At 32.6% G+C, this 60,000-nt stretch overlaps 1 protein-coding gene and 1 long non-coding RNA gene across 3 annotated transcripts; one reads left to right on the top strand and one right to left on the bottom strand.

Moving 5' to 3' along the window:
• Window positions 1-21,309: 21,309 nt before the first annotated feature.
• LOC127867458 (FMRFamide receptor-like) lies at window positions 21,310-23,102 on the top strand. The gene has a single exon (XM_052408622.1). The coding sequence runs from the start codon at window positions 21,397-21,399 to the stop codon at window positions 22,678-22,680; it is 1,284 nt and encodes a 427-aa protein (XP_052264582.1). The 5' UTR covers window positions 21,310-21,396; the 3' UTR covers window positions 22,681-23,102.
• Window positions 23,103-50,761: 27,659 nt separating this feature from the next.
• On the bottom strand, window positions 50,762-54,289 carry LOC127867450 (uncharacterized). Of its 2 annotated transcripts, none has more exons than XR_008043500.1 (3): window positions 53,739-54,289; window positions 52,388-52,486; window positions 50,762-50,835 (listed from the first exon to the last, which is right to left on the bottom strand). It is a non-coding gene; the product is annotated as an uncharacterized LOC127867450 (long non-coding RNA). The 2 variants fall into 2 exon arrangements; XR_008043501.1 differs by lacking the exon at window positions 50,762-50,835 and adding an exon at window positions 51,660-51,789.
• Between the last annotated feature and the right edge of the window lie 5,711 nt (window positions 54,290-60,000).

Here is a 60,000-nt window from a genome sequence, read left to right as displayed (position 1 = left end):
CGCCAATTAAATAGAAAATTCAAGGTACATTTAAATATAAAAGATTAACGCGCTTATATAAATTGTATCGCCTAAAATCTGTATTTAATAACCCACAAGGCAGAAAAGCGTTTCGAAACACGCGTTTTCAAACATAGCAGAATAAATTCCGGTCTATCAATAGGTTAAGCAATCGTTTCAAGCGAGACAACGATATTTTCACCCTAATTATATTGTTAAATTTAATAATTTGGTTAAAGGAGCGGAACATCGCCGTTCCGATCAGGAAACTGTGTTTTATGTTGTTTATTTAAACACATATTTGGTAATAAGGATTTTTTTCGCCTGTTGCTTGTAAATCTTTTTTGCTTGTTTTATACGATGAAAAGTATCAAGCTGTCAATGCTCACGTGCATTTTCTAAGCGTCTCGAGTTAAACATATCATCAAAGTGATGACTGGTTTCATAGTATCAAAGAGATAGTTAATGTTTCAAAATTATTCAAATGCATTGAAATACAGAAAACGTTTGACACCAATAGAAACGCCTTAGTGTATTTGGCTGCCTCGAGTTCCTTAGTCATTCCTACAACTTACTTATTTATCACCTGCGAACAGTACACATGGTCGCGGTAACTATAAAAATAAGAATACACACATCACAATCACACACTCATGCTATATTTACTTATTTACTAAATGTTTGAATCAAATAATTATATTCAATTTATTGTGAATAAAATTAGAAGTTTTCTTCAAAAGAACCTATTTAAATAGAAATAAATTAATGTGCAGTGTCATGCAAATCTTCTTGATGTTTCCAACGTGAGATTAGAAATAAATTGAAACGACGGTAGGGACTTGTTAAGATCATTAGAATGATACCTTACGTTCCACACATTCTCAATGGTGAGACTTGAAACAAATATATATATGCTACTAGTTTCAACATTTTACATTGGTGGTTTGCCTTATATAAATTGACTTAGACATAGTTTATTTATGTTATTTGATAATGTCAAAGTCATATCTCAGGTACGGCATTACTATGGGAGGTTTACTTCTAGTTTATATCATACTGTTTAAGTGCACCGCGTTTAACTAACATTTCAATAAAAAACTAATTTAAATAGCATTAATAATATTCCTGGTAACAAACAGATTGCACCTTGTCCCGATTTGCCATACTAAGTTAGTATTCAACATATTATTTTATCTTGATATATCTAAGTCTAAACTATTTATCGATCTAGAATTATGCCTGTTTCTCTATATTTACTTTTAAAGGAATTTATTATTCTTTGTGGTTTAACGTTAAATTATTACGTTTAACTTGGATAACAATTCGGTACGCGGAAAATAAACCCATTTTTTTGAATTTTCTTTTGATTCTTAGATTGTGTTTCAATTAATGTTTATGTATTGCTTGATACAAATAAAATATGAATTTATTGACCATTCGTTTACTTAAACATTATTTGAACAAGAAGTTCAAAATAAACAAGTAATTTCCAAATCAAATGATATCTTTGCGCGTAGAATAATATTCGCTTATTGTCAAATGCGCAATAATTTAAATCAAGATCATTTTTAAAATCGTGTTAATATCAATTTAAATTATAGCCTCAGTATACATATGTCATGCATCAATATAGTTAATTGGCCGAGGCTGCAATGTCTTAGTTTAAGTTTTCAAAATTTAAATAAAATATTTAAAACAACATAACAGCAAGAACATGTATTTATCTAAATACAACTCTAGAAGTTATACGATACTATGTGTTTGCATTAGATATTAGCAGGATATATATTTGATTCCAAAGCGTGTTAAGAAATATGCTCGGCGTACCTCATTTATTTATTCGACAATCGCCTTATAACATAAGGTACATACTAAGTAATTTGACCTAGAAAATACGTTGTGTGAAATCTCTACAAACGACATTTTAACACAATCTTACTTTTTCAATGTTTGCCTAAGTTTGTGTTTGTGAATATGGCTGATTGTGTTTCATTCTTCTTTCAACATATGACCGATGATAATGACTAGCTATTAAAAACAAATACAACTAAATGGGCTTTATCAAATATATCAAACGACGTTCGTATGATTTTGAAATACAAATAACTTAGTATCTATTGACGCCAGCATAAGCCAATATACACTTTAAAAAAGAAAAGTCATCTTCATGGTCAATTCAACTTCTTCGTCAGTACATCCGATCAGTAAGAGCTCTCATTGCAGAAAACGCCAATGTGCCAATGTAAAGTGCACCAGAGTTTAATTCAATGGGATTTTATTATTGTATTGTACATGGGTAAGTAGTGCTCATTATGTCATAGTTGATCTTATTCAGCGAACTAAATCTATATGACGTTCAAATTATATATGTAATTATTTAGATGAACAAAGTCGAAAAGCAATCGTCGAATTTAGTTTATGTGTCCAAATGATATGCCGTCGGTCTAATGATGGTAATGAATTAACAATGTCTTTGAAGTTCATATCAATGTAGATATTTCGTTAGTTGCCGAGTGTGGAAAAAAGAGTGAAATAAAAGAAGACAAATAGTTATCATTTCCATGTACAAGCACATGTGGCATAACGCAATACATTTTTTTTTACATATAGTGTGACTCTTAAAAGCTAAAAATGATACATAAATATACCCAGTACTATATCGCTATACAATGTAAACGAGTCTGCTAGTTAAAGTGTGTAATTTATTGGACTGTAATACAATATTAATCTTGTCCTAATTCTGGTGCTGGTTTGTGTGAGCAAAACCTGGAGATTAGTCTGCCAAAACAACACATCAATTTTTGAGACTTTTGCAAAATATAATCACAGCGAGCAGTGGCGATGCCTTGGGACACGAAAACCTGTCTGCGTAAAGATATTTACCTTTCATTAGTCTAGATATGAAACCATATAAATCTGATTTTGTTATACCACCTATGTTGAGATATATCACGCACGCAGGATGGTAAACGCTTTTCTTGGGCTTCCCAATTAAAATTGATTTATTGTCCGTATGAGATTATAGCACAAAAACAGCGACTTCGTGTGAATTGTCAAGTCTAGTTTTTGTTTTGATTTATTGCTTCAGTTGTCCCAAAAAACTAAGTAAAATACATCGATTTGGAACAAAAAAAAAATCAAAAACAAAAACAAACAACAACCATGTAATGTAATTATATCTTCAACAGAACATTGATATATTTTCTTTTTTTATAAGTGAACACAAAATTGGTATTTTCAATATATTGTGTTAACAAATAAGTTATTACGTATTGTATGTTGTATTTCGTATTTGTTTTAGGTAAATGACTTTTACATGGGAATACATTTAGTTATTATATTAAATAAAACAAACAGGATGAATCTCTGCGGAAGTCCTTGTAGGTATCTAACTACTAATTTTTTTTAAAAAAATAAATGTATAAACACTATATTGTATGTTAGCTGTCTTTGGATACGTTTAAGTTTGTTATTTTAGAATTAAGTCGAGCATCACAAAATGAATATTTATTTACAGCTGTTTTTAAACGCAATTTAGTCCGATTGAGCCATAACCATAAGGTGATTGCAGTGATAGAAAATTTCGAACGCTATTAATTGTATTCGGTTTAAATTCTGTTTGAAAAGAAATGGTTACTGTAACAATTAATAGTTTGTTTTTCAATAGAGATTTTATGATCCTGAATCGAATGTTCTTAATTCTTTTCCGTCAATTACATTAAATAACATCATTTATGTTGGCTTTCATCGTTGAAAATAAAGGTTATATCCACATGATCTTAGAAATAACGACTTCTACTCAGAATACATGTATGTTAATAAAGGCGCATGTTCAAATCTCGCAAGTGGTTTAACCAACATTTTTAATTGGTATTTTAGACATGGGCTGCTCAATAAGGTTTATACGGTCTCCTTAACCGTATTTGCCTCATTTTAATACAGGTAGTTTGAATATCAAAATATAAAAACCATGCATATTTGTTATAGAAAAACACGATTCGGTAACCAACACGATATATTTTGATCGCATTCAAGCACATGCATGTCCTTTTCAAGAATATCTGGTTAGAATTTTCGTCGACATTTCCTAAATAGTTTATACGGTGGAATTGAAACGTATCATTAACGTATATATAATTTAATATTTACTTATGTGCCTGCAAAAAACGACGCTTATTGAAACGTCATTTTGTCTTAAAAAGTTCATCTACAAACACCATCACTCTTAACAAGAACAAACACTTTACTATCTCTCTTGAAAAGAAGTGGGTTTTAAATACATAATGCATGAAATCATAATCGTTCCTTAACGTTTTGCTGAAAATTAATCATTGAAAAATATTGCATGTGTCATTATTCATTCTGGACGTGCACTTTTCATAATAGGTGTACGCCATGTATGTATGCATGCATGCATGTATGTATGTATGTATGTATGTATGTATGTATGTATGTATGTATGTATGTATGTATGTATGTATGTATGTATGTATGTATGTATGTATGTATGTATGTATGTATGTATGTATGTATGTATGTATGTATGAATGTATGTATGTATGTATGTATGTATGTATGTATGTATGTATGTATGTATGTATGTATGTATGTATGTATGTATGTATGTATGTATGTATGTATGTATGTATGTATGTATGTATGTATGTATGTATGTATTCATGTATGTATGCATGTATGCATGTATGCATGTATGCATGTATGCATGTATGCATGTATGTATGTATGTATGTATGTATGTATGTAAGTATGTATGAATGGATGTAAGGATGTATAGATGTATGTATGTATGTATGTATGTATGTATGTATGTATGTATGTATGTATGTATGTATGTATGTATGTATGTATGTATGTATGTTGTATGTATGTATGTATGTATGTATGATGTATGTATGTCTGTATGTATGTATGTATGTATGTATGTATGTATGTATGTATGTATGTATGTATGTATGTATGTATGTATGTATGTATGTATGTATGTATGTATGTATGTATGTATGTATGTATGTATGTATGTATGTATGTATGTATGTATGTATGTATGTATGTATGTATGTATGTATGTATGTATGTATGTATGTATGTATGTGTATGTATGTATGTATGTATGTATGTATGTATGTATGTATGTATGTATGTATGTATGTATGTATGTATGTATGTATGTATGTATGTATGTATGTATGTATGTATGTATGTATGTATGTATGTATGTATGTATGTATGTATGTATGTATGTATGTATGTATGTATGTATGTATGTATGTATGTATGTATGTATGTATGTATGTATGTATGTATGTATGTATGTATGTATGTATGTATGTATGTATGTATGTATGTATGTATGTATGTATGTATGTATGTATGTTATGTATGTATGTGTGTATGCATGTATGTGTGTATGTATGTATGCGTGTATGTATGTATTTATGTATGTATGTATAAAAGTTTTTGTATGTATGTATGCATTTATGTATGTATGCTTGCATATATGTATGTATGTACGTATTATTTTTATTATAATTTTTTAAGTATTATATTCATAATTATAATATTATTATCATTTTATAATATCATCTTTAAACACCTTTGTTTGTTCTTTTTCATTTGGTTTAAGCAGATTTTTACATCTTCCTTATGACGTCAATGACACTGCCTTAATTGCATTGATGTTGTTTTATCAGAATCTACTTAACCCTGATTCAGACATGAATTAATTGCTTTTTATGGCGGCTGATTTACACGAACACACTTCAAAACTCTTGATGGTGCAAACTAATGACTATTGATTATTTGTAGGCGCACTTGACAATCGTAAGGAAGTCGCAATTAACGACCATTTCTAGCCGTTGATTTCACGACCAATTTAATAGAGGCGAAACTGATTATGCCCATCCAATTTAGTGTCTATAGCGCGGGTTCTTAGTTTGCCAATAAAACGGATATGCCCACACTCGCTTGATAATATAGTTGCATTGGAGGGTTCTATAACATTTGTAAGATATTTTGAATAACGATTGTTAAACATGTTCACAGGCTTTTTACATCAGATGTCTTTAGCATATCACATGTTACGACATTATTCTAATTTCGACATCATTCTAATTTCACGATGTACGATATCTACATATGAACATGATACTGCAATTTAGATTATTTGGATTAATTGTGTTTTTATTAATGCTTACGACACTAAGTCATACTTTTTCACGTTACGCTGATTATATGTTTTTAGACAGTTATTGATGTTGATTTATAAGAACATTTCATTTGAAAAGTCTTCATCACCAACACGAATATATATTTTCAGGATCTGGCTCAAGGTGACGAAATTGGTGTAACTTGTTGGTTTTTAAGTGATGTCGGACAAGCAATAAACTATATTCTCGAAATTTGCTGCAATAACATCGCTTCTGAATGGATGAATCAAACCCCGTGGACCAGGCTAAATTGCCGGTGTTACAACAAGATGTGGATATTTATTTGTCAAAGAAAACGTTGGCTCTGTTTATGTCGGTGATGGCGGTTGTGATGGTAGTCGTGTGCCTCGTAGGATCGTTTGGAAATATTATTAGTTTAATAATTCTTTTTAATCAGCGCATGCGCAATCAGACGAATTACATTTTGGCTGCACTGTGTATATCAGACACATTGTTTCTCGGCCACAGCATTATTTTTATTGCCATTAATTTTTACCGACAATCCAACCCATTGGATGGCGAGGCGTTGAGGTCGTATGTCTACCCTATCCTTGGCGCCTGGAGCAGCGTGGTAACAGCGAGGATTACATCCAGCCTGACTACGCTCTTGTGCGTCCAAAGATTTATAGCAGTATTTTATCCGATGCGAGCAAAACAATTGTGCACAAAACGGAAAACTATTATCTCAATAGTGATTATTTTCATATTAACGGCTCTGGTGTTCATCCCATTCTGCTTTAAATACGAGACGACACAAGTAATGGACAACTCGAATAACACAAAGCAAATCATGAATAAGTCAGCGCTTTATATGAGAAATATAAAATTCTTCAGCGTTTACGGGACAGTTTTGAATATCTTGTTCAGATTTTCCCCACTTGCCATCATTTTTATTCTCAACATCATTATGATAATCGTTGTACGTAGGACCTGCCAACAGCGTCGGTCAATGTCGTTTAACGACAGTGAATCAAGTCTGCGACTTACCAGCAGAAACGGTAAACATTGCAGCCATACCGACCAACATCATATTACCATCATGCTTATTACAGTATCGACAGTGTTTTTCTGTTGTATTTTACCAGGTGCTATCAATAGCATTGCAACGCACATTAATCGCTCTTACACACCTTTGGGTAAATACAAAAACTTATACACGTGCATTTCCACCTCCACCTTTTTCTTAGAGACAATCAATTCCGCTGTCAATTTTATCATTTACATGTTTATGAGTCGAAAGTTCAGGCTTTTATATAAAGAAATATTTTGTTGCGGCCATGGCAAATATTACCGCAAAATTTCAATAAGTTCACTCAAAGAGAAATTTCGCTGGACGTCAAAGCAGGGAAAAAGCGGCGGGAAACAACATGATTCCTTTGAGAGGAAAACTGTGAGTGATATCAATCCGCTGAAGAACGGCAATTACAGTGCAGGAGAACGAGAATGGCAAAGTGACATAAACGGCGAGTGTTGGGAACTACAGAACAAACACTTGTTTTAGGCAGTTAATGGAAGACAAAAGCAGGGCATCATCGATTCCCGGCGTTCTGAGTACGTGTCTTTTGTCGGAGATCGTTGTGTAAAGGTGGCTCTATATTGATTATACAAATACGGGTTTTCAAAGGGTCTTATGGATTTGTTGCAAATTATTGTTGTCAATAGTCATATTATTATGTATTAATAGATTTTGTCATAATGTGTGTGCTGTTTAAGTATTCGCGTGTTATATATCTCCCGTTTAATATTTTACTTTTATATTTATTGGTGACACTTAGCGTGTTGTTATACGATTTAATTAAAAGACACATTTAAATCGGTGTATGTTTCTGCACATTATGTAATATATGTAATATTGAAATTATCGCTGTAAAAGTTTTAAGGTATAAACGCAAATTAATACGATACACAATATATTGCCTTTAATTTTAATCAGTCAAGAGTATATCAATAAACAAAGATGAAACTTATCATGAGAGAGGTGTTTATTTGTTAGATGTGTTAGCCTTCATAACGCATTATAACCGACGTTTCAGTTAAGCTTTTCTTTGGTAATGGTCTGTTAATTGTTTAATTGATTTTTTTTTCGGCATAGCTGTTTAACCGAGTTTTTTACCTTAACTTAGCTTTGAAAGCGTCTTATCAATTTGACTATAAAGGTTCCGCCGGTAAACCTGAACTTTTGTCGAAATGGTAAACGTGCAATCTACAAACATTTTTCACATTAAGGTTAAGATTCAATTGTTTTTCTATTTGTGTGTAGTATATGGTATGAAAAGGGGTACAACAGTGCGTTTTGCAACGATGTGAACTGTGTGTTAAGCATGAAACCATTTTATATCTAATAGAAATGCTTAAGAGATAGAAAAGTTTCAAACTCAACTCTCACTCTCAAATCAATACTTTTTGTGTGCCCCTTTCCATTAGAAAGATTGTAAGCGCCAGAGCGTTTGTACTCAATGGTTGTGTTCTCATATTTAATAATGACATACTTCCGTATTGAATAATGAGTACTCGTATATATTAGATCACATAAACATGTTTGTTCCCTATCTTGATATACGCTTTGACGAAAATATTTTAACATGTAAATGTATAAAGCTTTAAACAAGCCGTCTTTCCAGCGATGGAATCGTTGCCTCACTTAAAAGCATTCCATTCCAACTAGCAATGCAAGTTCGCGTTCAGTAACAGAAACGTTCTATAAACTCTTTCGCGTTAACCATGTAAACTTGAAGTTTATTTTTACCAGAAAGATCTTAAATGAAGATATTCGGCGATACTATTATGGTATGCAAATCATAGTTTATTAATGTGTTTTAACAAAACCACGATACGTACCATTTCTTATTAATTTCATTAAAATAGCCCACTATATAGAACAATTTATTTAGCACAAGCGCTATGATTGACGATACTATTAACATTGGATTCAAATAACAATGTAAGATTAACTACAAAAACGGCTCTGTTCGAAGAAAGCGCGAATATATATATATATATATATATATATATATATATATATATATATATATATATATAACTATATTTATGTACACACGATTGATAAGTATGTGACCGGCTGTTTTTATTAATTGACATTCTTCTTATGTTTTTTTTTTCTATTTTGTATCTATAGATATATAATCAATAATATCTCTTAAAGCGAAATAAGCAACGAAATCTGCGGCTAAGAGCTGTGCTGACAATTCATTTACTATCTGTGATCTCATTAACATAAATGTTGATCTTTATATCAAAACCAACCACAATCACCGCCGTGTATATGTATTTTTTGTGTTTAAAGATCTTTCTTGTTTGCTTAATAGCTTTGACAAATTTGTCCAATTTCGGTCAGTGCCTCGATCAGATTTCTTCTACATCATGCAATAGTTATGTATAAAAGGTTTGCATTCATTGAAAGAAACTCTTTAACAAAGGTGGAAACATTTCGCGTAAGTATTTAATGAAACATATTGATATCATTGTATTTCGATAAAACACATGCACATTTAAATTCGATACCAACAGTTTCTTCTCGTTTGTTTTGTTTTGGTTTATTTATTTAAGTGTTTATATTATTCGTGCAAGCTATCACTTGTTCCATGTATATATTGCGAATATTATACTACAAGATTCGCAATATATACATGGAACAAGTGATAGCACGAACAATATTAAGACTTAAATAACTAAACTAAAAAAATCTATAGACGTTATCGGTTACTAAAATTGCATTTCCTCAATTCCTTTTTGAAATATGTGATAAATTAAGAGAGAGATTATGTAAAGTAATACAGTTAAGTTTGGCATAACAGAATTGAAGATTTGACGATGAAAAATTAACGAGTTCATCGTCGGACAAGTTCGCGTTTACTGGAGGTCGATCAAAAACAAACAAACATAGACAACGTTTAAATGAAGCTAACATACAAACGAAAAGTGGTGCACTTGCTCTGTATGTCCACTATTTATTAAATGACTTCGTTTTGGTAATCCCACCAACTGATTTGCGTTTTATTTAAGCTATTATGAACAAGAAACGTGTGACATATCGTTTTATCCAAATCTTTAAATAAACACGCACAAAAATACAAAAACATTTGAAATGATGATCGCCATTACAGCGTTTTAAGATATATAGTTAAAGGAAATGGTCGTCATGGTAAACGATAAAATATGTTTATGTCAAGAATGGTCGAAGTGCTCTTAAAGTCTTAATGAGTATTTGTTTACATGATTTAAAGTAATAAATATATACAATCAACTCGGACTATAAATACAAGCCACGCGACAGGGTTTATATGTTTAAACGTGTAATAACTTATAAAAGGGACAGTAGACTAACGGCTCTTCCCTGTTTAACATTTCGTATTTTTATATAAAAAGATCATTGTCAGACAAATGGCCAACGCAAAAAATGTAAAGAACATTATTGGTCTAGACGTCTCACATTAATGTCCTTCGTCCTTTTCAAGTAATAAAGTCTGAACATATAACTGTTTGAAGGCTTTTCAATAATTTATCATAGAAAGACACCCGCTACAACAGTATTCAGCTTTCAAAGACCAATTGTGTATCCTTTCTGTAATCTCGCCTGTTGATCGGTCCCATGTTTTATATGCAAAATGATATCCTTGAATACCATAAAAATGTAATAAACGACTGTTTTAAAACGGAACTATTTTACCATTATTGTGAATTTTCAATGTGGTTAGCTCAGGCATTATCGGGTAAGAAAATAGTTCTATCAATTAAGATGTTAGACATTTAAAACGACATGTGATTTTCTGTTCTATTGAATGCGTGAATCTGTATAATATTCTACACATTAGCTGTTTCATAATAATAAGACATAATAAAATGTATAAGATTTTTGTTTAGTTTATTAACTATTAATAATGATTAAAAATGAATTCAAATAACTGTAAATTGACTAGAAACATACATACACACACGGTGTTACTATTTAAGAATGTAAAACAATAATAAAACACAAAAGCACATTACTATTTGTAATGAGAATCACAACGGTTTTATATTTATCACAAGAAAATGAAAGCACACTTGAACTTCATGCCAACTTTAAGCGACTTGATAGTTATATAACGTTATTATGGTTTATGTCACTAATATGAAACTTAACTAACACTATAAGTGCATGTAAAAATATTCTTTATCAATCAAAATCCATACCAAATAAAACCATGGCATGAATTCCAAACGAAAAATATTTGCAAATACATTAACAGTTAATATGTAAGCCGAAATACAATCACAATGTATACATTTTTGATTATCAATGTGTCCTTGATTTATAATCACAAAAAGTAACAAAATCACAACTTATAAGTATATTCATACTAAAAATTAAAAACAAACAACTGCAAGTACACAAAAACTAGTACTCGTTGCCAAAATGTCATCTATAAGCATTATAACATAATGTAAGATATAACAACTTTTAAAAATTCAAGTGTGATAATAAAATTTTGAAAGGGACCTTTTCACAGATTTTGGCATGTATTGAAGTTTGTCATTAAATGCTTTCTATTGATAAATGTTTACATTGGATCTAAACAAATTCCAGAAAAAATTAAAAAAATAAATAAAAAAAATAACCCTCAACTGGGCTCGAACAACTTACCCCTGGAGTAATAGTTGATCGCTTAAACCACTCTGCCATTCGTGCTCATACAATCCGTAGTGTTTTTTTTTATACTTTATATTACCAATCCTTGTAGTATCACAAAATACAAAATATAACGACAACAACAGAACTCTTCAAATTATTATATCGTTTCGCGTTTCAACGCTTTTTAATTTTCAAGTTTTTAAATCGTCAAAAGGTGCATATATTGGATATTTGAGGGCATGGTTAATGCTCAGGATTACTGTTTTCTCGCAAATATCATAACTTTCACAAAAATTTGCGAATCTGAAACCTTTTTTTTAAGTGTTTCTATTTACCAAAACGTGAAAAGTCCCCTTTAAAATCCACGTTTCAAATTTATATTAGCATGGATGTGTAATACGGTCAAAATTGTGACCTAGAACATGTCATACAATGCAATCCTATACTGTATGCTTCAGATCATTGAAGAACAATAACTTCAAAATGACTGTGTTGATTTTCTGATTACCGAAATTAATGTGTATTTAATAATCAAACGTGTTTTTTTTTTACTTCTGTAAAACAAAAATCGATAATTTAAGGAACATGCTGCAATTCCGATTTCATGAGAAAATATGTGCCATTAAACATTCAAGATATCTTGCTCCTAATTTATGATATCTGGTAAAACACATTGGCGTTAACGAAAAAGATACCGACATGTCAATAGACATTAGACCGACGATAAAGCTCAAATTAATGAAAGGAACCATCGTGATTTTTTTTGTTGAACAAGAATTTCGTAAATTAAACAAAAAGCTGACTCATACCTTTTAGTCACAATCAGAGGTTCGATGAAAGCTAAAACATCAGCATAAGCGATTGTAATGTATCGAGTACAATAATGCCGACATTGAAAGGAAAATCGCGTGTTTTCATGTAATAAACCAATTGTTAAATGTCATTATTAGGAAATAAATGCGTATTTTCTCGCTTACAAACTGTCCAACAGAATAAAATTCATAAAAAGAAAAATGAGTTGCGCTACTGTTGGGAGTCGAATTGCAATTAATTCTTTTTCTTGAAACGCTTTTGTTTAATGTTGAGTCATACCCCCCCCCCCCCCCACACACACACACACACTATTGCTTTCTTACATGGTGCGATGGTACATGTTCAACTCCAGATATTTTATTGTATAATAACATAATACACATTGATGTTTGGAACTGTTTGGCTAGAAAGCATAACATTAAACATGCATTTTCAATTTACTTAAATCTAGTGCGTGCAGCAATGTAGTGTTATGAAGTGAGGTCTTCTGTATTAACGTTTCTCCGACAAACGGATAACACTCTTAGATTCGGTAGATGCATCTGTGTTTGATTTTGCGTGTACTATGTGTGTTCGTTTGTACGAACGTTACTACGACAAACATTTGGCATTACATTAGATTCGATTGATGACTCTGTATTCGGTCTAAAGAGTATGTTAAAGAGAATCGAACTTTATTGTGTGTTTTTTTACACAATACATAACACTTCGACATGAATAGTGAGTGTTCGAGGAATCGTCTTTAAATAGTGTTGTGTGTCTGAAATATAAATTACTGAAATTGAAAGTGGTCTCTTTCATGAGCTTATACATAGTGCACACTTCAAAGCTTCGCTCGATATCATTAAATTATGCAATGTAATTCAGTTCGAAAAGATTATATAGTGGCAGCTTTGTCGAAATGAAATGAGTGAATGACAAGTCGCAAACCACTTGCATCAGAAGTATATCAGTTTGAATGTGAAAAAATGTTTGTCATCATTTCTTCATGGTGCTTTTCATTGCATTCAAGACGATTGGTCATGTCATTACATTAACTTTCCAAATTCAAAAGATTATAACAAAAAAGGGAGCATACATTCACTTTTTGAGTGTCAATTAGTTTTTAAGGACGCCTGGTATTTGAATACAGGTTTGCCATGAACAAGTTAAATGTTTGACTTGATGTTTAGACATTCTAACCACAATTTGAATCATGTTAACAATCTGTTAGGCGTTAATGTTTATAAATATCCTCGCAAGGTTGCCATCAATTCTGCTAAATATATATATATATATATATATATATATATATATATATATATATATATATATATATATATATATATATATATATATATATATATATATATATACTAAGACTTACAATATAATCGTATGCATTGTATACAGTATACATGTACATTGACTTGGCCTTTCTGTTTAAGAATATATTACCGAACCGCTTTTTAACACCATGGCCAGGTCGGTATCATTCAATAAAACATTTGCAACAGTGTTTCTGTCAACAATTACGATTATTCTTGTGTGATTTATATCATGATTTACAACAGGTTATCAAATTAGGCTTCAGTAAAAAATAATGTGTTACATTCTCAACATTTCAAGCATATTGGATGTCGTAATAACCAGATGCTTTTTGTGAATGTGTACGTTTTACAGTTTTGTGTTACCGATGACACTGCAAAAATATCTTTTAAAATATCTGATCTTAATTCCGATCGCTCTAATAAGGTGAACTTTTTTCTTTTTTTCTAAACATTTGACATGTTACCACGTCCACTGACGAATTGAGTGTTATTTACATATCCAACGATATTAACGCGTTTATATGAAGGATGCAAGTCTGATATCAATAAACAGTTCTTAAACGAACATGTCAGTGGTTCAGAAAACAGAGATTCTGTTGTATCCGATACAAGCTGTTTATTACATGCTGTGAGAGCGCTGAGGATTGGAAGTATAATATGTGAATCGATTCAGTGCAGCAAAATTAAAATGTAACTCATCAACAGGATTTAACTGTTTCTGAGTGTAAGTAGTGAACACTATGTAAAATATGAACTTATATTCATGTGTAATTAAAGAATAATTCAATTTAATAACTTGTTTTTTTCTTCATCTAATTGAATATCATCATTTTCGGAGAAACGCAGTCTTATTGAATTGATCGATCATTAAATGGAATGCAAAACGTGTATGCATGTTTGTGATGTTACATGTTTATTAATTTTCCACATATTTTGTAAAATAAGTCGTTACGAATTCATGATTTTGCGCAATTGGAATTGAATAATATGTGCGTATAAAACGACAAGCCGATGTGGATATAAAAATTACAGATTATGAGATATTCCACATTGCGTTGTCGCTTATTTTATACACATTAAATCTTTTGCAAAAGTGCGTATTATTTATTTTAATACATGCTTTTTACTTATTGTATGCATTCTGCTGTTTTATATTTGCGTTATATAGAATATTTTAGCCATATTAATCATATATAATAGAAGTTGAAAGGGGAGACAGTTACTTTGGGGCATCACGCCAATTAAATAGAAAATTCAAGGTACATTTAAATATAAAAGATTAACGCGCTTATATAAATTGTATCGCCTAAAATCTGTATTTAATAACCCACAAGGCAGAAAAGCGTTTCGAAACACGCGTTTTCAAACATAGCAGAATAAATTCCGGTCTATCAATAGGTTAAGCAATCGTTTCAAGCGAGACAACGATATTTTCACCCTAATTATATTGTTAAATTTAATAATTTGGTTAAAGGAGCGGAACATCGCCGTTCCGATCAGGAAACTGTGTTTTATGTTGTTTATTTAAACACATATTTGGTAATAAGGATTTTTTTCGCCTGTTGCTTGTAAATCTTTTTTGCTTGTTTTATACGATGAAAAGTATCAAGCTGTCAATGCTCACGTGCATTTTCTAAGCGTCTCGAGTTAAACATATCATCAAAGTGATGACTGGTTTCATAGTATCAAAGAGATAGTTAATGTTTCAAAATTATTCAAATGCATTGAAATACAGAAAACGTTTGACACCAATAGAAACGCCTTAGTGTATTTGGCTGCCTCGAGTTCCTTAGTCATTCCTACAACTTACTTATCTATCACCTGCGAACAGTACACATGGTCGCGGTAACTATAAAAATAAGAATACACACATCACAATCACACACTCATGCTATATTTACTTATTTACTAAATGTTTGAATCAAATAATTATATTCAATTTATTGTGAATAAAATTAGAAGTTTTCTTCAAAAGAACCTATTTAAATAGAAATAAATTAATGTGCAGTGTCATGCAAATCTTCTTGATGTTTCCAACGTGAGATTAGAAATAAATTGAAACGACGGTAGGGACTTGTTAAGATCATTAGAATGATACCTTACGTTCCACACATTCTCAATGGTGAGACTTGAAACATATATATATATGCTACTAGTTTCTACATTTTACATTGGTGGTTTGCCTTATATAAATTGACTTAGACATAGTTTATTTATGTTATTTGATAATGTCAAAGTCATATCTCAGGTACGGCATTACTATGGGAGGTTTACTTCTAGTTTATATCATACTGTTTAAGTGCACCGCGTTTAACTAACATTTCAATAAAAAACTAATTTAAATAGCATTAACAATATTCCTGGTAACAAACAGATTGCACCTTGTCCCGATTTGCCATACTAAGTTAGTATTCAACATATTATTTTATCTTGATATATCTAAGTCTAAACTATTTATCGATCTAGAAATATGCCTGTTTCTCTATATTTACTTTTAAAGGAATTTATTATTCTTTGTGGTTTAACGTTAAATTATTACGTTTAACTTGGATAACAATTCGGTACGCGGAAAATAAACCCATTTTTTTGAATTTTCTTTTGATTCTTAGATTGTGTTTCAATTAATGTTTATGTATTGCTTGATACAAATAAAATATGAATTTATTGACCATTCGTTTACTTAAACATTATTTGAACAAGAAGTTCAAAATAAACAAGTAATTTCCAAATCAAATGATATCTTTGCGCGTAGAATAATATTCGCTTATTGTCAAATGCGCAATAATTTAAATCAAGATCATTTTTAAAATCGTGTTAATATCAATTTAAATTATAGCCTCAGTATACATATGTCATGCATCAATATAGTTAATTGGCCGAGGCTGCAATGTCTTAGTTTAAGTTTTCAAAATTTAAATAAAATATTTAAAACAACATAACAGCAAGAACATGTATTTATCTAAATACAACTCTAGAAGTTATACGATACTATGTGTTTGCATTAGATATTAGCAGGATATATATTTGATTCCAAAGCGTGTTAAGAAATATGCTCGGCGTACCTCATTTATTTATTCGACAATCGCCTTATAACATAAGGTACATACTAAGTAATTTGACCTAGAAAATACGTTGTGTGAAATCTCTACAAACGACATTTTAACACAATCTTACTTTTTCAATGTTTGCCTAAGTTTGTGTTTGTGAATATGGCTGATTGTGTTTCATTCTTCTTTCAACATATGACCGATGATAATGACTAGCTATTAAAAACAAATACAACTAAATGGGCTTTATCAAATATATCAAACGACGTTCGTATGATTTTGAAATACAAATAACTTAGTATCTATTGACGCCAGCATAAGCCAATATACACTTTAAAAAAGAAAAGTCATCTTCATGGTCAATTCAACTTCTTCGTCAGTACATCCGATCAGTAAGAGCTCTCATTGCAGAAAACGCCAATGTGCCAATGTAAAGTGCACCAGAGTTTAATTCAATGGGATTTTATTATTGTATTGTACATGGGTAAGTAGTGCTCATTATGTCATAGTTGATCTTATTCAGCGAACTAAATCTATATGACGTTCAAATTATATATGTAATTATTTAGATGAACAAAGTCGAAAAGCAATCGTCGAATTTAGTTTATGTGTCCAAATGATATGCCGTCGGTCTAATGATGGTAATGAATTAACAATGTCTTTGAAGTTCATATCAATGTAGATATTTCGTTAGTTGCCGAGTGTGGAAAAAAGAGTGAAATAAAAGAAGACAAATAGTTACCATTTCCATGTACAAGCACATGTGGCATAACGCAATACATTTTTTTTTACATATAGTGTGACTCTTAAAAGCTAAAAATGATACATAAATATACCCAGTACTATATCGCTATACAATGTAAACGAGTCTGCTAGTTAAAGTGTGTAATTTATTGGACTGTAATACAATATTAATCTTGTCCTAATTCTGGTGCTGGTTTGTGTGAGCAAAACCTGGAGATTAGTCTGCCAAAACAACACATCAATTTTTGAGACTATTGCAAAATATAATCACAGCGAGCAGTGGCGATGCCTTGGGACACGAAAACCTGTCTGCGTAAAGATATTTACCTTTCATTAGTCTAGATATGAAACCATATAAATCTGATTTTGTTATACCACCTATGTTGAGATATATCACGCACGCAGGATGGTAAACGCTTTTCTTGGGCTTCCCAATTAAAATTGATTTATTGTCCGTATGAGATTATAGCACAAAAACAGCGACTTCGTGTGAATTGTCAAGTCTAGTTTTTGTTTTGATTTATTGCTTCAGTTGTCCCAAAAAACTAAGTAAAATACATCGATTTGGAACAAAAAAAAAATCAAAAACAAAAACAAACAACAACCATGTAATGTAATTATATCTTCAACAGAACATTGATATATTTTCTTTTTTTATAAGTGAACACAAAATTGGTATTTTCAATATATTGTGTTAACAAATAAGTTATTACGTATTGTATGTTGTATTTCGTATTTGTTTTAGGTAAATGACTTTTACATGGGAATACATTTTAGTTATTATATTAAATAAAACAAACAGGATGAATCTCTGCGGAAGTCCTTGTAGGTATCTAACTACTATTTTTTTTAAAAATAAATGTATAAACACTATATTGTATGTTAGCTGTCTTTGGATACGTTTAAGTTTGTTATTTAAGAATTAAGTCGAGCATCACAAAATGAATATTTATTTACAGCTGTTTTAAACGCAATTTAGTCCGATTGAGCCATAACCATAAGGTGATTGCAGTGATAGAAAATTTCGAACGCTATTAATTGTATTCGGTTAAATTCTGTTTGAAAAGAAATGGTTACTGTAACAATTAATAGTTTGTTTTTCAATAGAGATTTTATGATCCTGAATCGAATGTTCTTAATTCTTTTCCGTCAATTACATTAAATAACATCATTTATGTTGGCTTTCATCGTTGAAAATAAAGGTTATATCCACATGATCTTAGAAATAACGACTTCTACTCAGAATACATGTATGTTAATAAAGGCGCATGTTCAAATCTCGCAAGTGGTTTAACCAACATTTTTAATTGGTATTTTAGACATGGGCTGCTCAATAAGGTTTATACGGTCTCCTTAACCGTATTTGCCTCATTTTAATACAGGTAGTTTGAATATCAAAATATAAAAACCATGCATATTTGTTATAGAAAAACACGATTCGGTAACCAACACGATATATTTTGATCTCATTCAAGCACATGCATGTCCTTTTCAAGAATATCTGGTTAGAATTTTCGTCGACGTTTCCTAAATAGTTTATACGGTGGAATTGAAACGTATCATTAACGTATATATAATTTAATATTTACTTATGTGCCTGCAAAAAACGACGCTTATTGAAACGTCATTTTGTCTTAAAAAGTTCATCTACAAACACCATCACTCTTAACAAGAACAAACACTTTACTATCTCTCTTGAAAAGAAGTGGGTTTTAAATACATAATGCATGAAATCATAATCGTTCCTTAACGTTTTGCTGAAAATGAATCATTGAAAAATATTGCATGTGTCATTATTCATTCTGGACGTGCACTTTTCATAATAGGTGTACGCCATGTATGTATGCATGCATGCATGTATGTATGTATGTATGTATGTATGTATGTATGTATGTATGTATGTATGTATGTATGTATGTATGTATGTATGTATGTATGTATGTATGTATGTATGTATGTATGTATGTATGTATGTATGTATGTATGTATGTATGTATGTATGCATGTATGCATGTATGCATGTATGCATGTATGCATGTATGTATGTATGTATGTATGTATGTATGTATGTATGTAAGTGTGTATGAATGGATGTAAGGATGTATAGATGTATGTATGTATGTATGTATGTATGTATGTATGTATGTATGTATGTATGTATGTATGTATGTATGTATGTATGTATGTATGTATGTATGTATGTATGTATGTATGTATGTATGTATGTATGTATGTATGTATGTATGTATGTATGTATGTATGTATGTATGTATGTATGTCTGTATGTATGTATGTATGTATGTATGTATGTATGTATTATGTATGTATGTATGTATGTATGTATGTATATATGTATGTGTGTATGTGTGTATGTGTGTGTGTATGTGTGTATGTATGTATGCATGTATGTATGTATGTATGTATGTATGTATGTATGTATGTATGTATGTATGTATGTATGTATGTATGTATGTATGTATGTATGTATGTATGTATGTATGTATGTATGTATGTATGTATGTATGTATGTATGTATGTATGTATGTATGTATGTATGTATGTATGTATGTACGTATGTATGTATGTGTGTATGCATGTATGTGTGTATATATGTATGCGTGTATGTATGTATTTATGTATGTATGTATAAAAGTTTTTGTATGTATGTATGCATTTATGTATGTATGCTTGCATATATGTATGTATGTACGTATTATTTTTATTATAATTTTTTAAGTATTATTATTCATAATTATAATATTATTATCATTTTATAAATATCATCTTTAAACACCTTTGTTTGTTCTTTTTCATTTGGTTTAAGCAGATTTTTACATCTTCCTTATGACGTCAATGACACTGCCTTAATTGCATTGATGTTGTTTTATCAGAATCTACTTAACCCTGATTCAGACATGAATTAATTGCTTTTTATGGCGGCTGATTTACACGAACACACTTCAAAACTCTTGATGGTGCAAACTAATGACTATTGATTATTTGTAGGCGCACTTGACAATCGTAAGGAAGTCGCATTAACGACCATTTCTAGCCGTTGATTTCACGACCAATTTAATAGAGGCGAAACTGATTATGCCCGTCCAATTTAGTGTCTATAGCGCGGGTTCTTAGTTTGCCAATAAAACGGATATGCCCACACTCGCTTGATAATATAGTTGCATTGGAGGGTTCTATAACATTTGTAAGATATTTTGAATAACGATTGTTAAACATGTTCACAGGCTTTTTACATCAGATGTCTTTAGCATATCACATGTTACGACATTATTCTAATTTCGACATCATTCTAATTTCACGATGTACGATATCTACATATGAACATGATACTGCAATTTAGATTATTTGGATTAATTGTGTTTTTATTAATGCTTACGACACTAAGTCATACTTTTTCACGTTACGCTGATTATATGTTTTTAGACAGTTATTGATGTTGATTTATAAGAACATTTCATTTGAAAAGTCTTCATCACCAACACGAATATATATTTTCAGGATCTGGCTCAAGGTGACGAAATTGGTGTAACTTGTTGGTTTTTAAGTGATGTCGGACAAGCAATAAACTATATTCTCGAAATTTGCTGCAATAACATCGCTTCTGAATGGATGAATCAAACCCCGTGGACCAGGCTAAATTGCCGGTGTTACAACAAGATGTGGATATTTATTTGTCAAAGAAAACGTTGGCTCTGTTTATGTCGGTGATGGCGGTTGTGATGGTAGTCGTGTGCCTCGTAGGATCGTTTGGAAATATTATTAGTTTAATAATTCTTTTTAATCAGCGCATGCGCAATCAGACGAATTACATTTTGGCTGCACTGTGTATATCAGACACATTGTTTCTCGGCCACAGCATTATTTTTATTGCCATTAATTTTTACCGACAATCCAACCCATTGGATGGCGAGGCGTTGAGGTCGTATGTCTACCCTATCCTTGGCGCCTGGAGCAGCGTGGTAACAGCGAGGATTACATCCAGCCTGACTACGCTCTTGTGCGTCCAAAGATTTATAGCAGTATTTTATCCGATGCGAGCAAAACAATTGTGCACAAAACGGAAAACTATTATCTCAATAGTGATTATTTTCATATTAACGGCTCTGGTGTTCATCCCATTCTGCTTTAAATACGAGACGACACAAGTAATGGACAACTCGAATAACACAAAGCAAATCATGAATAAGTCAGCGCTTTATATGAGAAATATAAAATTCTTCAGCGTTTACGGGACAGTTTTGAATATCTTGTTCAGATTTTCCCCACTTGCCATCATTTTTATTCTCAACATCATTATGATAATCGTTGTACGTAGGACCTGCCAACAGCGTCGGTCAATGTCGTTTAACGACAGTGAATCAAGTCTGCGACTTACCAGCAGAAACGGTAAACATTGCAGCCATACCGACCAACATCATATTACCATCATGCTTATTACAGTATCGACAGTGTTTTTCTGTTGTATTTTACCAGGTGCTATCAATAGCATTGCAACGCACATTAATCGCTCTTACACACCTTTGGGTAAATACAAAAACTTATACACGTGCATTTCCACCTCCACCTTTTTCTTAGAGACAATCAATTCCGCTGTCAATTTTATCATTTACATGTTTATGAGTCGAAAGTTCAGGCTTTTATATAAAGAAATATTTTGTTGCGGCCATGGCAAATATTACCGCAAAATTTCAATAAGTTCACTCAAAGAGAAATTTCGCTGGACGTCAAAGCGGGGAAAAAGCGGCGGGAAACAACATGATTCCTTTGAGAGGAAAACTGTGAGTGATATCAATCCGCTGAAGAACGGCAATTACAGTGCAGGAGAACGGGAATGGCAAAGTGACATAAACGGCGAGTGTTGGGAACTACAGAACAAACACTTGTTTTAGGCAGTTAATGGAAGACAAAAGCAGGGCATCATCGATTCCCGGCGTTCTGAGTACGTGTCTTTTGTCGGAGATCGTTGTGTAAAGGTGGCTCTATATTGATTATACAAATACGGGTTTTCAAAGGGTCTTATGGATTTGTTGCAAATTATTGTTGTCAATAGTCATATTATTATGTATTAATAGATTTTGTCATAATGTGTGTGCTGTTTAAGTATTCGCGTGTTATATATCTCCCGTTTAATATTTTACTTTTATATTTATTGGTGACACTTAGCGTGTTGTTATACGATTTAATTAAAAGACACATTTAAATCGGTGTATGTTTCTGCACATTATGTAATATATGTAATATTGAAATTATCGCTGTAAAAGTTTTAAGGTATAAACGCAAATTAATACGATACACAATATATTGCCTTTAATTTTAATCAGTCAAGAGTATATCAATAAACAAAGATGAAACTTATCATGAGAGAGGTGTTTATTTGTTAGATGTGTTAGCCTTCATAACGCATTATAACCGACGTTTCAGTTAAGCTTTTCTTTGGTAATGGTCTGTTAATTGTTTAATTGATTTTTTTTTTCGGCATAGCTGTTTAACCGAGTTTTTTACCTTAACTTAGCTTTGAAAGCGTCTTATCAATTTGACTTTAAAAGGTTCCGCCGGTAAACCTGAACTTTTGTCGAAATGGTAAACGTGCAATCTACAAACATTTTTCACATTAAGGTTAAGATTCAATTGTTTTTCTATTTGTGTGTAGTATATGGTATGAAAAGGGGTACAACAGTGCGTTTTGCAACGATGTGAACTGTGTGTTAAGCATGAAACCATTTTATATCTAATAGAAATGCTTAAGAGATAGAAAAGTTTCAAACTCAACTCTCACTCTCAAATCAATACTTTTTGTGTGCCCCTTTCCATTAGAAAGATTGTAAGCGCCAGAGCGTTTGTACTCAATGGTTGTGTTCTCATATTTAATAATGACATACTTCCGTATTGAATAATGAGTACTCGTATATATTAGATCACATAAACATGTTTGTTCCCTATCCTGATATACGCTTTGACGAAAATATTTTAACATGTAAATGTATAAAGCTTTAAACAAGCCGTCTTTCCAGCGATGGAATCGTTGCCTCACTTAAAAGCATTCCATTCCAACTAGCAATGCAAGTTCGCGTTCAGTAACAGAAACGTTCTATAAACGCTTTCGCGTTAACCATGTAAACTTGAAGTTTATTTTTACCAGAAAGATCTTAAATGAAGATATTCGGCGATACTATTATGGTATGCAAATCATAGTTTATTAATGTGTTTTAACAAAACCACGATACGTACCATTTCTTATTAATTTCATTAAAATAGCCCACTATATAGAACAATTTATTTAGCACAAGCGCTATGATTGACGATACTATTAACATTGGATTCAAATAACAATGTAAGATTAACTACAAAAACGGCTCTGTTCGAAGAAAGCGCGAATATATATATATATATATATATATATATATATATATATATATATATATATATATATATATATATATATATATATATATATATATATATATATATATATATATATATATATATATATAACTATATTTATGTACACACGATTGATAAGTATGTGACCGGCTGTTTTTATTAATTGACATTCTTCTTATGTTTTTTTTTCTATTTTGTATCTATAGATATATAATCAATAATATCTCTTAAAGCGAAATAAGCAACGAAATCTGCGGCTAAGAGCTGTGCTGACAATTCATTTACTATCTGTGATCTCATTAACATAAATGTTGATCTTTATATCAAAACCAACCACAATCACCGCCGTGTATATGTATTTTTTGTGTTTAAAGATCTTTCTTGTTTGCTTAATAGCTTTGACAAATTTGTCCAATTTCGGTCAGTGCCTCGATCAGATTTCTTCTACATCATGCAATAGTTATGTATAAAAGGTTTGCATTCATTGAAAGAAACTCTTTAACAAAGGTGGAAACATTTCGCGTAAGTATTTAATGAAACATATTGATATCATTGTATTTCGATAAAACACATGCACATTTAAATTCGATACCAACAGTTTCTTCTCGTTTGTTTTGTTTTGGTTTATTTATTTAAGTGTTTATATTATTCGTGCAAGCTATCACTTGTTCCATGTATATATTGCGAATATTATACTACAAGATTCGCAATATATACATGGAACAAGTGATAGCACGAACAATATTAAGACTTAAATAACTAAACTAAAAAAATCTATAGACGTTATCGGTTACTAAAATTGCATTTCCTCAATTCCTTTTTGAAATATGTGATAAATTAAGAGAGAGATTATGTAAAGTAATACAGTTAAGTTTGGCATAACAGAATTGAAGATTTGACGATGAACAATTAACGAGTTCATCGTCGGACAAGTTCGCGTTTACTGGAGGTCGATCAAAAACAAACAAACATAGACAACGTTTAAATGAAGCTAACATACAAACGAAAAGTGGTGCACTTGCTCTGTATGTCCACTATTTATTAAATGACTTCGTTTTGGTAATCCCACCAACTGATTTGCGTTTTATTTAAGCTATTATGAACAAGAAACGTGTGACATATCGTTTTATCCAAATCTTTAAATAAACACGCACAAAAATACAAAAACATTTGAAATGATGATCGCCATTACAGCGTTTTAAGATATATAGTTAAAGGAAATGGTCGTCATGGTAAACGATAAAATATGTTTATGTCAAGAATGGTCGAAGTGCTCTTAAAGTCTTAATGAGTATTTGTTTACATGATTTAAAGTAATAAATATATACAATCAACTCGGACTATAAATACAAGCCACGCGACAGGGTTTATATGTTTAAACGTGTAATAACTTATAAAAGGGACAGTAGACTAACGGCTCTTCCCTGTTTAACATTTCGTATTTTTATATAAAAAGATCATTGTCAGACAAATGGCCAACGCAAAAAATGTAAATAACATTATTGGTCTAGACGTCTCACATTAATGTCCTTCGTCCTTTTCAAGTAATAAAGTCTGAACATATAACTGTTTGAAGGCTTTTCAATAATTTATCATAGAAAGACACCCGCTACAACAGTATTCAGCTTTCAAAGACCAATTGTGTATCCTTTCTGTAATCTCGCCTGTTGATCGGTCCCATGTTTTATATGCAAAATGATATCCTTGAATACCATAAAAATGTAATAAACGACTGTTTTAAAACGGAACTATTTTACCATTATTGTGAATTTTCAATGTGGTTAGCTCAGGCATTATCGGGTAAGAAAATAGTTCTATCAATTAAGATGTTAGACATTTAAAACGACATGTGATTTTCTGTTCTATTGAATGCGTGAATCTGTATAATATTCTACACATTAGCTGTTTCATAATAATAAGACATAATAAAATGTATAAGATTTTTGTTTAGTTTATTAACTATTAATAATGATTAAAAATGAATTCAAATAACTGTAAATTGACTAGAAACATACATACACACACGGTGTTACTATTTAAGAATGTAAAACAATAATAAAACACAAAAGCACATTACTATTTGTAATGAGAATCACAACGGTTTTATATTTATCACAAGAAAATGAAAGCACACTTGAACTTCATGCCAACTTTAAGCGACTTGATAGTTATATAACGTTATTATGGTTTATGTCACTAATATGAAACTTAACTAACACTATAAGTGCATGTAAAAATATTCTTTATCAATCAAAATCCATACCAAATAAAACCATGGCATGAATTCCAAACGAAAAATATTTGCAAATACATTAACAGTTAATATGTAAGCCGAAATACAATCACAATGTATACATTTTTGATTATCAATGTGTCCTTGATTTATAATCACAAAAAGTAACAAAATCACAACTTATAAGTATATTCATACTAAAAATTAAAAACAAACAACTGCAAGTACACAAAAACTAGTACTCGTTGCCAAAATGTCATCTATAAGCATTATAACATAATGTAAGATATAACAACTTTTAAAAATTCAAGTGTGATAATAAAATTTTGAAAGGGACCTTTTCACAGATTTTGGCATGTATTGAAGTTTGTCATTAAATGCTTTCTATTGATAAATGTTTACATTGGATCTAAACAAATTCCAGAAAAAATAAAAAATAAAATAAAAAAAATAACCCTCAACTGGGCTCGAACAACTTACCCCTGGAGTAATAGTTGATCGCTTAAATCACTCTGCCATTCGTGCTCATACAATCCGTAGTGTTTTTTTTTATACTTTATATTACCAATCCTTGTAGTATCACAAAATACAAAATATAACGACAACAACAGAACTCTTCAAATTATTATATCGTTTCGCGTTTCAACGCTTTTTAATTTTCAAGTTTTTAAATCGTCAAAAGGTGCATATATTGGATATTTGAGGGCATGGTTAATGCTCAGGATTACTGTTTTCTCGCAAATATCATAACTTTCACAAAAATTTGCGAATCTGAAACCTTTTTTTTAAGTGTTTCTGTTTACCAAAACGTGAAAAGTCCCCTTTAAAATCCACGTTTCAAATTTATATTAGCATGGATGTGTAATACGGTCAAAATTGTGACCTAGAACATGTCATACAATGCAATCCTATACTGTATGCTTCAGATCATTGAAGAACAATAACTTCAAAATGACTGTGTTGATTTTCTGATTACCGAAATTAATGTGTATTTAATAATCAAACGTGTTTTTTTTTACTTCTGTAAAACAAAAATCGATAATTTAAGGAACATGCTGCAATTCCGATTTCATGAGAAAATATGTGCCATTAAACATTCAAGATATCTTGCTCCTAATTTATGATATCTGGTAAAACACATTGGCGTTAACGAAAAAGATACCGACATGTCAATAGACATTAGACCGACGATAAAGCTCAAATTAATGAAAGGAACCATCGTGATTTTTTTTGTTGAACAAGAATTTCGTAAATTAAACAAAAAGCTGACTCATACCTTTTAGTCACAATCAGAGGTTCGATGAAAGCTAAAACATCAGCATAAGCGATTGTAATGTATCGAGTACAATAATGCCGACATTGAAAGGAAAATCGCGTGTTTTCATGTAATAAACCAATTGTTAAATGTCATTATTAGGAAATAAATGCGTATTTTCTCGCTTACAAACTGTCCAACAGAATAAAATTCATAAAAAGAAAAATGAGTTGCGCTACTGTTGGGAGTCGAATTGCAATTAATTCTTTTTCTTGAAACGCTTTTGTTTAATGTTGAGTCATACCCCCCCCCCCCCCCCACACACACACACACACTATTGCTTTCTTACATGGTGCGATGGTACATGTTCAACTCCAGATATTTTATTGTATAATAACATAATACACATTGATGTTTGGAACTGTTTGGCTAGAAAGCATAACATTAAACATGCATTTTCAATTTACTTAAATCTAGTGCGTGCAGCAATGTAGTGTTATGAAGTGAGGTCTTCTGTATTAACGTTTCTCCGACAAACGGATAACACTCTTAGATTCGGTAGATGCATCTGTGTTTGATTTTGCGTGTACTATGTGTGTTCGTTTGTACGAACGTTACTACGACAAACATTTGGCATTACATTAGATTCGATTGATGACTCTGTATTCGGTCTAAAGAGTATGTTAAAGAGAATCGAACTTTATTGTGTGTATTTTTTACACAATACATAACACTTCGACATGAATAGTGAGTGTTCGAGGAATCGTCTTTAAATAGTGTTGTGTGTCTGAAATATAAATTACTGAAATTGAAAGTGGTCTCTTTCATGAGCTTATACATAGTGCACACTTCAAAGCTTCGCTCGATATCATTAAATTATGCAATGTAATTCAGTTCGAAAAGATTATATAGTGGCAGCTTTGTCGAAATGAAATGAGTGAGTGACAAGTCGCAAACCACTTGCATCAGAAGTATATCAGTTTGAATGTGAAAAAATGTTTGTCATCATTTCTTCATGGTGCTTTTCATTGCATTCAAGACGATTGGTCATGTCATTACATTAACTTTTCAAATTCAAAAGATTATAACAAAAAAGAGAGCATACATTCACTTTTTGATTGTCAATTAGTTTTTAAGGACGCCTGGTATTTGAATACAGGTTTGCCATGAACAAGTTAAATGTTTAACTTTAGGTTTAGACATTCTAACCACAATTTGAATATATATATACTAAGACTTACAATATAATCGTATGCATTGTATACAGTATACATTAACTTGGCCTTTCTGTTTAAGAATATATTACTGAACCGCTTTTTAACACCATGGCCAGGTCGGTATCATTCAATAACACATTTGCAACAGTGTTTCTGTCAACAATTACGATTATTCTTGTGTGATTTATATCATGATTTACAACAGGTTATCAAATTAGGCTTCATTAAAAAATAAAGTGTTACATTCTCAACATTTCAAGAATATTGGATGTCGTAATAACCAGATGCTTTTTGTGAATGTTGACGTTTTAGAGTTTTGTGTTACCGATGACACTGCAAAAATATCTTTTAAAATATCTGATCTTAATTCCGATCGCTCTAATAAGGTGAACTTTTTTCTTTTTTTATAAACATTTGACATGTTACCACGTCCACTGACGAATTGAGTGTTATTTACATATTTACATATCCAACGATATTAACGCGTTTATATGAAGTATGCAAGTCTGATATCAATAAACAGTTCTTAAACGAACATGTCAGTGGTTCAGAAAACAGAGATTCTGTTGTATCCGATACAAGCTGTTTATTACATGCTGTGAGAGCGATGAGGATTGGAAGTATAATATGTTAATCGATTCAGTGCAGCAAAATTAAAATGTAACTCATCAACAGGATTTAACTGTTTCTGAGTGTAAGTAGTGAACACTATGTAAAATATGAACTTATATTCATGTGTAATTAAAGAATAATTCAATTCAATAACTTGATCTTTTCTTCATCTAATTGAATATCATCATTTTCGGAGAAACGCAGTCTTATTGAATTGATCGATCATTAAATGGAATGCAAAACGTGTATGCATGTTTGTGATGTTACATGTTTATTAATTTTCCACATATTTTGTAAAATAATTCGTTACGAATTCATGATTTTGCGCAATTCGAATTGAATAATATGTGCGTATAAAACGACAAGCCGATGTGGATATAAAAATTACAGATTATGAGATATTCCACATTGCGTTGTCGCTTATTTTAGACACATTAAATCTTTTGCAAAAGTGCGTATTATTTATTTTAATACATTAAACGTTGTGGTTTAACCAACATTTTAAATTGGTATTTTAGACATGGGAACACAGTACTCAACTTAAATAAAAAAAAATGCAAACACTAAAACAATAAGAGTTGCTGAGTGTCAAAAGTTGTAGTTTGACAACAAAGTGTGTTGCTCTTGATAAATTCCCACACCACATATCTTTACATGTTTTTTACGTGCAATGCTTTCGTTTAAACATTTTTTCGCTGACGTGGCAATACACTTTTGGGGCATCGTGTTTATTCATTTGCTGTTTCAACAGCATTCCTGTCTTAAACGTTGTGGTGCATGTTGGATATGCATACCGGGAGGCTGCATTTGTGCATTTGAAGAATTGAATGGGTTTTGTACGGCTTCGAACATAATTCACATGTGTATATTTTTTATCACAATGTGTACTTAAATGTTTTCGAAGAGCGTATCTTGAATGGCATGGCTTCGCCCACAGTTTTCGATGCATTGCTTAGATGAAGCTCATGTTCATGCGTGTTTAACCAATACGTCGTAGTGAAGAACTTCACACACTGATTACACACTTTTGGGCTATCGGTGTGGGAACGAGTGTGACGCTGCAGTCAATTTTTACAATAAAATGTTTTTTATGCAAAATGAAAGAAAAAAATGTATGTTAAAATACAGGTCGAACAAAGGAATAAATAAACAAATACAAAATAATATAAAGTGCATAAAGTAGCATTCATACTGTTTTCTTTTTCTTTTTTGATAGTCATTGACATTTTAAAGATATCCTTGGATACCAATACATGACGTGTTTCCATAATTCACTCGTGATCATAGAAAAAATATATTTTCACTCGTGGCTGCTCCACTCGTGAAAGTAAAATTTTCTATGATCACTCGTGAATTAAAATCGATAATCCACCGAATCCAACAAATATCCTCTATTTAATAAACAAAATTGAGCATTACGTTATTTCATTCCTGGAGCGTAGGTCATGTTATAAAAAGTCTTCACTAACATTTTTATGTCCCCAGTCTATACTGGGGCGCATATTGTTTTTGCCCTGTCTGTTTGTTTATTTGTTTGTTGGTTCGTTGGATTGTTTGTTTGCGTCAAACTTTTACATTAGCCATAACTTTTGCAATATCTAAGATAGCAACTTGATATTTGGCATGCATGTGTATGTCATGGATGTGCACATTTTGAGTGGCTCAGTAGATCATCCTGTGTGTAAGTATAATGTTGAGTAAGTATGGTAAATGTACGAACCTTTCAAACATTCCGACGAAAACATAAAAAACAACAACTGCTTATCGCCATTTTGAAGAACAGTTACTATTTTTCTCAATTACACCAGTCACTTGCGTTCGATCGACCCCCTAAATACGTTACATTACGAAAGGAGCAAACTTCACACCAGATTTTCTTCTGAACTGTTTGTGGTGTCTGTGACACTGCGTGGCTTCTACGTTTACAAACGTCATTGACCTTGTGTTTATTAATCTTTCATGATGAACCGAAATTCAATTAAACGTCATAAAACAAACATTAAACATGTGAAGCCGATGTCCTTACAAATCGAGAATATGTTTCATTTAAATAAATATGGTCACTATTAAATGAAAATCATATAAACATTATAAAATATCTGGATTTGTGAATATATTCATATTGAGTATTGTTTGAAACAAAGCTAATTCGATTAACACATGTGTTGCTATGACTACGATACATTTAAAGTTTCATATCGTAAGAAAACGTGCAAATGGATTTTATCTTTTTATTTCATTGAGCCCTCTGAAATGAGTCTGCAAAATAGATCAAATGAATACAAATATCTGTGCGTACATTAAGAGTAGGCTTTAAAGCGCTCTATATTAATATTTTTCAAATCAACTCAAAATTCATCACAAAAATTATTTTCGCAGTATGTTAGATATTAAAAAATGTTTACCGATTTTTTGCAGGTACCTAATTTATAAACCTTCTTAAACTCATAACAACAGAAATGTCGATCGCTATCTAAATTGTATTCACATTAACATTGAAAATTTCGCAATCAATACCAGACCTGCATGGACATGTATTGGATTGCAAGCACTTCAAAAATGCTTAACCGTTGGGCTATACCGAATGCAATAAAAAATATAAACTATAAACACATCATCCTTTGCATTTATTTATGGATGGGACATATTTGATGAATATACAATGATAAAAAACAACAGAATAATATCAATAGCTTGCATTACACGTAGTGCGATGGATCGTGATTGTGTATGTAAAATTGTATTATTCTTGTTGTTGCTGCTGCTGTTGTAGTTGCTATTTTGTTATTATCCCCACGCTTTTTGAAAAAAAGGTGGGGATATTGTGGTGATCTCCGCCGTCCGTCCGTCCGTCTGTCCGTCCGTCTGTCCGTCCGTCCGTCCTGGCCACTATCTCCTCCTACACTAAAAGCACTAGAACCTTGAAATTTACACACATGGTAGCTATGAGCATATGTGCGACCCTGCACTATTTGGAATTTTGATCTGACCCCTGGGTCAAAAGTTATAGGGGTTGGGGTGGGGCCGCGTCAGAAATTATCACTCATTTTTTTAGGTTATTTTACATTTACTTCTTTATTTCTACACCGATTCACTTCAAATTGATACTGGACCTCACCTATGACAATACGGTCAATCTCAACCATGCATGGCCCCATTCCCAACCCTGGGGCGCCCCGCCCACATAGGCCACACCCACCAAAAATTTCCATTTACTATAATTTTTTCATTTCTACACGGATTCACTTCAAATTGATACTGAACTTTTGTTATGACATTAGGGTCAATCTCAACTATGCATGGCCCCAATCCCAACCCTGGGGCGCCCGCCCACATAGGCCACACCCACCAAAAAATTCCATTTACTATAATTTTTTCATTTCTACACGGATTCACTTCAAATTGATACTGAACTTCTCTTATGACATTAGGGTCAATCTCAACTATGCATGGCCCCATAACCAACCCTGGGGCCCCGCCCACATAGACCACACCCACCCAAAATTGCCTTTACTATAATTTCTTCATTTCTACACCGATTCACTTCAAATTGATATTGAACTTCTCTTATGACAATACAGTCAATCTCAACTATGCATGGCCCCATTACCATCCCTGGGGCGCCCCGCCCACATAGACCACACCCACCCAAAATTGCCTTTCACTATAATTTCTTCATTTCTACACCGATTCCCTTCAAATTGATACTGAACCTCTCTTATGACAATACGGTCAATCTCAACTATGCATGGCACAATTACCAACCCTGGGGCGCCCTGCCCACATATGTCACACCCACCCAAAATTGCCTTTTACTATAACTTCTTCATTTCTACACCAATTCACTTCTAATTGATGATGAACTTCTCTTATGACAATACGGTCAATCTCAGCTATGCATGGCCCCATTACCAACCCTGGGGCACACCTAGGTCAAACATTCGGCGTGGGGATACGCGTCGGCCTCTGCCGCGCCATTTCTAGTGAATGCTGTTTTCATTATCAGATTAGTTGACACTAGTCGGACTGGTATAACATATAAATGTATATAAATAATCACATAAGCATATACTCATTTTTGATATAGGGGTTGTTTCAATAGGTGGTGTACATTTTCATAAATTAAAGAAAACGAGAGGATCCATTTCGTAGACCAGAGTGTGCTTATTATATGGGTAATGATATTGGGTTATATTTTTATTTTAAAACAAAATTGTTTAAAACCAATATTGTGCTTTATTCTTCATAAGATAAGATAAAGTGTTGTGTTATATGCTTTTTCTAACTGTTGGCTTTATTAAAAAAGATTGTTTCCACTTACGTTTACTTCTTTTTAGGAAACACTGTTAATACAGAATCTGTTACAGAATCCAGATCGATGCGTATTTCTTTCTAAATATAAACTGACATGCTTACTGATTTGCTAGGATTACAATGACGCCACTCTATGGTGAGTTGATGAGCGTCTTGCTGCTTCTTTTCTATCGGTTATTCAAATGGCAACCCATTTCCATTTGTATTATTTCAAACGATAATTGAGTACGTAATAACATATAACAAAATAAGTCTCAGAGTGGCCGCTTTCATCACAGCATTAAAATAGAAAAAAAATTATAGTCAGAGTAAACTTTTAATAATTTTCTATTGACAACCAACGATAACGTTGTTTAAATATAAAATATATTAACTGTCATTAATAAAGCTTATGTGTTCAGTCTTGCACAGATAACGACCATGAACGCTAAACAAGATACAAAGTGCTCTTTTTGATGGAACAATATATTTTACACATGTTAATGCACCATGTTATTGTTCGTGTGTCGTAGGAATCGAAATCACTGCGTGAAATTAAAATGGAATAAATTCTGTTACAAAAAATTACAAACATTTTTTTGTATCTCGTTAAATCTTTGTTACCTTACCACATTTTGCATTGGAATTTTGGCTATTGCAATAAGGGACACTGATTGTTACTTGGTTAACTTTATTTAACGAAATATTTTGCGAAATATTCGTTGATTTTCATTACTTTTGTTACTTTAAAGAGCATTGTGTATTTTGCTAAATCTTTGTTACAAGACGGCATCTATCGTTGACATTTTGGCTATTTCTATAAAAAACATTGATTTGATATGGGTTAACTTTATTTTTTGCAATATTGTACGAACTATTATTTTATTTGAGACTTTATGTGCTTTTAATATAATGTATTTTACTATTCTGGTGCCATTGCATGTTTTAATGTACTGAAACATTTTAATATTTTACTCATCAACTGTTTTTCCTATCCCTGTGGTATATAAAAAATCATACTAATATATCAGGCAAGGCTTAGAATAATATACATGTAACGGCGAGGCATGTCGAGCCGTAATTTCATTCGTGCCGAGCCTGATATATTACAAAAAGTATATATAGTTACATGTTTTTTCTGTTTGTCATACCTCTACGTCCCAGATTGTCAAGAAATAATGAAAAAAAAAAAACGCTAAAAAGCTGCAGTTTTATCGGGAAAGAATATGACTTTTGTCGTTGGACGTGTTAATAATGACGTCATGTGCACGCGCTAAATGTTTGTAAAAAAATGTGTTTTGCTGTTATGTTGCATTTTGTGGTAAAAATATGTTACATCTTGGTATCAAATTGTTTGTTTTGTTGAATCTGATTCGATTGTACTTAAAATGATTACTTTATAGTTGATTCCGAGTAACATGACCATCCTCCACACATGACTGATATAAGAACTTCCTGATGACCATAATATAAAAAAACTATATCAGACAACGTTATATCAGGCAGATATCAATGCGGTGGAATGATAAATACTATTAGTTAGGCAAAATGACAATTTGTAATTGTCGAACTAAGTTCCAACATAAAATGTACATATTATACTCAAACAAGCAAACTAACACCCCTGAATGAGAAGAATGATAAAGTACGGATATATGTTAGTTAATTGATAATTATCAAGCAAAATCCTGTCAGGTTTGAGTAAGAACCAGCCTTGGTAATCTTTGACCTTTACGCAGCTTATTAAAGTAAAACAAACTTGTTTTGAGATCTTTCCATGTGCTCAAAATAAAACTCATTTACAAGGTGATTATATTGTTTGGAATTTCAAAGTTTCATAATATTACATCAAGCAAAAAATCTTGTCACAATCGTTATTTTACGTCAATGAGTCGTTATTTTACGTCAATGAGTCGTCAATGTATGATGTGCTTAATGCAGAAAAAAATGTATTTTCCCTATAACCAACAATCATGTACTAGTGCAGGATCACGTGGCTGTGTAGGATCCACAATTGAACGTACATGGATTTAAACCGGTAAGTGGTTTTTACAACATTGTTTCGTAAGCATTATAGCTAGTGTATAAGACAGCTGTGCATTCTGCATATGACAATGCGAAAATTACTTTATTTAATAAGCCTGCGTTCTTATTAAAAAATTCTCTGTCTGTGTTCTACATTCATATAGACTGGATGCTGTACCCAACGAGATTTGATATTTTAAAACCATATTGTTTGTTTAGCTGTTTGTGAAAAATATGGTAACTTCTAAAGTACATGTGTAATTGTTTGATGATGCCGAAGTTAGAATATTATATCAGCTTTCGATTCCGTTTGCGGATATTTCAAAAACGGCTGTCGTAATTGTGCATATATAAGATGCAGCTTTCAACGTGTTTACTCTTAATTGATTACGTCCGCACACTAATGGTATCAGGACGTTAACAAAATATCATGCATTACAATTGCTGCTTGAAATATATCGCAGAAACTAAACATTTGTATGTGAAAGCATAGCAGAACTAATTGGACCCAATGCAGACATTGAGTAACATGTATTTTGTATATAGAAAATATTTTACCTCAAATAAAAATATATCTGAAGTCGATTTACGGTTATATACGATAGATTAAGTAACATTACACATTGTATACATGTAACACAAATGTATTGTTTAATGACTTTTTGTTCTGTAATTATAGAAACATTGACATCACATTTCAGACCAAAGAGTCCGTCGGAAAGAGGTAAAAAATACGACTTTTATGCAGTCCCAGATTATCGAGCTTTGTGTTGTAAGCCTGTGTAAAATGAGTTGATTATAACCTTGTCTAGTACATCGATGTATTCCGCCGTTCTAGAGCATGTGTTCATAGACATTTTATTTTAACCCTTTCAGTGCGGGAACCGAATTTTGAAAGCCTTTGCAAACAGTTTGGATCCAGATGAGACGCCACAGAACGTGGCGTCTCATCAGGATCCAAACTGTTTGCTATTCTGATAGTATTCTTTGAAAAAAAAATCGAAGAAAATGCTATTTTTAGAAATTCAGCAGACGACATTTTAGCAGAAGACAAATTGCCCAGCATGCAAAGGGTTAAGATTTTCTTTGAATTGCGGTCTTATAGTGTAAGCATTTTTTAGTTTTTGTGACATTTTGAGTACCTTTTGTATTAGTGCCTTAACATTTTAAACACATCTTTGTTCATTAACTATATATTATCTGTATGCTATATGTTTTTTGAGTCCACATAATTTTTTGAAATTAAGAATCAGGTAGGAATAAACAAACGAAAAGTCTATACAAACATGGCAATGTTTTCTGTATGTTTTGTTTCAAGATTGTGGAACTTATTGTAGGTAGTTCTTATTGTATACATGTTATCCTAAAAAATGCTATTATTATATTGCTTTGTTACTTCAATCAAGTTATTAAATTGTAATATGACTAGCAATAAACTGCTTTAAAGAAAACCCTCCCCTTCAATGATATCTTACATTAGTTTTAATTATATAGTATATAGATATGGGTGTTTAAAAAATCCACATATTTTTACACCACAGAACGTTTAGCAATTGTTGGGCACATATTTTGAAAGTTAAGAGGAAAATTAAAACAATACAAAAGGTAGTATTACAGATTTTGTCAAATACATTGTATTTATGAATTTATATAACATGTGTAAAAAAATAATTATAAATATAGTTCAATATAAATAAAAATAAAAGTTAAGAAGAACATGTGTCGAAAAATGCGAAATAAGCCAGATATTGAATTCTGAAATCGAAAATGTCTTTACAGTCGAATTCGCCAGCATGTATATCATGCATGTACGATGGGAATCTAAATTTAGTTTTACGGATTATTTTAATTTCCTGCAACCATATATATTCATACGACACTAGAACACTAACTCCGATCCTAATAAAAAGACGAATGCTTCGGTTATTGTAGGAAAATATGAACGAAATATCTTCGTCACAATCGGCTCGGGGCGCTAATTTGTATTTGCTTCATTTTATGAAATTCGAATTCAATGTATTTGTTTTCGTGCAATTTTCGTGTTTTTGTAACATCTTTTTATCAATTTATTTCAATTATACATATATAAAATTCGTATAATCTCCTTAAAACAACCAAATAACAATGTTCAAATATATGCTGTTCTTGATATTCACCATTTTAAACGATTTATATTGGAAGTGTTTATATCTTAATAAAAACAAAATACTGGTTCGGTAGTCTCTTGTATCTATTTAAGTACAGACTTAATCCGAGTGGGGTAGAATTTTGTGAAACCTACTCAGCTATTGGTAGAACGCAGATTTCTTTAACATCTTTTAAAAATCACATACCGTATAAATTCTGATTATGTTAATGAATCTATCAATATTTGATTCAATCCATAAGACTTATTTGTGCTTGAGGTATCAATAAGTTTTATTCCAAAGTAGTGAAGACCTGTACATAACCTATTCACAAAACATAAATACGATGTTTTTTAGAGAATAGCACAGGTGTTGTCGCCATATGGGTCTGTTTAGGTATTTTCCATACAATATAAATCACAGGTTTTCGATTGATCAAAAGTTCAGACACTCCTAGGAAAATAAACATAGAATCAATGTGTATGTTTAGTTTCCAAATTAGTAAAGTGATATACTGTAAATATGCCATTCAACAACTCTAATGTGAAAGGGATCGTATTATACTTTTTGTCTGCAAAATAAAGCAATAATGAATCACACAATGTCGCCGTCATAAATGTATTGCTTTTAATTCGTATTAATATGATATGATTTCCTTTTCTCAGGAAATAACCTGGATATTTATGAAATAATACATTTCTCAGTAAGAGAAAAGGCATCTGTTCACCAGTAACATTATCTTTAGTTAGTGTTAAAAACAGACATAAGAATGTCCGTCCAAAATGCGAAATGTTAAAGACTTAAAAACTGAAAAAGTGAATGAGTGGTAATGCATAAACATTCCACAGAAAAAAGAAAAGTTAAGTCGTTGCATTCATACATTGAGCAACAATTGCAAATGCGATCATTGATAAAAAAAGGAATCTAAGCAATTTCATCAATCGTGTAATGGTTGTATGAATGATAGTATGACATTTGTATAGTTGTTTAAGTAGATGTATTTAAATACCTGTACAGGACTATCACAAGTTATTATTGATTCTTGCATGTAGAAATCTTTTTAGTACTAACATGTTTTCAAACTTTGAGAATTATTTATTTTTCACAACTTCAAATAAATAAGGTAGAGTCACAAAGGACTTAAAAGAAACAGTGACACACACTCATGTTGAATAATTTATTTAGATTTATAATAAATCAGAAATTGTTATATAGTTAATGTTCTTTTTTTCTGTAATTTATTTTTTGCATAGTACTTTGTTTGCATTGTATTGAGTATAGTGACACCTGTAATGTTGTTCTTTGCATTTAAATGCTACTTGATAGTTTAAGTGGCTAAATGGAGTAAAATGATGTCCATTCATAAGTTAGATGTCCTTTCATTTATGAAGAACTAAAGATTATGCCAATATATTTGCATGTTGATTTGGTTCAGTTTAAGGATAAAGTAAAGCAAATACACTTTTGAGAATTTTGTCTCAAAAAAGCTTTCCTTTGAAGCACCCGCTGTGATTTGAACCCATACCTTTTTTCTCTGGCATGAAAAGTATTTTGCATTGACATACAAGGGCGTGTTAGAGGAAAATGAGCAATTTAAAGACTATAATCCTTGAAAAATATTTTATCTGTGGTATCATGTACAAATTTGCTTTAATTGAATTTTGTACATGATCTTTCTGACATAACACACATTAGTGAATCTGCAACACATTACAGCTTTTATTGTTTTGCATTGTTCATGTATTTTCAAGAATATATATTGTTGTTTATCCTTCTGAAGTAGTACCGCCTAAACACATTTTGTCAAATACTGTATTAACATGTACCAAGATACTACGATTCTGTTTTACTCTGTACTTATTCTCAGAATATGCCACCAATTTAAGGGACTTGTTCTCATGTTTTTGATTTTTGAAAAATAATAATTTTGTTGGAAGACAACAATGGAAATTTCAAAATACTAAAACTGCAATATAATAACAGCAATATTGTAAGAAAAAATAAATAGTTTTCCAATCTCAGTCTGTGAACAGTTCTAATTGAATACCAATTGGCTAGTATCGAATTTGGTAAGTTCAACTACAACTTATACAATTATTTAAAAGAGGCATTTACTGGTCCTGTAGACCAAATAGCCAATGAAGGCGTCAAAGGTTCGCTGCAATCATGGATGGCGATAATGTTTCTAGTCTTCTGTGTAATTTCGGTAATGCTCATCTGATACTGAAGTGTTGAGAAAGGACAGTAACCACTGACGCTCATTTGGTCATTGTCGGCTCAGGTACTACATACTTCACGAAAACTCATAAGTATTCTACAAAGTATTCGGGTACCGGGGTATGGAAACTATGCAAACAAGTACCCAGGAGTATGTATGGTTGCCTTTTATCGTATTTTCCCTACCCTGTATATATTTTAGTATCCTTAAAAGTACTCTGGGTACTTTTAAGTAATATCTGAGACGACAACGATCAACTGAGACAAACAGACAAACTGTAAATACTCATTTGCTGTTGAAGCAATGCCTTAAGTCACTCAATGTGTACATTTGTTTACAAAAGCGAATTTACTGTAATGATTTCATTTAGTAAATTGGCAATAAAATAGTTCAAAAAAGATGCATACAAATTAAAAGGTTTAAGCCCGATATACCGTCAATTAAAAAAATATATTAGTTTCATGTATTCGATTATACATGTTCAATTAAATATACTTTGAATGCGTTTGTTCGGTTTGAACAATATTCTTTTATTTATGGCTGCTGAGCCCGTTGCAGATGGGTATGTGAGAGCATGGAACGAAAACTGTGCATGGAAATTGTATACATTAATTTCTGAAGTTAAATGCCACGTTATAACACGAAACAATACATATTTTTCCACAATCACTCAAATAATCCAGAGAATTTAAAATTTGTCTAGGCAGAAAAATCCTATAGACGGACTATTCATTCCATTAAATAGCGAAGAATAAATCGTTAAAAAGCAGACGTTTGAAATAAACACATCAGAACAGAACATAATAGTTTATGTTTGATTAAGCATGTGAAGCTCATTGTCGTAAACATACATATACAAAGCAGCATGCGTTGAAGTACAAAAAAATACATCAATTTAAAGAACAGTTAATCTAAATAAACACGAAATAAACATTTCGTGAGAATGTCACATGGATGAGGTTTATACATAGTGATCTGAAAATGTTATACGTATAGTTTTACATTTGTAGCAATAATTACATATTTCTTACATTATTTTCTTTGTAAAATATATTATTATTATACACTACATATATATGACATTTTCTGTTATTTCAAAGCATTTTAAACTAAACATGGCTACCTTTTGTAATACAGTTTTGTTTGAACAGTTTAGTAGTTTAATAAACTTTAATATATTTGATCGGATTCTATGATATTTTGGAATTCATGCATTTATGGAACTTTAAAAAGAAAGTGAAAATCATTCTCGATGTTATTTAGGTAGCATTATATACATTTGCGTTGACCTTTCAGTGCTCTGGTGTCTGTCCGTTTCTATCGATTATTTGTTGGACGATAAACGTTATTTAGCAATAATGTTCCCTTGTTTTATATCTTCAACCATATAAAAAGCGAGGAACTCTCAAATACTGGTTTTATTTCCACATATAGGATCATTGAGCTACACGACGTCACACTGACATTCCAGTTATTCGCATACTGATCTCATAATCTGTTTTTGAATAACGGTATAAATTGATAATTGCTTACAGATTCGGGGAATAGCTAAACATCGGTGAAACCTGTTTGATGAAGAATCCCCAGTCTTTTCGATGAACAATTGATTGCATTATTTTTACGTTCAGTTTCTTATCTCTGTATAAGAGCAACTTGTTTAAGAATACAATTTCCTTGTTTCACAGTATGTAATTAAAAAAAAAAAGTTTAACCATCCTGACATATCTGTCGATACGCACGGGGAATCGACCAACTTCGGCGTATAGCGATAATAAAATTGTTGACATTTATTGCAGTGTCTGAAGTAAAATAGTTTTGTCTTCATTTAACCTTTTATAGGACCTGGTCCATAGAGTCAATCCACATTGATTGTGATTTTGTTGATAAAATTGCAGACTTAGTCCGCCTCCGGCACAACGACAAAGAGTATCTAGGTCGTTTCAACAAAGGTGCGATAAATTACAAACAAATAATATCATTTTATATGACTTTTATAAAGCTTTTTTAATAATATTTTTATGAGTTGTTATAGTTTCTAGTATTTTTTTACGTTTACATGAGCGATTTATATATTTACGTTTACGACAGCATTTTACAAACTGTTAACTTTATCATGCTAAAAAATCATAACGAGCAAAGCATCGCATTTCATTCCATTAACGTATCTAAAAGCTTTGATAAGCATTTTAAACGTGTAATACCTATAAATAACTCAAGAGCGTAAAAAGCAAATTTAGGTCACACACAGCACATAGCGCAAAGATCGTAAAAATGCTTAAATCGTCAAAATTGTGTCTCCAATCTCAGACGTTTTCAATAATTTAGTCTTAAATCTTAAGATATCAGCATAAGCTACAAGCAAAACTGTCTTTTATGCATGAACGATTTTAACACGTATTTTTATAACTTGAGATATTTTCTGCAAATCTGCAGATAACACATTATTCCAAATGACACTTAAAGGGGCCTTTTCACAGATTTTGGCATGATTTTAAGGTTTGTCATTAAATCCTTTATATTGATAAATGTAAACATTGGATATAAAAAGGTCCAGTAAAAAACAAGAATAAAATTTTTAAAAGTAAAAAAAAGTAGACCGCAGCAGGGCTCGAACCAGTGACCCCCAGCGTTTTGGAGAGTTCTGGATTAAAAGCCATTTAGACCGTTTGGCCATCCTGACAAGTATACATGATAAGCGTGTTTTATACTTTATATAAGCAATCTTTGTAGTTTCACAGAATTAAACCACAACAACAGAACTCTCCAAATTATTCAATCGTTTCGCGTTGCAACGGTTTATAATTTTCAGGTTCTTAAATCGTCAAAAGATGCATATAATGGCTATATTACACCATGAAAAATGTTCAGTATTAATCTTTCCTAACAAATATCATAAATAAAACAAAAAATTGAAAATCTGAAACTTTTCAATGATGTCTATTTACCAAAACCCGAAAAGATTCCTTTAATCCTTGTACATTAAAATATATATCCGATTATTTTCATATCCAAAAGCATGTGGGTGTCAGAATGTTATATTGTTGATAGAGTCGCCATAATAACTTCCCTTCTTGATTTAATGCAGTGACTTACAAGTTGCCCACAACCATTCTTCATACTCATATATGGTGCATGTTTGATTTTCCGGTTTTGGATAGTGACTTGTTTTACACCCACTGTTTCGAAAAGTTGTATGACTGTGTACAAACCATATCGTTCGATGGTGAAGAAATAAACTCATAAAAAACCTTGTGAAGACACATATGAATTGATTTCTGGTTTTAATTTATTTTATCTACAAGCACTGTTGAGTGGTTTAAATATACGTGCAAATAATAAAAAACAGTTCATGTTGTTGATATGAGACTAACAAGTACAAAATCGACAACAACAATACATTTTTTTTAGAAACTTAAATTTTCTTTAAACTTTAAACTTTATTTCAAAGACAGGATATATGCCGAATATATTGTTAAAAAAAGTTGTGTCTTGCTACTAATGGACAACATTTATAGAACTATAGACTGGCAATGTGCACATTGGCTATACCACTAGCTGAAATAATTCGCGTTCAGAATAAATCTGAACGCTGAAACTCCGGTCTGTAAAAACCATAACGAAAAATAAATACAATACTATTATATCAATATGCTTAAAATTGCAAAATAACATTACCAACTCATAAAGTTTTAGTTAAGAAGTCCGTTTTTACCTCAAATAGCGTCGAATTAAAGTTAAAAGGCATAATTTGTTTCAGTTAAACTTCTGCTTAAATCGCAATACAATCACTGACCTCTCGCCATGTTATGAAATATTTAAATATCAACCAATCAGAAGAAGGCATTACGGTGTAATAGGCTGCGTTATGGCAAGCGGTTCGACGCATAATCCCAAGAAACTAGGTTTCTCATGAGAACATAGGTTCTCAGAATGAGAACCTAGGTTCTCAGAATGAGAACCTAGGTTCTCATGAGAACCTAGGTTTTCAAATGAGAACCTAGGTTCTTTTGAAAACCTAGGATACCAAACGAGAACTTAAGTTCTCAGAATGAGAACCTAGGTTCTCATGAGAACCTAGGTTCTCATGAGAACCTAAGTTCTATGTGTCTATGAGAACCTAGGTTCTCATGAAAAACCTAGTTTCTCATGAGAACCTAGGTTCTCAAGCGTAAACCAAGGTTTTCAAATGAGAACCTAGGTTCTCATCAGAAACCTAGGTTCTCATGAGAACCTAGGTTTTCATGAGAACCTAGGTTCTCATGAGAAACCTGGTTTCTTGGGATTTCATAAACCTTGGTTCTCATGAGAACCTAAGTTCTCATGAGAACCTAGGTTCTCGTGAGAAACCTGGTTTCTTGGGATTTCAATAACCTAGGTTCTCATGAGAACCTAGGTTCTCTGAGAACCTAGGTTCTCAGAGAACCTAGGTTTTCAGAGAACCTAGGTTCTCTGAGAAACCTAGTTTCTTGGGATTATGCGTCGAACCGCGTGCCATAATTAACCTCCAGTTGTCTCCCATTGCTTGGTACACGCTGGCGGCATATGTGTAACATGAATAGAAATAGGCGTGAAACCGTGAATGTTTCTCCCCAAGAGCATTTTCTGAACAATGTTCAGACAATGCTCAGTAATATTCTACGAAACTTATCTTTTGAATATTTGTGACCACAGGCATTAGCCGTCAGTGACCGCCTCTTGTTCATGTTTCCGTGCATGGGTGTTATTTAGGAATGAAATTAGTAAAGTAATCGGTCGACATTGGTCTGAACACGTTAATAAAAAATTGAACTGTTTATGAAATACATCTTTAATTGTAAATATTATTTTGAGACTAAAAATTCAGATCAATCGTTACATAATATATTGTTACAGCATTAAATGAGTTTCAAATATTCAATTCCCTTGTTCGGGCCTCAAACGACTGTACGGTACAGTTTTCTATTTTAAGTATGTCTGTGACCTACATGTAGGAAGCAATCATTATGGTATAAAATACAAGTTTTATCCCTATTGATTATGTGTAATAATGTATTATTCAATAGTAAGATATCGGCAACACTGCAAGAAAAACTTATGCGCTAAAGACATTGCAAACATATTTCAATAACTTGAGATATCTGCAAAAATAAAGTTCTTAACGGCGTGTTTTCATTCTGTCCAGCCCGTGTGTAATCATATGTGAACCCCATTGATCCTGCGCCCTGAATAATATGTGTCCCGTATTCCAAACGAGCAAGTTTACGCCGTCCGACGCGTAATTATGAAAACCTAGGTTCTCTAACCTTGGTTCTCATAATGAGAACCTAGGTTCTCATGAGAACCTAGGTTTTCTGAAAACCTAGGTTCTCAGAGAACCTAGGTTCTCAGAGAACCTATGGTTCCCAAATGAAAACCACGGATATGGCAAGCAGTTCGACGCATAATCCCAAGAAACTAGGTTTCTCATGAGAACCTAGGTTCTCATTCTGAGAACCTAGGTTCTCATGAAAACCTAGGTTTTCAAATGAGAACCTAGGTTCTCATGAGAACCTAGGTTTTCCAATAAGAACCTAGGTTCTCATGAAAACCTAGGTTCTCATTTGAAAACTTGGGTTCTTGACGCCATGTGCAATCTTTAAGCGAGAACCTAGGTTCTCATTCTGAGAACCTAGGTTCTCATTTTGAGAAACCTAGTTTCTTGGGATTATGCGTCGAACCGCTTGCCATACTGCGTTATCGATTAAAATCTACCTGCGGTATACAGCGGGCACAGCGATTGGAATGGAAAATGTGAGTAGTGTGTTGATTTAAATTGGTCAGGCGTGCAAAATTGAAAGAGTCATTACATAATTCTTACGGAACATTATTGAGAAATGAATTATCTACACAGGTATGTAAATATTATTGCAATCCGTTGACATTAACTGTCTGATATCGGGGCTTGAATGTTGCGCACCAAATTCCTTGCGCATCAATATAGACAAAGAAGGAAAACTCTCGCTATTAAAAAAATAGAGTGGACTATTGACGCCAAGAGTCTGCCAAAGCAAAAATCATCAAAAGACTTTAGGGCGGCAATTAATATTGACTACCTATACCACTATGGATTGGCAAGGTGTGTGCGCATTGGCTATAACACTATATATTGGTGAGGCACACATTGGCTATAACACTGGAGATTGGCAATGTGCACAATGGCTAAAACGCTATAGATAGTTAAGGTGCACATTGGCTGTAATACTATAGATTTGTAAAGCGCACCTTGGCTATACAACTATAGACTGGCAATGTGCACAGTGGCTAAAACACTGTGGATAGGCAAGGTGTGTGCAAATTGACTATAACACTATAAATGGAAAAATGCACATTGGCTAACACACTGTGGATTGGCAAGGTGCACATTGACTTTAACACTATAGATTGGCAAGGTGTACATTTCCTATTACACTATAGATTGAAAAAGTTCACATTGGTTATAATAATACTATGGATTGGTAAGGCGAACATTGGCTATAACACTTAAAATTGGCAAGGTGAACATTAGCTAAAACACTATTGATTTGTAAGGCGCACCTTGGCTATACAACAATAAATTGGCAAGGTGCACATTGGCTATAACACTATAGATTGGCAAGACGCACATTTGCTATAACACTATAGATTGGCAAGATGCACATTTGCTATAACACTAAAGATTGGCAAGATGCACATTTGATATAACACTATAAGTAAGCAAGATGCACATTTGCTAAAACACTATAGATTGGCAAGGTGCACATTGGTTAAAACACTATAGATTGATAAGGTGAACTTAGACTATAGCACTATAGATTGGCAAGGTGTACAATCATTGCGTTTTTAGCAATGAAAATTTCCCTTAGTATTCTATGAGAGCTAAAGTAAGTTAATAAATGGTATGACATTACTCGTCAACACTATGCGTTTAACCCGGTCAAGTTATATAACAAAACCGTTTGTTATGATTGACAAAAATGAGTATCGTTTTGCACGTCTTTACATGCCGATATAATCTGGATGGTTTGTATCAATACTCTTTGTGTGCAGCCTTTTGTTTTATTTATTCTCAATATCTCACATACAAGTATCAATCAATTCACAACATATATATATATGAAAACACATTCACATTCTAGAGATAACTTGCATCAAATATGGTTTGGTTTCACTTAAATTATGTTATTTCGGAATTACAAACAGCAATACATGTTATTTACGTTCCTTGATACACTTTCTTACGACATTCAACGACATCATTATACATCGTCATTAAAGATGATATCTATATCTGATGTATCAATAAACATACAGGTCTTGACCTAGTACATGAGCAAATATACAAAGAAGCATAATATAACCATTATGTAGTCTGTCATACACAGTTCCATATGTACATGTAGTCACTCATACTCAGTCCCATATGTACATGTAGTCACTCATACTCAGTCCCATATGTACATGTAGTCACTCATACTCAGTCCCATATGCACATGTAATTCACTCACTCACATTCCCATATGTACATGTAATTCACTCACATTCAGTCCCATATGTACATGGTATTCACTCATACTCAGTCCCATAAGTACATGTAATTCACTCACATTCAGTCCCATATGTACATGTAATTCACTCACTCTCAGTCCCAAATGTACATGTAATTCCCTCACTCTCAGTCCCATACGTGCATGTAATTCACTCACATTCAGTCCCATATGTACATGTAATTCACTCACATTCAGTCCCATATGTACATGAAATTCACTCAAATTCAGTCCCATATGTACATGTAATTCACTCACACTCAGTCCCATATGTACATGTAATTTACTCACATTCAGTCCCATATGTAAATGTAATTCACTCACATTCAGTCCCATATGTAAATGTAATTCACTCACATTCAGTCCCATATGTACATGTAATTCACTCACATTAAGTCCCATATGTACATGTTATACGTATTTTGTAGTTTCTACATGGTCATACTCCACACTAAAAGGAATTGTTCACAGATTTTCGTGTTTGTGAAAAATATAACTAAAAGTTTTACAAACAAAAAGTAATATGCGGAATAGTTTTAAATATTATTATAACTAAGACATAGATGACATAAAAAACATTATGCTCGATCTGGGTGTCGAAGTCGGGACCTCTAGAAGCTAAAGCTTACTTACTACCAATATTTCATCTGATCTCTTCTTGACAAGTTTTGTTTAAACTTTCCATTTAAAAGCTTGAACCTGACTACACAGACCCAGAAGAGATAATCATTGGTTATTTTTTTAAACATTATGTGTAGTATCCTTGCGATAAAAAAATGTGCACAATTAGTTATTTATTAGAAATAGTAAGAATTGTGATATACATGTAATTCATAAACAAAAATATTTGAAACATCAACATACTCCAAAATTATTGGAAACAAACCCGGAAAACAACTGCTTTCTGATCGCTATTAAAGATAAAAAGATCAAACATAGAGATAGCGTGCTGTTAGCAAATCCAAGTGAAGTAAATAGTCCACCCGAGGGTTATTGTAAATTTTGCTTTCTTGAATAACCCAATTGTCAGTATCTGTATTTGAAATAAAATAATTTTTTTTCAGAGTGATACAAAGTTTTTGAATATAAGTATTTATTTCTGCATTTTCGATGTATAAAATGCGCATTTGGCTTGTACAATGTTATGTTCGTCGTAAAAAGTCTACGTAAATAACAAGGCGAAAATAACCAGTCTAGTTGATGTCAGACAACGCCGTTTACATGGTAGGGCTGGAAAACTATTAGTAGATCTATAAATAAATCGTATATTTTCGATGCTAGTCCACCTAAAGCTCGTTCAGTCAATCCCGAAAGCAATAATGGTGATTTGTATCATCCGTACAAACAAGCATGCCTTATTAGCTGAATAAGATAGATCGCCTAATTATGCCGCAGATATGACGATAGTATCTGAATTATTATTAGTTCAGTCAACCCGAGCTCACTACCGTCAGAGCATCGCGTGGAAACAAATAGGCCTTAGTTTGCTTACGGACATTCTGATAATGGCTGTATCGTATTTGCAAAGTCAGTTTATAGTGCTTCTTGTCGCTCAAGTGATGTGTTTTGGTTCGCGTTTTAAAAGTATAGGCATTAATTATAGCATCACACATACATGTACCACAAAAAGTAGAAAGTGGCATCAGTATATGTGCGGCGAAGGCCATTAATCATTTCTTTCTTTACGGGAATGTTTTTGCTCAACATATTGTGTATATTCCAATTCGTTATATTTATGTTTGGAATTCTTTCACAACGAGATTATATATAATATAGTATTTTTTTACATCAGCGTATTTAAATAGGCCTTAAATGCGCGGGCCTTTACTTTCTCTTCAAACTGAAATCAAAGTCGACGGCTTAATTGCATACACGTTAAGAACATATATATGCAAATATCGAACATAGAAATGAAATCAAACAACAAATACTTGTAATGTCATACATATATAGGATTATACTTTACATATCGAAAATGTTTATTAATCATGGTGCACGCGAGAATACCGGTACTTTGAAATTAAAAATAATTAAAGACCACTGTGAAACTATGCGAGCATTGAACGTTTAGAAATATGGAATTTAGATGTGTTATGTTTTGCTTACTAAATTAGTTTCTGTAGGAGCTCATCATACCACTTGTTAATCGAATATGTGTGTATAACGTAAACAAGAAACTATTGATCACTAATAAACCATTGCAAATCTCTGTCAAAGGATGTATCAAACGTAGTTGAGTTCAGTAAATCAAGCTCGATCAACTGTCAACGGGCTGTATTTTACATAAATATATATGTTCGCTTTACGAACGCATTGACATCAATGACAATGTGCATGCTATCGCCCTATTAGGATCCCAGACGATGACGTTGCCTGGTTTGGAGTGTGAGGGCACGTGGCGCTCGTGAAGCTGACGTCATCAAGAACAATGTCGCCAAGGTAACCGTCCCCAACCGTAGCTTCAAATGTTACCTCTGGATAATAGAGCACGTTGACCACTAGAACTTTTGTATAACAAAATAAAACCATACAAATTCTAGTTCAGAATATCAAAAAATGTATGTTCAACAGTATAACCTAAACATGTACTCCATGACCATGGTAGAAATCATATGCAACCGTAAGCATTATACATATATGTGAATATTTCGTACCTTATTTAACACACTTTAATCGTTTTATTACAGCATTTTAGCTGCTAATTAAGTAAAAAGGCTGCCATTTTCCAAATATAAGCATTTCACTCAGATGTAGAACAAGTGTTCAATTATACAAATTGCTAGTGCATGATCTTATTCTGATTGCATGTAGGTTGACAATAAAGATTACCCTTAACGCTTTTCATTAAACATTTGCATATACACATGAGAAAACATAACTTACGATGGTTTTTTTCTGAGACACGAGCTTCACCATTCCCTGTTTTCATTGGGTCCCTTGTTCTCCATAGAGTGTCCAATCCCGCTCCGCCGCACTTCCGCTTCTTTTGTATACATTCAAGTGACCGATGGACTCGCCGTTCATGCTGTACCAGAACTGGAGGCAAACACCTTGAGGTCCTGTAGGAATGAACTCTGGACTTTGCAGCCAGGCCTTTTCGTCTTTCAAACGAAGGGCGCTTGACTCGATGTAGACATAGGCTCCTGTACAGCAATGTATTGCACGTTTAACCCATTTATGCCTAGTGGACTATCCCATCCTTTTAAATTGGATCAATTTATTTCCAAAATTAGGGATGTCTAGTATTTATTTCTATATTTAAAATATTTCTAACAGAAATTCCTTAAGCAAACAGCGCAGACCCTGATGAGACGCCGCATCATGCGGCGTCTCATCTGGGTCTACGTTGTTTTCCAAGGCCTTTTTTCTAGACGCAAGGCATAAAAGGGTTAATTTTCACAGAAAGTGAGGTATAGCACGTCCATAGTTATATTGTATAGAGTATTAACGTTTTTATATATAACTAAGCGATTAAAAACATTGTCACATGCGTGATAGTGGGGTTACTTTATTCTATACATAATATCGATGCTTATATCATGTTCGTTTCAGCTATTCTATATGGGTCACACTCTATGGGGTTTTATCCACGGTTTGAGTGGATACGAATAACAACGTCCTTAAACAGGAGTATTTGGGCCGTGCTCTGTGAAACAATGGTTTAATCACGTGCGCAAAGTGTCGTCCCATATGAGCCTGTGTTATCCGCACAGGCTTCTAAGGGCCGACACTTTTTGCCTAAACTGGATTTTTGCTAAGAAGAGACTTTCTTGAAACGAAATATATCATAATAGCGGAGATTTCCGTCCCTGATTAGCGCGTGCGGACTACACAGGCTAATCTGGGACGATACATTACGCACATGCATTTAACCCCTTTTTCACAGAGCATGGCCCACATGTAAAATCCTATAAACCATTATCTGTACCATGCACCGCATGGAAACATACCGTTTGCTGTTCCAATTGTATTGTCATTGTTAGGCGCAGTATCGTCAGTGGGCGTGGCTTCACGGTGAACAACCCAATCAAAATTGTCCAATGAGTGCGGGTTTGTCCAACTGCACACCGTTTCGTTGTCAAACGTACAGTCAGCATCTGCGTTTACATAAAAAGCATGGACAGGATCAATGGAAAAATAATCAATACTAATCAAAATAGTGGAAACACTGCAACTGCAAGCCAAATAAATAAACAAAAGCATTTTCTTCAACTTAAAAAGTAAAAAGCATTTTAAGTTTTGCTAAAAAATGAAGTTTTAAGAATTTAACCCTCAATCTTATTCCATGAATTGCAAGGATTGCACCCATTGGTTTAAACGGGGAACACCAAGAGAAAAGCCGTACTGCATGCTATTTTTTTGTTGCTAAAACGAATGCTTTTACAAAAGCTGTTTAACATTTCTATCATTTAATCCAACAAGTCCTTTATGCGCCATAAGTGTATTTTCTTTTTACATCAAATCTCGACAGAAGTACTTCTTTGAATGCTCTTAAACCGTTCTTTCCTATGTCACCTATTATCCAAAATCAGCCAATTTGACACTGTACCTTAATAGTTCACACATTTAGCAAAATCACGCTAATTATAGTTTTGCAGTCATTATGAACAATCGGATATTCGGTAGAGCAATTTTAAATTTCGACATTTCGTAATAACCCTTTAAATCCAACTACAAAACCCGTTTAATTCTTACCAATTTGACAGCGTTCTCCTGCAAAACGACTCGCACACAGACACGTGTCCCCCAATGACGTGCCTCCATTTAAACACGTGACGTCTTAAATTGGGGGTCCTGAGAAAAAAGCAGCACGTGAAAATATGCCTAGCTGTCATATGGGATTTAAATTAATAGACGCTGTCAACTAAATCTAATCATATGTTTATGCCTTTTAATTTTTACAGTAGTTCTAATGGACGGTGTTAACGTTCATTTTAAATAATAATTAAAAAAAAAAGAAATTCATTTTCTTTGTTTAAAAAATGATAATACAAGATAGATCGCCGCTAACCGTTGAGAAAAAAAGACCGTTTCCCATACACATCAAATTTAACCCCGCTGTACAAGCAAGCACTAGCAACGAGGTTACGCAACAGACGCGTGATAGTGTATTGGACTCTCGATATCCCATTATTATTGTTGATCAGTAGTAGTTTTATATTCCCATATCTTTTAATGGCCTCCGATTTTGAATGACCTGTGCTGCGAAAAAATACCAAGTTATTAACACGCATAAACATTCATTCATAAACATTCTTTTCCGCGACACGTTTAATTAAAAAATGTGTATTGATTGTTTCTGTATACGCTCCGTTCAAAAAGATTCCATTTAACTCGATATTAACTGTATGAGTCCATTTGGGAATGAATATAGTTAAAGAACTGCAACCTCTATTATACATAATACAACGCAGTCTCGGCGAGGACACGGCAATTATCAGGTTTTTCGTACCTAACAATACTGGCTTTAAAAATGTGGTATTAACCTTAGTTGTCTGATTGCGAACAACTCAAAAATATTGATTCTACGATTTTCGTTCTTATATTACCATTAAGGTAAATATTTCCATTGGATTGTTATTATATTATATTTATTAGATATGTGTATTTATTATCAAGCAATTATTTGTTTAAAAAGATCATGATACCTATAGAGAACTCTTACGAATGGGCGGGCTCTCCACTTCATCCCATTACAAATGGTAAAATATTTAAAAAGAGATCCTTAAACATGTTATCTGGGTCGCGCTTTATTCTCCCAACACAGATCCTAAAAAGTCACGTGGTATGGGCACCGTGTTTATATACCAGTGTGAAACTATAAATGATTGCGAACTATATTTGTCTATTAATGTTAAATCGTGATAGTTTTCACATCGATGATTTATCATAGATGGACCCTTCCTGCTGGCAACCACGACGACATATGTGTGCATTGTTTGATCGTTTATGCTGTTGCATTGTGTTATTCAATACAGCTGTGAAATCATCGTTGGATACCTTTACTCTTATTATATATGTAAGGACCATTTTTTTCTCCAAATACCTGTGTCGCAACTGGCCGCAGAGAACACGGCAATTGGTTTGTTCGATGAAACAAGCGCCCCTGTAAGGGTTTGTGTCGTTGTAAGCATCTGATATTGGTCGAGACGGTCGAGAGTCACAACGGTGGATTGGTTTTCAACCGTCATGTTCACAATCGTCCCGTCAAAAGGAGCATCGAAGACCACCTCTGAAAGATATCCGGATTTCCATGAAAGATACGCGAGTATGTCATACTCTGTTCCAAGAGCGTCCAAAGGAAATGCCAGAAACGTGTCTCCGCTTGCCCGACTGGAACTCATTACAAAGACCGAAACAGGAACACTAGATGAGATGTAAATACCCATTTTTTTTGCTTGCCGGTGGTAAAAATTTCATGTGGGGTCATCAAGGTATATGAATATTTTTCATAAATCGCTACTGTAACGTTTATATTGTGATATGGAGCGAATACATGGAGCTCGCCTGGTATCTTTGTGGCAACGTCTATCTCGATTTGAGTGCTTTTATCTTGCGCTAGATTCGCCGGGACGCCGAAGTAAAACTCCTTTCCAAATGATGCTGAAAAACAATCAATTGAATGCTTCATATTTAAGAGAACACACTTTGCATAACTGACTATCTTCGTTCTTACATCCGCCTTCTTTTCTTTTTAGTTTTACGACGATTAAACATAATGTGTCGTTATTTATCCACACAATTAACTATATAAACATCAACTCAATAAATCAAAGCTCCATTGTAATTTCGGAAAAAATACCATGACAGTATTCATTATTGTTTATTAACTCATTTATGCCTAGTGGACTCTCCCATCCTTCTTCTAAATTGTATCAATTTATTTCCAAAATTAGGGATGTCTAGTATATTTATTTCTATATTTAGATTTTTTCTTACAGAAATTCCTTTTTTAAACAAACAGCGCAGACCCTGATGAGACGCCGCATTATGCGGCGTCTCATCTGGGGTTACGCTGTTTGCCAAGGCCTTTTTTTCTAGACGCTAGGTATAAATGGGTTAAATCATATATTGTGTTTGCATTCGTTTAACGTTAGTATTGAACCCAATATAATTGGGAACATTTGTATAGTTGTAAGATAATGCTGTCCGTATTTGGGTTTTAGCTGTTTGTAAGTATTGTTACAAAATCTTATAAACTCAATTGAATAAAAAGCTTTATTTTTTAAGGTTTTGTCGAATATTGAAGTTTTCTATTTTAAAAATTTTGAAAAGAAAAATAAACACCGTCGGAGATAAAAGTCTCGTGATTTCATGTCAACTATTTTCGCGTGTAGAAGTGTACTAAATTAAGGTGATTCTGTACATATTGAATTTAATCAAAATAGCCGTGAATGTTCTATTCGACATTCATCCGCCCACACCAACCGAACAATTATGCACATAAGTACGGCCTTAAACACATACACTACGATTGATATTTATCTTCAAAATACATACCACCATGGCATATTAATTACTACGGATGGTATCATCTAATTGAAACCGTAATGTGTGTTCAAAATTTGGAAAGTACGTTTTGTATTTTGATTATACAATACCACATTATAAATAGAATACAATATATTGACGCAATACAACAGTAAAAATGACCACTCATTTATTTTCATATCTGATGTACCAGTATTTCATCGTTAAAAAATAGCCAGCAATACAGCACAAAGTATGGATATAATATTTTTTAAATGTTGATTATTAGATCTGAGTGACCGAAAGGAATGTCGCAAAGAATCTTCTGACCGTTCATTATTGGCGCAATATATGTGACGTCATTTAAAATATCAATTTAATAATCCAAGCATTAGGCTTACAGTTTAGAAAGAAAATATGTGTTTCTTTGCGAGTTGTTTAACTCCAGGTAATTCATTTCAAACATGACGAAATATTATATAAGATGATACAGAAACACGTTTAGTGGTTCAGTGTTAATTTTATTTGTTAACTAGGCAAGGTATGCCAACTCGTAAAGTCTTGTTTAGAAAATAAGGATTGAAATATTAAAGACTAGTAATACTACTGTATTTGCTCTTAAAATATTGAATTTTCGGCATATTACAAAATTGCAAGAGTGAAATAATGATTAATCTTGATAAAATAGTATTCGTCTCGCTCTGGAAAAACGGGGCGTAATGCATGTGCGTAAGGTGTCGTCATCAATGAGTTGCTGTGTAGTTCACACAGGCTAATCAGAAACTTAAATTTCCACCTAAACTTGATTTTCGCCAAAAGAAGACTTCCTTCAAACGAAAACTCTAATAAAAGCAGAAAGTATCGTCTTTGATTAGCTTCTTCGGATTGCACTGGTTTATCTGGGCAGACACTTTACTTACATGGAGTATACCCCATTACTCGAATGAACGAGAAATTTCGTTTCGTAAAACGTTTGCTAACAGAAGCGTATATGGTGCAACCCAATAAAATGAATATGCTCAATTAGTTTATATTGAAATACTTTGAAATAACATGGTATGTCGTCATAGTTTTGTAGGCTTTTTCCTCTTAAGTTTACTCGCCATGACGACATGAAGTTAAAGTCTCGACGTAAATGTTTTCGGCTTTTCTCGAAAAAAATTGGTCGACATGACCTAAGTCGACAAATCAACATACTTTTTGACGTCATACTCTTGTGAAAATGACTTGCCATCATAGTTTTAGTGGACACGATGAGTTATTTCTTTACGCCATGACACCTTTTTCATATCATGCCGTCATAGAATATGGTACACCCCAATACTATGGTCATGCCGGATTAGTTTATATGGACTAACTGTGAAATAACATGGTATGCCGGCATAGTTTTGTAGGTTTTTTCCTCATAATTTTACTCGCCATTACGACATTTAGTTAAAGTCTCGACGTAAATGCTTCCGGCTTTTCCCGAAAATATTTGGTCGACATGATTTAAGTCGACAAATGAACATATTTTGTGGCGTCATGCTCTTGTGAAAATGACTTACCATCATAGTTTTAGTCGACACGATGAGTTATTTGTTTACGCAATGACACCCTTTTCATATCATGCCGTCATAGAATGTTGACATCACAGCATCAGGGTGTACCATATACACTTCCATTACGGAAACGTATATGGTACACCCCAATAATGTGGTCATGCCGGAATAATTAATACCGACTTACTGTGAAATAACATGGTATGTCGACATAGTTTTGTAGCTTTTCCCACCTTAATTTTACTCGTCATATCGACATTAAGTTGTAGTCTCGACGTAAATGTTTACGGCTTTTCCCGAAAATATATTTGGTCGACATGATCTAAGTCGACAAATCTACATAATTTTTGACGTCATGCTCTTGTGAAAATGACTTGCCATCATAGTTTTAGTCGACACGATGAGTTAATTTTTTAAGCCATGACACATTTTTAATATCATGTCGTCATAGAATTTTGACATCCTCACATTATTGCAACATTGGTTCATGACCTCTGGCGTCGAACAGATGTTTAGTTTCTGGTATATTCTTTTGAAACACGCAAGGTCTCAGACCGTCCATTTTTACATCAGGAATGCTTGGTATAAAGGTAAAAATAACAATGGCAAACAATAATTATTTATGTGTTTGTTGGATTTTATGGGCATTTAGAGAGCTTAAATCTCGATTGATTCGTTTAGATATTTCTCTTTGACTAATACATGCAAAACGTGTGTTTAACGACTCACAACTTTTTTTATATTGCAGATTTGTGTCTTAGTGGCACTGAGGTTTTTCATTTCGGCTTCCTTGCGAATTGGAAACCATTGATCGTATTCAAGAGAGATACTTTGTAAAGAAACCGCAGTTTGGGTGTAAAGATGACTACATACCCGTCCTAGAACATGTGTGTGAAATGCAGCGGAAGCAACTGCCAGTTCCTGACTCGATTGAAAGTGCGACTTCTTTGTTCTTGGCCTTCACTGAAATATTGGATGGTTACTAATTACATATGCACAAATATATGCTTAAAAATTGGTTATATTTTGCAAATTTAATTGGTAAGTTAGTTTAGTTCAAGTAAGTTTCGTTTCGAGTTTTATTTACAATGTTTCGATAAGCAACATAAATTGATATTCTTGTTATTGGAATTGATCTTGAAGTAGTTAAATGTTGTTATTTTTTTGCTTAAATAAATTCACTCATATTGTTGTACACATTTACAGACATTGCAAATTTGGCAAAAACAGATTCCCAGTGTTCTTCATTTCATTGTTAGATTGCAAAAGAATGAATGAAACGTTACTAATTGTTTGAAAACATGGCGGTCATTTAGTTATGAAATCCTCGTAAATTGTGGAATGTTCCTTTTAAAATATTGTTCTTTTAAAAGATTTATTAACATTTTATTTCAAACTTCAATATATTAAACAAAACCACTATTGTAAATCTTATATTTAATATTAACACTGTCGCAAATATATGATATGTTTATTTTGTATTTTCTTACTTGATTTTCTGTTCCTGAAACTCCAGTGTATATAGTACATGTTTGAAATAAATGTCCATACTGCAATTAGATTTGTATTCTTTTTGAATGGTCAAATAATTCGTTTTTGAGAAAATGGAACATTATTCAAATGTGACACAAAATTAGGTTATTTGTAGATCAATTTTAGGGCTAGTTAATGTGATCGGTCTTACTTCATTGTCCGTCAAAATTTGCACTGAAGCGAAATCACCTACTCAGCTGTGTAAATAATACCAAAACATGAACAGTCTTCAAAGCTAGTAAGGTTGTAGTTTGCTTTTATTTCCATATTATGTCCACATCGCACACTACTTATCAAAATATTTTTAAAAATTTGTTTACGAGCCGGTATAGTTTTATATGAGTTGTGATACACGTGCCCTTTGACTAGATCGGTCTATGGTCTGACCCTATATACTCAACTGAATTATTGAAAGCGTATTATGCATTTAATCGCCAATTTTACGTGCAGTCATCATTGTAAAACGACAAAAATGCACGGCGAATATTTCAGTAACGATTGACTTTAATAACATTTTATTTTTCTTGCAGTTTATTACATAATTACAATTGCCCTATGTTTCACTAGTGTACATTATTCTAATTGGCTATAGTATATCATTTGACTGGGCTTTAATATTCAATGAAGCGAGTTCCCTCCACGAAGCGCACGAGGAAATCGAGCGTGGGACAACTTGGTTTAATTATGCCATGTGCGACATGTACACAGTCAAAACTGCGTATTGTAAAAGGGGCGCCTACTAAATTCATACACGAATAAATCCCAAATTATATTGTATTTTAGCCAAACCATTGAAAACATGCAGAATGATAATCGTAATTACATGTATAAGAATTGAAACGCTCTTTTCTTTGCTTCATCGATGTAAGTAGGTTGTTTTGGTATTTAATTCGGCTTTATGCAAATTAGTTCCTCACACAAAACATGCACATTTTCAACTAGAGATAACTAAACATCTTACATTTAAAAGACCGAAAAGCGCGTTCAAGATAACACTTAAATAGCTGCAGTGAAGTATCAAGCAGATACATAATGGTGAGCATTCATATACGATTCAATAAAAACTTTATTCAGATTTAACAAAAGTTGACCTTCAAATCTTCGCATAGAAGCAGATAATTTAAATTATAAATCTCTAATTCTAAATATCAAATTTTTAAAAGATGATTTATAAAACAACATAACAGCTAATGAGTTTCAAACTGTTCTTCAGTATTTATTCAGAAAAAGTAAGAGAAATGAAAACAAAGTTAAGGACATATTACTATCTGAAATGGTCAGAAGTGAGTGGGGTAATGTAAAACAATAATTCCTTATATTAACATTGTATTATGAAGTTTGGAACAATGTGCACAATTAAAATAACATATGCTTCAGTGATACATGAACCAGTTCTAATGAAATCTTTCAAAAAGAGTATATAATAACATGTTTTCACCTTATAAACCACTTTCTTCTTGGGCTTTGGAAGTCCTTATTTACTTGTTTTTTTTTTATAAATCCGTTTTTACAAGCTGGAACCTACACTACTGTAGTAGATAATGTTAGAGTATTATTAAATATTAAACACTAGAAACACTTAAAAAGGGATTCTTTTGTGCAAGAAAAAAATGTAAACAACTAGAGTAAAAAAATAGTACACTTGAGCAAAAATGTGTTTGTCAGAAACACTATGCCCCCTTCTGCGCCGCTTTGAAGCTATATATTTGACCTTTGACCTTGAAGGATGACCTTGACTTTTCACCGCTCAAAATGTGCAGCTCG

Source organism: Dreissena polymorpha, chromosome 1, assembly GCF_020536995.1.
Source record: "Dreissena polymorpha isolate Duluth1 chromosome 1, UMN_Dpol_1.0, whole genome shotgun sequence".
NCBI lineage: Eukaryota > Metazoa > Mollusca > Bivalvia > Myida > Dreissenidae > Dreissena > Dreissena polymorpha.
Note: the sequence above shows the minus strand (reverse complement) of the source record. Positions and strands in the feature narration are given on the sequence as shown.

What these genes read in the sequence shown, in the direction of transcription:
- LOC127867458 (XM_052408622.1), top strand. Translation starts at nt 21,397, where the DNA reads ATGGATGAATCAAACCCCGTGGACCAGGCTAAATTGCCGGTGTTACAA.